Consider the following 72,089-nt stretch of genomic DNA (forward strand, 5'->3'; position numbering starts at 1 on the left):
TAGGAGTCTTCACTCTTGACACCAACAAAGGAGAACGTTTCTTCCAGAAACTGCAGTCATTGCTTTCCCAGAATGGCATCTGCATAGCTTTCTCACAAAATATTCCACAGTTGGTTAATTTGGAAAATGTGTCTGAATTACTTCGGGGAAACTCAATTATCTGCAATAAACTGATAGACCAGAAAGCAAATGCTTTTCTTGTCTATGGAGAATCATTCACAGTTTTGTGGCTCAGAGTTGTTGTGTTTCTGTGTGATCTAGAGGATGAAGAGAGCACCTCATTTAGAAAGGTTTGGATCCTGATGGACCCAACTGATTTCATACTGACAGCATTTCAAAGAGGTTTCGATCTCCAGGTGTTCAATGGGGCTCTTTCCTTTGCAGTGCACTCAAGAGAAGTCCAAGGCTTCAGAGAATTTCTTCACGTCATCAAGCCTTCAACCAACAAAAATGGATTTTTTCAAGAGGTTTGGGAGCAAATGTTTGACTGTTCATTTCCAAATGATGAATTTTCTTTAATATCTGATCAAACTTGTACCGGAGAAGAGAACTTGGAGATTCTGCCTGCGTCTCTGTTTGAGTTGCAGATGACTGGCCATAGCTACAGTATCTACAACGCTGTCTATGCAGTGGCACATTCTTTGCAAGAAGAAGTGAGTTCAAAATCCCCAAAGAGATACATTCAAAGGTTTGAATTTCCAGATCTTCAGCCTTGGAAGGTAATGTCTCAACAGATGCTTTACCTACCTTTTGTTTTAGTGAATAGCCATTCTCATCCACTGTTGAGTATTGCTTGTTTTGGCCTATACCCACAGATCAATAAAAATATCAAGGGAACAAGACCGATGGTGTAAGAGGTGATTCTAAGTTACAGAATGCAAGATGCAAATCTCAGTCCAGTCAGTGAAATTTATATATCGTCCTTGGGTCCATAAATAACAATTTCATTCCCGCATAGAATTGGCCTTTCTTATAAATTTATCCAGCCCCGTTCCAAGAAAAATTTAACGAAGAAGGGTCTGAAAACTGTGTTTCTTTGCTTTGTGCCCAACACACTTTTTAAAAATGTGGGGGTTTCTCTTTTCTGATTAGTATTTTGCAATTTAGTCAAGACAGGGATGTTAGAACTCAGAGACAATGACAATTGGGTTTTTTTTATCAGTAGAGGTGCACTATTTAAGTTTACTTTATTGTCATTGCACCTTGTACAATGAAATTAAATGCCATCTTCAGTGTACATTATACATAAAACAAATCACTCATCCTTCACATTCTATACAATTGAATTGAAAACCCCTGATATTCCATTCATATTGCACTATACAGTAGATTCCAATATAGTTACTGCTTTGGGATATAAGCTGTTTTCCAGCTGATTTGTCCTTGTTTTTATTATCCTGTACCATCTGCCAGATGGTAATAGTTCAAAAAAAGGGTGCCCAGAATTAGATGGATCTTTCAGAACGTTTTGAACTTTCTTAAGGCAGCAATAGCTATAAAACTCTTCCAAAGAGGAGAGAGAGCAACCAATTATCCTCTGGGCAATGATGTTAACCCTCTAGAATACTGTCCTATCTGCCACTGTGCAATTGGCAAACCATACACAGGTGCAGTTAGTTAAAATACCCTCTATGTTGCAGCGGTAGAAGGTCACCAGCTGTTTTTCATTGAGTTGTTGTTTCCTGAGAAGTCTCAAGTAGCATAATCTCTGTTAGGCCCTTTTGACCAGTGCTGCAATGTGAACATCCCAGGCCAGGTCCTCGTTTATGATAACACCCAGAAACTTAAAACTTCATGGAGTGATGTTAGTATTCAGGCTTAAACAAACTGCCAGGAAAATTGTTGAGCTTGTTGCTTTGAAATACTTGTCATCATTTACTAATATGGTCAAAAGCAGTTCCAAACCTCATTTATTGACTATTCAATGTGGGTTGACATTTTCTTCTTCTATATTTCAAGTTAGGAAGACTTTTTTTTTCATTTTCATTCACCACATGAGCCATGCTGGCACAGTGGTTAGATGCAGTACTGCCTGCAATTTGGCAGTTCAAATCTCACCAGGCTCAAGGTTGACTCAGTCTTCCATCCTTCCGAGGTGGGTAAAATGAGGACCCAAATTGTTGGAGACAATCTGCTGACTCTGTCAATCTCTTAGAGAGGGCTGTAATGGACTGTGAAGCTGTATATAAGTCTAAGTTCTATTGCTATTTCCTGGAAAAATGAGAGTAAAGGGAAGTTTTAATCTTTTTAGCCCTCCTAATTTATTTTCTTTTGGACTCCCTTTTTCTTATCCTTCTTCCTGTAGCTCCACAAATTCCTTCAAGGGATTTCTTTTAACAACTCAGCTGGAGAAAGAGTCTTCTTCAAAGACAAGAGGGAAGGTCAAGGTGGTTTTGATATTGTCAACATGATCACTTTTCCGAACAGATCTTTTCAGAGAGTTAAAGTGGGAGAGTTAAGGTCCAATGCTCCAGAAGGAAAAGAACTCGTCATTGAGAAGAACATAATCCTTTGGCACCCTGGATTCAACCAGGTAGGCAATCATGATTGTGAAAAACCTGCATGAATTATATATTGATCCATTATGATCTGTTGATCGTTGTCTGTTAAAACATACCGAATAGAAGAGAATAGAATTCTTTATTGGCCAAGTGTGATTGGACACCCAAGGAATTTGTCTTTAGTGTATATGCTCTCAGTGTACATAAAGAAAATATACGTTCATCAAGAATCATAAAGTACAACACTTAATGATAGTCTTATGGTACAAATAAGCAATCAAATCATACTAGGAAACAATACAAACAATATAAGTTGTGAAGATGCTTGGATCTGGATGTAGCCATAAGTGAGAAGAGGTAGATACTAATAAGGATGAGAAGAATAATAGTAATACAATCTGGTTGGGTTGCAGAACCAAACCAGACAGTTATAGAAGTGCAATTGAAAGACTCAGTAACTTCTTTGTACAACTGTATCAGCAGCTCCTTGGTCAGTTTGAGCTTCCTGAGTTGGCACAGAAAGAACATTTCTTGTTGTGCTTTTTTTGATGACATTTTTGATGTTAGGTGTCCATTTTAGGTCTTGAGATATGGCAGAACTTAGAAATTTCAAGGTCTTCACTGTTGATACTGTGTTGTCTAGTATTGTAAGAGATGGTAGTATGGGAGGGTTTTTCCTAAACTCTACCATCATTTCTATAGTTTTGAGTGTGTTCATTTCCAGATGGTCACACCATGAGGCTAGTTGTTCAACCTTGAATGAGACTGATCACTGGAGATAGTCACTTTCAAAATCTGATTTCTGTTTTGAGAGCAGGGGTGGGGGGAAGGCATATTCTGTACAATGGTTCATTTACCAAATTGACAAACTGGTATTATGATTTTAATATTGCCATCATTCCAATTTATTTACTTGCTCTGCCCCTCCTCAAGCAGATCCTCTCACACTTCCTTGTAATTTTGACACCTTTTTAATGCACAGTGTAAATCCAAGTTGATAAAATTCAGCAGCCCATTGGGAAGTAAACTATGATCTGCCTCCAGGAAGTGGGGATAAAAATGAGAAACTGTTTTAAAGATCTCCCTTTTCAAAATCTTTTATGTTTATCCCCAGGTTCTTCCACTTTCTCGGTGTAATGACCACTGTTCCCCTGGATATTGGAAGAAAGGAGATGAAGGGAAAAAATTCTGTTGCTATGACTGTGTTCAATGTCCAGAAGGGAAGATTTCAAATCAAATAGGTAGGTTAGACATTCCAGGAAGCTTTCATTAGATATGCTTAAGCAAACTGTAACACATTTAGGATGTATAGGATATGTGATTACTAGATTTATGAATACTGCAGGACAGATATTTATCTCTTTACCTGTGGATCAAACTCAATTTGCCATTGGGATGCCTACAGGTCATGTTTCTTATACAAATGCAAACTTTATATGAGCCATAGAGTTTATATGATAACATGATCTATATCTATAATTATTCTCAGATAGATAGATAGATAGAGAGAGAGAGAGGTGGATGATAGATAGATAGATAGAGATAGATAGATATAGATAGATAGATAGATAGATAGATAGATAGATAGATAGATAGATATAGATATAGATATAGATATAGATATAGATATAGATATAGATATAGATATAGATATAGATATAGATATAGATATAGATATAGATATAGATGATATAGATATAGATATAGATATAGATAGATAGATGATAGATAGATAGATAGATAGATAGATAGATAGATAGATATAGATATGTATGTGTACTGTATAGATAGACAGATAGCTAGATAGCTAGATAGATAGATAGATATAGATATAGATATAGATATAGATATAGATATAGATATAGATATAGATATAGATATAGATATAGATATAGATATAGATATAGATATAGATATAGATATAGATATAGATATAGATATAGATATAGATATAGATATAGATATAGATATAGATATAGATATAGATATAGATATAGATAGATAGATGATAGATGATAGATGATAGATAGATAGATATAGATATAGATATAGATATAGATATAGATATAGATATAGATATAGAGATAGAGATAGAGATAGAGATAGAGATAGAGATAGAGATAGAGATAGAGATATAGATATAGATATAGATATAGATATAGATATAGATATAGATATAGATATAGATATAGATATAGATATAGATATAGATATAGATATAGATATAGATATAGATATAGATATAGATAGATAGATGATAGATGATAGATGATAGATAGATAGATATAGATATAGATATAGATATAGATATAGATATAGATATAGATATAGAGATAGAGATAGAGATAGAGATAGAGATAGAGATAGAGATAGAGATAGAGATAGAGATAGAGATAGAGATAGAGATATAGATATAGATATAGATATAGATATAGATATAGATATAGATATAGATATAGATAGATAGATGATAGATGATAGATGATAGATAGATAGATATAGATATAGATATAGATATAGATATAGATATAGAGATAGAGATAGAGATAGAGATAGAGATAGAGATAGAGATAGAGATAGAGATAGAATTATCCTAAAAATACAAATTCCAGGTGTAATTATAAAAGAAGAAACAGACATTGTGATCTCTGGAACTTAAAATATATTGCTCACTTAGCTTTTGTTAGCCACTGCTAACATCGTCAGAGTGTAAAAACCATTAAAGGGATGTATATATACACACACATAGAAATAAATGCATTTTCATCTTTATTTGTATTAGTTATTCTTCTCCTTAAGAATAACTAATCAGTAAACAAAATATTATCTTTTGTAAACTCAGGATATATTCAGCATTTAATATCTTGGTTTCTTCTGTCTTACGACATCATCTTCATAGCTTGTGAGGGCAGCCTACTCATTATGCTAATCCGACAAATATTTGAATGGGAGATTTCAACCAGCTAATTTCTTTTTATAAAGTAGATTGGATTTATCGAGAAACTTCGGAAGGCAAACTGTTCCAACAGTTAATTGTTGTCACTGTTAGGACAACAGTAAATGTTCGAAAGACTGCATTTTAAAAGCAGTTGCACTTTATTTTATGCCAGTCTTAAATGATACAATACATGTAAAACTGTCTAGTTGCACCCAACAAGCAATTCCATCAATGGACATGTTGACCTATAACCAGCCTACGAACCAGTGGTGGGTTCTGGGAGGTACACCCTAGTACAGCGGTACCGGTGGGGATGGGAGCAGTGGCCACTGTACTGGAATGGTGCTTTGGAGGGCCCACCCTCGTTCCTTACCTCTATTTGAGCTAACCAGGCCATTTGCACACACATGTGCAGCGTATGGAGCCTGCGCGATCTCCGCCAAGCAGCTGGAGCATCAAGGGGGGGGTGCACATGCGAGCACAGTGCACTTGCACATGGTGGACACCCAGCCCCATCGCAGGTGATCGGGAACCCACCACTGCTACGTACCCCTCAGGATCCAAATCAACCACACAGCCAACTCATGCAATTCCCCCCACACTCCCACTCACTAGCAGTTCACTTCTGAAAGAGCCAGATCTGAGGTAATCTCCTTATCGCAAGACCCATCGCAAGACTCACAGATAACTCACAACTAATTCATCACAAGTCCTGTCACAAGACCCTCAGTTGACACACCCACATCAAAGCCCTTATAGCAGTAGTTCTCAACCTGTGGATCGGGATCCCTTTGGGGGTCGAACGACCCTTTCACAGGGGTCGCCTAAGACCATTGGAAAACACATATTTTATGGTTGGGGGGTCACCACAACATGAGGAACTGTATTAAAGGGTTGCGGCATTGGGAAGGTTGAGAATCACTGCCTTATAAACAGAACACTGACACCCCCTAAAATGTGCTGTAGATGTTACGTAGCCTGGTAACGAAACGTTTGGACACCAATCCACTAGCTCGGAGAATGAACCTTTTACCCTCACGCTACTTTGGTGTAACGAATAGCTTTGTGACTTCTTCAAGGTGACTATTCATTTCTATAATTGTGAATCTCAATCTGTTATTCGGAATATAAAATACCAAACACAATCTGTTATTCGGAGTATAAATAGTGAAACTCATACCTCCCCTCTCTCCCCTCACAGATTTCGCCTCTGTGTTTTGGAAAAATGGGAAAAGTCAAAATGGTTTACATTTTTAATAAATTTGAATAACTATTAGACCGGACTGCATTTCATAGAATAATTGCCCTTCCCATTGTGGTTCTTTTATGCTGGTCCCAGATGGTACAATGATGGAAAAACTGCATTTCCATAGAAACATGATCCAACTGGTAGACAATTAAAAAAAACATGAGATGGATAATGGTTGGCACCCATAAAAAATATCATTTTCAAAAATATGGAATGTGTAAAAACATGCCTTGGCTTTTATTTCAGACACGGATGACTGTTTTGAATGTTCAGAAGATCGTTATCCAAATGAGGAAAAGATAGAATGCATTGTGAAACCGGTGGTGTTTCTAAATATTGAAGAAACCCTAGGAATTGGTTTCGCCTCAACTGCTCTTTCTTTCTTCTTCCTCACAATGTGGGTACTTGGGACTTTTATTAAGCAGAGGGACACTCCCATTGTCAAAGCCAACAACAGATCCCTCACCTACACCCTGCTTGTCTCTCTTCTGCTCTGTTTTCTCTCCTCTTTGCTCTTCCTCAGCCAACCGGGCAAAGTGATCTGCCTTCTCCGACAATCGATGTTTGGCATCACTTTCTCAGTGGCCATTTCTAGTGTGCTGGCCAAAACCATCACTGTAGTTGTGGCTTTCATGGCCACTAAACCAGGATCTCAGATGAGGAAATGGGTGGGGAAAAAATTGGCCTTTTCTATTGTCCTCTCTTGCTCTCTCTTACAATTATGGATTTGTATTCTTTGGTTGTCAACATCTCCCCCATTCCCTGAGTTGGATATGCACTCGGAGCTCCAAAAAATGATTTTACAATGCAATGAGGGGTCTGCTTTCTTCTTCTACTGTGTCTTGGGCTACATGGGTGTCTTGGCCATTGCCAGCTTTATTGTGGCTTTTCTTGCCCGTAAATTACCCGACAGCTTTAACGAAGCCAAGTTCATCACCTTCAGCATGTTGGCCTTCTGCAGTGTGTGGATCTCCTTCTTTCCAGCCTATCTGAGCACAAAAGGAAAAGCCATGGTAGCTGTGGAGGTCTTCTCCATCTTGGCCTCCAGCACTGCTTTACTGGGATGCATATTCCTCCCAAAATGCTACATCATTGTTTTCAAGCCTCAGCTAAACCACAGGGGGCAACTAATAAAGAGGACTTAGTACATCAGTTAATTTTTCTTGCTGTATTGACAAAGAAAAATAAAAAACCACTTTGCTGTGTATATGAAACATATAGAAGTTATTTCTGTGAAAGGAGGATTTTTGGAAGTTTATTATGATTTTTAAGATTTATTAATGTCACCCATTCAAAAAAAAGTGTTTATGGTGGTGCATTTTTCAAATATGTTTGAAGATTGTTTAATCTAATTCCTTTTACTCTTTCAACACCTCAGCTCAAGAAGATTTTGGGAATCTAGATTTCTTAGGTACTCTTGGGAGATTTCAGATATTGACTCAAAGGATATCAGAACTCTCTTGTGTTTTTTATACTTTCCGTTCATAAGCCACTGTTTAAGAAGCTGATTAACATTTTATGAACATGTATTTGGTACAGTATCATAGAATATTATTTTTGGTTTTTTAGGGTCCTCTGAAATGTAAAACTTAAAAAGTTTCTGAATCCGGTACATTTAATTGAATTAAAGATCATGACCATTTATCATTCTATTTCCATTTTGACCTATTACCCAATTTTAAAAATATTGGAAATGTAGTGAAATGAAGTGATGTGAAATGTATTCTTTCTGTCTCATCCTTTATTTGAAACATATACTTGTCATATATGTACTCACAAAATGTAATTTGCTTTGGCCTACATTGTTCCTCGGTAACCATGTTCTCCCATCATAGGGGTAGATTCAAGCAATCAATGCTCAAACTTTTATTGGAAACTCACATGCCCAATGCCACAAATAGCCACTAGTAGTGACGTAAACCTCAGTATGTTTGTAGAATAGGATTACACTTTCTCCAGGTGTATCATTATTTCTGGTCCTCATGACACAAGATAGACTTCAAGGAAGGACTTTAAAAAAAGTAGAGGGAAAACCAGATAATTCTTTAAAATTGCTTACGTATAACATGGCAGGGCTTTCAAAGAAAAGATAAAAGAGATAGAAATTCATATTACCATTGTTAATTCCCATCAGTCTGGTCTACCCAAATTGGAAAAGAGAAGTGGATCAAACAAAGATCAATGTCCTTTCAAAGGATGGAGGAGATCTTCGTAAGCCTGGTGACCAGTAAATAAATTCTTAGAAGCCCAAATGTTTCAATTTTCATTAGTTTTAATTGCCCATTAAAAAAAAACTTTTGAAAAAAAAAATCACTGTATTTTTCGGAGTATAAGACGCACCGGAGTATAAGACGCACCAAGATTTTGAAGAGGTACATTTTTAAAAAAGTGTTTGCACTCTGCGGGCCTCCCAAACCCTCTGCACACCTCATTTCTTTGTGAAAAATGGGGCACGGAGAAAGTTTGAGAGGCCTGCAAAGTGCTCCTGGGGGCTTTGGGGGGGAATGAGTACAAAACGACCTGTATTTCGTGAAAATGGGCCCATTTTCACCAAAAACAGGGCATGCATAAGCTTTGGGAGGCTTGTAGGGTGCTCCTGGGGGCTGGGGGGGAGAGAATAACCAAAAAATGGCCCATTTTGTTCAAAAATGGGCCCATTGTTTGCTAAAAACAGGGCATGCATAGGCTTTGGGAGGCTTGTAGGGTGCTCCTGCATAGCTGCAAAGCTTGTGGGGCCACCACCCTTCTCCCCATCAGGCTAGCGTCTCCCAAAGCCGCCGGTATTGCAGGAATAGCTGTTACTACTGGCTGCACTGGGTACCCAAGAAAACTCCCCAGTGTAGCAAACTTCGAGGGTGGCGGAAGGCTCTGGCATGCTCTGCCACCATTGCTGTTGCCACCACTGCTGCTGCTGCTACCAGCTGCACTGGGTGCCCAGGAAAACTCCCTGGTGCAGTGCAGTTCTGGAGTGGTGGAGAGTCCTACCCTGCTGTGGATCGAGCTAGGGAAAAGGTAGCAGGAGCACATGAACAGCAGTCTTCATTCAACACTGGAAGTCTTTAAGAAGACTGGAAGTCTTTAAGAAGATGTTGGATAGCCATTTGTCTGAAATGGTATAGGCTTTCCTGCCTTGGTGGGGGGAGGGGGTTGGACTAGAAGGCCTCCAAGGTCCCTTCCAACTTTGCTATTGTATTGTATTGTATTTCTGTTAATAAATATTGTATTATTGTATTCCTCGGCAAGCTGATGGCATCTCATCAGCTAATCAGAATTCAATCCTACCTGGAAAGGAATAAGATTGGGGCCCTCTTTCAGGTAAGAGCCCTCTGAGCCTCCCGTTTGCTCAGCTTGGACTGAGGCAGCAGTTCTAGGGTCTTCTTGGCATGAGCAGCTGACAGGGCAAGTGTACACCAGGTCATAACAGGTTACTTTGAGTTTGCTTTAATTGAGGTTGCAATTGATGCTGAAAGCAAGTGGTGCGGGAGTGTCATTTTACCTATTGCTGAATGATATAAGTTGTTTCTCAGCTATTAGTGATCAGATAGATCATCCCCCCCCCATGTCACACATTCTTTTTCTGTGTGCTGCTTCTTTCCCTTCCCATTTGAAGGGGGGAGAGAGAGAGAGAGAGAGAGAGAGAGAGAGAGAGAGAGAGAGAGAGAGAGAGAGAGAGAGAGAAGAAGAAGGAGGAGGAGGAGGAGGAGGAGGAAGAAAGAGAGAGAAAAGAAAGAGAGATACAAAGAGAAAGAAAGAAAGAAAGAAAGAAAGAGAAAGAAAGAAAGAAAGAAAGAAAGAAAGAGAAAGAGAGAAAAAAGAGAAAGAAAGAAAGAAAGAGAAAGAGAGAAAAAAGAGAAAGAAAGAGGAAAGGAAAGAGAGGAATGAAAGAAAGAAAAAAGAAAGAATGAATGAAAGAAAGAAAGAATTTCCTCAAAATATTTATATAGGAAGGTGGTGATCAGAAATGGATACAGCTTTTCTGAGTGTGGTTTTATTAAGGCTTTGTAAAGTGATACTACAACTTCCTGTGATCTTGATTCTATCTTTCTATTAATGCTGTGGCTCAGTGGCTAAGACGCTGAACTTGTCGATCAGAAAGGTCAGCAGTTCAATGGTTCAAATCACTACTGCGTCCTGTAACGGGATGAGCTCCCATTACTTGTCCCAGCTTCTTCCAACCTAGCAGTTCGAAAGCATGTAAAAATGCAAGTAGAAAAATAGGGACCACCTAAGTGGGAAGGTAACAGCTTTCCGGGTGTTTAGTCATGCCGGCCATATGACCACAGAGATGCCTTTGGACAGGGCTGGATCTTCGGCTTTGAAACAGAGATGAGCAGCACCCCCTAGAGTTGGGAACAACTAGCACATATGTGCAAAGGGGAACCAATATAGGAAGGAATTACGTGGAATTACTTCAAATACATGTAATAATGTTATATGTATCTCCAAGTATCTCCAAGTAATTCCAAGAAACATGGAATATACGTTGAAATCTACCCTCAGCTGTGGAATGTCCTCAGACACTAACTTCATATAATTGGCATTGTAGTTCCAGAAAAAAACAGCTAAATATTAGACCTTAAGCCTTGGAGAACATATTAACACAAAGCTAAGCCTAATTTTTGATGCATATTAATTATTCCACAACAACAATAAGATTAAGAATTTTCTTTTCAGTCCCTTCAGAACTTATTGTGGAATTTTGAAGAAACCTGTAATTTCAGCTATATAAAATGATATATCAAAGCCCAATCCTCCAATGATAGCCATGAGATTCTTCTGGTTATCACATTTGTATTTAGGGACAAATTCCTGGGATTTGAAAAGTAGGTCCAGAGTGGGTCATCCTTTCATTGTGGTAACTGTCACAGACGTGGAACCTGAGACTGATGTTAGGTAAGATCTGGGAGTCCTCATTGATCTCCTTCACAGCAAAAGCCAAGGTGAGGTTTTGCTGGTAGATCTTAGTTACTGCAGTGTTAATGATTTAAATACCCCATTTGAAAAAGGAAATTGACAGTTCTCATAAAATGGCATTATATCTATGTAAATATCAAAGTTTTCTCTGGGGGCAGGGCTTGATGTCGCAATGACACAACATGCAATCTTGGGTCTCCAGGATTGCTGTCGATATCTCTGTTTCTGGATGGTCCTTTTGGACCTAAACTGTTCTGAAGGATCAGTGATAGAGAAGAGCATGTCCTGCTGATCTCAGGGGCATCGCAAAGGAGAAAGCTCTTTTTGCCAGTTACAAGAGAGTTAACCAAAATGGCTGCCAAAGGTTGGGTAAAGCCTCTGAAACAGAAGCAGTACAGGAGTGGGTCTAAGTGGTGAGAAAAAAAATATTATTAAAGAAGGGAAAACCCAAAAGAATTGGAATTTAAACTAAAATTGAAGACAGAAGAAAACAAGCGGTGAATTAACTCTGGTTTAAGACGATCGTGTTATCTTTTCTACCTTAACTTTGTTTGTTTTCTATGGATGGACTCTTTACAAATGCCTCTTACTTTTAAACTGGACTTGTCTCTTTTTTTCCTTCTTCCTCTATACTTTCTCCATGTTTTTGTATTCGTGGATTAAAAGCTTCTTCTCTCGTAAGGCTGGGACGCAGCATAATTTTTACTTATTTTTCGTTTCCTTTCTCGAACAGAGAGGCAGAGACAGATGGAAAAGAGGTAACACTGCCATCTAGTGGCTAGAGGCTTGGCAATATAAAGCTATAAGCTTTTTTTACTGAAAGGCTCAGTGAAAACGTTTTGTTGATACAGGTGTTCCTTAGAAGGAAAGAGAAAGCTTTGATTTGAAAAACTCCACTGAATTTGTTTGACCTAAAAAGTCTCAGATGTTTTGGCAGTGTTTATAACCTGGAAAATGGCACAACGTGAAGAAGAAAAGGCACTAACTTTTCAAAGAATTTTCTTAGAAATTAAAAAAGTTCAAAAACTAATTACTGTTGTTGCTTCTTCTCTGCACTCTTTCTAGAATATCCACATATTTTTTTCTAGTGTGGTGACCAGAACTAGATACAGTTTTCTGAGTGAGGTTTTATTAAGGCTTTGTAAAGTGATACTACATCTCCTTGTGATCTTGATTCTATCGTTCTATTAATGTGGTGGCTCAGGGGCTAAGACATTATGCTTGTTGAACAGAAAGGTCAGCAGTTTGGCAGTTTGAATCCCTAGCACTGCATAACGGAGTGAGCTCCCATTATTTGTCCCAGCTTCTGCCAACCTAGCACTTCAAAAGCATGTAAAAATCCAAGTAGAAAAATAGAAACCACCTTTGGTGGGAAGGTAACAGCATTCCGTGTGCCTTCAGCATTTAGTCATGCCAGCCACATGACCATGGAGACGTCTTCAGATAGCTGTGGCTCTTTGGCATTGAAAAAGAGATGAAGAGAGGGAGTTGGGAAGAACTAATACTATGTGTGAGTGGAACCTTTAGCTTTACCTATTAATGCAGCCTAGGATTTTATTGTGGGTATTTTTCGCCTGAGAAAATTTCATTTCAATAAATTGCCCATATTATTAATACGTGATAGTAATTGACAATGGAAATAGATTTATATGTAGAGATCGAATTGTTATAATCCAGTATGAGAGCCGTTTTCTTTCAATACAGTTAAATATTCAGGAATCACAATCTCAATATATTTTATATTTCAAAGCACCCTAAGAAATCCAAACTAATATCCTATAACACTGTGTTAAAAATATATTCATAAAATGGCAGTCAGCATTTTACTACATTTGTATAGTGCTTTACGAACTGACAGGGTAAAACCCAGGAAAATGTCACTGCAAACATTGGACATCAGTTGAGTCAATATCTGAAATATCCTAATAGCATTTAAGAAAACTAGATTAAAGTCAAGTGCAACAGGAGTGTTGAAAGGGAGATTGGATTAGGATAAAGAATCTTGGACAATGATGGAAATTCAGCAACAGGAGCACTTACTTTGGAATCGGCTTAAATATGAATAAATCTTAGATACCCCACATAAATCCTTCCTTGACAGAAAAACAAAACAAAACAATATTCCTATATGTTTTATATATACCTGTAGACAACAAATAATTGTTCTATTGTTTTTCAGCAATTTTACTTAGAAAGAAAGATCACATGATGTGTTCATTCCTCTTTATTAGTTGCTCCCTGTGGTTGAGGTCAGGCCGCAAAACAATGATGTAGCATTTTGGGAGGAATATGCATCCCAGTAAAGCAGCACTGGAGGCCAAGATGGAGAAGACCTCCACAGCTACCATGGCCTTTCCTTTTGTGCTCAGATAGGCTGGAAAGAAGGAGATCCACACACTGCAAAAAGCTAACATGCTGAAGGTGATGAACTTGGCTTCGTTAAAACTGTCGGGTAATTTACGGGCAGGGAAAGCCACGATAAAGCTGGCGATGGCCAAGATACCCATGTAGCCCAAGACACAGTAGAAGAAGAAAGCTGACCCCTCATTGCATTGTAAAATCATTTCTTGGAGCTCTGAATGCATGTCCAACTCAGGAAATGGAGGAGATGTCAACATCCAAAGGATACAAATCCATAATTGTAAGAGAGAGCAAGAGAGGACAATAGAAAAGGCCAATTTTTTCCCCACCCATTTCCTCATCTGAGATCCTGGTTTAGTGGCCATGAAAGCCACAACTACAGTGACGGTTTTGGCCAGCACACTAGAAATGGCCACTGAGAAAGTGATGCCAAACATTGATTGTCGGAGAAGGCATATCACTTTGCTCGGTTGGCTGAGGAAGAGCAAAGAGGAGAGAAAACAGAGCAGAAGAGAAACAAGGAGGGTGTAGGTGAGGGACTGGTTGTTGGCTTTGACAATGGGAGTATCCCTGTGCTTAAAAACAGTTCCAAGTACCCAAGAGGTCAAGAAGAAGAAACCAAGAGCTGCTGAGGTTAAACCAGTTCCTAACGGTTCTTCAAAAGTTAGAAAGACCAGCAGTTTCAGGATGCATCCATTCTTTTCTTTATTTGGATAACGATCTTCTGAACATTCAAAACAGTCATCCATATCTGGAAGGAAAATTTAAAAAAAAGTCATCTAGGCCTTCCAAATTATTGAAAATAATAACATTATTTTTATGCACCCATGTAGTTTATAAAAGTTCACTTAATTCTAAAGAAAATTGGTAGAATGTCTACTCTACCATTTTGATTTGAAATCTTCCCTTCTGGGCATGGAACACAGTCATAGCAGCAGAACTGATTTCCCTCAATTCCTTTCTTCCAGGATCCAGGAAAACAAGGGTCGTTGCATCGAGAGAATGGAAGAACCTGATGATAAACATGAAAATCTTTTGAAACGGAGAGTTATAAAGACAGTTGCTGATTTTTTTGCTTAATGGAGTAACATGATTATTGACTTCCCAAAAGAATACAGCATATTAACAACCTCATCAACAACTGAAAAATAATTGAGAAAATATAATGAGGTATAAAAACTCCTGTCTAAAGAGTAGGGTAAATAAATAATTATACATGGTAACAATGTCATGCAAACATGGCCACTCTTGTGATTTCAAATGGAAATGCCCACCAAATATGCAATCCTGGCTTTTACTGTATATTGTAACATCATATTGTAACATCATATTTGATCATCCACAACATTTGAAAAAATAAGCTATTGTTTATTTAAAAAAAGACTAGAAATTAGATTTCTAAAGAGATTATGTTCAATATGGGATCATAATGGGTTAAGGCAGGGAATCATAATAGACTAAGGTGGAATCACTAATTCGATACCTGGTTAAAAGCTGGATTCCAAACAATCACATCGTCATCAATCCATAATTCCTTCCCTTTTAGAGCCTGTAGCTCCATCTTTCCAACTCTAACTTTCCGAAAGGATCTGTTTGGAAAAGTGATCAAGTTGATGATATCGAATCCACCTGTTGCTTCCCCTTTCTCACTCAGGAACACTCTTTCCCCAGCTGAATTGTTAAAAGAAATGCCTTGAAGAAATGGATGGAGCTACTTGAAAAGGATTGAAAGAGAGAGGGCATTAAAAACAATATAGTAGAGAAGAGAAAATCATATTCAAGTTTCATTCCCTCATTCTTCCTATTCCTATAACTATTATAAAGTATGAACACTTAGAAATTTGACAATCAATATTGCCTGATAATGTACATGTCCTATCTATCTATCTATCTATCTATCTATCTATCTATCTATCTATCTATCTGCCATCCATCCATCCATCCATCCATCCATCATCTATCTATCTATCTATCTATCTATCTATCTATCTATCTATCTATCTATCTATCTATCTATCTATCTATCTATCTATCTATCTTATTGATATTAATATAAGGAAGACTAACAATGAATTGAAGCAGAATGAATAAAAGGTTCTGGAATTATGTACCTTCCTTAAATTATGATTTAGATCAGGGATGTCAAACTCACACCATCATGCCATCAAGTGACATGTCATGACTTTTTCCCCCTTCACTAAACCAGGGGTGAGCATGGCCAACGCGTGATCCATCCGGCCCGTGGGCCATGAGTTTGAAACAGCTGATTTAAATTGACTAAATGAACAATTAATTCCACCTAGATCATATCTAATCTTTCCTCATTGTCTGTTACTCAAATTTTAGATTCTGATATTAAAGCATTCCTCCATAGAGAGATGCAAGATAGAGATTATTGCAAACATGTTTCATGTTTCATACTATGGGTGCCACATCTAAGAAGGCCCATTTTTATTTCACTCCTCAAAAACTCCAGATAGAGACAGAAAGCTCAGCTTGTTACCCATGAGAAGTCATTGAGCCACGTAGAAAATTGTTGGCGAATAGATTATTGTTGGAGGAGGCAATGAAAAGTAATCTAAATTATAATTTTAACTATCTTATTATGCAATGTATGGTGATTTAGTAAATAACCTTTGCTGACATCTAAACCATAATTTATACAATAGCTCCAAAAGAACAACACAAACTATATATCTATTTAGGACAGAACAGCATATCAGAGTCAGAAGACTTGGAGGTCTTCTAATCCAACACCCTATGCTATTTCAGATAAGTGGCTGTCCTCTTCATAAAAATCTCCAGTGTTGAGAGTATTCAAAACTTCTGAAGAGAAGCAGTTCCATTAATTAATGGTTAATTGTTGTCACCATCACAACATTCCTCCTTATTTCTAGGTTGTTTCTTGTGCTTGATTTCACATGCAGAAAATATTAAGACTTTCCACAATGGCTTCAAAACATAATTCTACGTCAAGCTGCTTATTGAAATGAAAGAAGTGTCCAAAGCAAAGGGAATACCTGCCAAGCTGGGGGATGTGGAAGGTCAGGATTTTTACTCATCATTGTTTTTTTTCTGTTGTACCGTAAAGTGTACAGAGCCTGCAAAGCATGAGCCACAGCATAAACAGCATTGTAGACACTGTAGCTTTGGCCAGTCATCTCCATTTCAAAGGCAGGTCCAGGGAGATCCTCCAGCTTCATCTCCTCAGTGCATATTCTACCTTCCTTCTGGAAACTTTCTTGTATTTCTTGTAACTCTGGTTTTGGAAATGAACAATCAAATGCTTGTTCCCAAACTTCCTGCAGAAACTGATCTCTGTAGTCTGAAAGAGGATTCATGATCTGAAGAAATTCCTTGAAACCTGCAACTGCTGTTGAATGAACGGTGAAGGAAATAGCCCCATGGAACATGGTGAGATCCAATGTGATTTGAAATCCTGATAATATGAAATCTATCTGGGCAGTCAAGATCCACACCCTTCTAAACAACGCAATTTGCTTGCTTTCAGGATCTACCATAAATATGACAAATCTTAGCCACATAATTGTCAATGATTCTCCATAAACAAGAAATGCATTGGCTTGGCTGTTCATCCAATTCATGGAAATAATTAAGATTTTTTCAATTACTTTTAGGAAGTCTTCCAAGTGGATTAGCTGTTCAAGTCTTTCTATGAATGATATACAGATTCCATTTTCTGAAAGCAAGGGCAGCATTTTCTGTAAGAAATTTTCTCCATTATTGTTATCAACAGCAAATATCCCAATCCATGTCCACTTGAAATGGTGAAGCAGTTGGACAATCCCAATGTACTGGTGGTCTTCTTTGGGGACCATGAAATAAAGTGAAGAGAGCTTACTGGTCTGAAATTGCTCTTGGGGTAATGAGCCATATGTCAGCTGCAAGAAAATGGAGTAGTGTTCTCTTGAGTTGTAAGATCAAATGCAATTGTCCTGATCTATTTTCATACATGCAAGAAAGGAATTATTTTCCTGAAATTCTTCTAAGTATAAATACAGAAAGGAATTTATTGGAATTATTTCTAACACATAGAATTGATCAATTCTTTTGATAGAAATAAAGAATACTATTCTCAACTCTTTCCTCAGATGTGGACTGTCTATGAATACTCAGTTCTTGTATTTAGCATTGTAGTTTCAAAAGTATGCCAACTAATAGACCTTAAGCCAGGCAGAACATCTTAATAAAAACATAACCCAAATCTTTGATGCTCCTTAATTAATCCAAACCAACATCAAGAACAGAATATAGCATTGTTTCTCCTTAGCGATTAAGCAACTTACTTGTGGAATTTTGAAGGATCCAGTAATTTCAGCAATATGAGATGATGTGACAAAATCCAGTCCCCCAATGATAGCCATGAGATTCTTCTGGCTATCACACTTGTAGTTAGGGACAAATTCCTGAGATTTGAAAAGCAGGTCCAGAGTGGTGCGATAGGTCATCCTTGAATTGAGGTAACTGTCATAGATGTGGAACCCAAGAGTGACATTAGGTAAGATCTGGGAATCTTCATTGATCTCCTTCACAGCAAAAGCCAAGGCGAGGACATGTTGATGAAATTTGGTGAATATGCTGCAAAAATTTAAACACCACCCCTCAGTTGAAAGTGAAAATTGACAATTCTCATAAGGCGACAACATTTCTGTTTCAATAACAAACATTTCTTTCTCTGACAGTAATAGAAAGAAAATAGTTTTTCTAATATTTCTACAGAGGGGTCCTTGGTGTTCTCTGACCCTGGCTGTTTTCTTCCAGACATTTCATTACCCAAAGTAGGTAATATCAACACAACCTAGCACTGATGATATTATCTAGTTTGGCTAACGAGATGTCTTCAAGACAACAATCAATGTGAGAGGACCCCTCATTTCCACCCTGAACTAAAATTTACTCTTATATTGCTAATTTCTACAGAGCTCACATTTATTTTCCACAGCATTTCCCTGACTTCCAAGAAATATGTACTGCAACTAATGCAAGTAGTCACTTTTTTCCAAGTACTATATTCTCTATGACATTTTTTAAAAAAGGTTTATGAACAGATTCAGGAGGTGTCACTTATTTACCAAATATATATATTTTGTGAGGAGAGATGTCAAATCTTTCAACAAATTATCTTATCCCAGTAAATCTTCATATAGAGACTTCTTGATCTTATGTTTTGTGCATTTCATGTGAAATATTTTAAGATAATGTAAGAAAGTCCTAGAAAGGATTTTTGAAAATCTAAGTAACATTAGACATAGAGAAAAAAAATCTTACACTGGTATATCATAAGGTTTCTTAGATGGATTTTCACTAAATTTAGCTTCATAAAGGTGGTAAGCGAAGTGAGATGGCATCCCACCAATGATGAGGTCTCCAGGCTGGTACCACTCATGTGGAACAAGGAAAGGATCACTTGCAGGACATTTCAGAGTGACTATTTTGTGTACCAAAAACATCACAAGGAACATCTTCATGCTTTTGTTATTGTGTAAATGTTTTCCCTTCCATCTTCCTGGTCAGAAAGTACCTATAGTCCAATACTTCATCTATAGATTGATCCAAGGTTGTATGTGAGAATGCACCAAATGAGAAAATCTATTCTTTTCTTCTTGAATATCCCTGTGAGCGCAAATTTGTATCCTGTACAGTATTTGAACAGATACTCTGGCAGAAGAGAACAGAGGGTAGACATCTGAAGCAATGAGCCCAACAGAGCTGTTGTTACCCTTGTGCCAAACTTCCTGTACTTCAAAGGTTTCATTTATCCAAGATGATACCTTGACTGTTATTGAATATCATTTCCCTCTGTGCAACCTTTGGTGTTTTGGCCTAGCTGAGAAAATATGGTGATTCCTGTAGGAGTTAATTATTTTGTTTTGATGAGATAATAATTGGCCACTGGTTCAATTATTTTTTTTATATGAGCAAATGCCAATGAAAATCATATAAGGGAGATTTGCAATAAAATATATGCCTTGGTGTTGAAATTGTTGAAAGTGTTTTTTGAATCTACAAACATTTCTTTTCTATCGATTTTTCACAAAATAGAATAGGAACATATCCAGCAGGTATCAGTCATGAGGAGTAACAATGCAGAAACTTTTTTTAAAAAAATTACCGTGAACTCACTGAAAACTTTTTTTGCACCAAAGTTTCTACTATTCTACTGCTAACATTTTAACATATGATTTCTTCTCCCAGATCTAGAAACATTAGAAGGACAGAATGGCTTATGTTAGCTATAAAACCTACATTTACGCTGTAACATCTTTTACTCACCTAAACAATTATTGGGGAACTGGCTAAGAATATAAAAAGAAAAAAAAACCCTTCAGTTGTAAATAAACCTCTATGTCATGATGCTTTAAGTTGAATTCATAAAAGGGATAGACTATACCACCAATTATGATATCAGCAGCTTTATATGGGGCTCTCCATTTATTTATTTATTTATTTATTTATTTATTTTATGTCACGTTCCGGTGTTCACATTGCATACAAAGAGAGATTCAGTTTGCTTGGTGAAAAACTTTTATCTCTATCTAACAAACTACATGATAACCAACACCAAATGACAATGACACAAAGGTAATCAAATCCAAGTCAGTTCTAACCAAGTTAACACCATCACCCATGTATATAGCATTACCCCACCCAGTTCCACCCACAACTCCACTCAGATGACACCCACCCACCATCACCAATCACCATGACCCACACCTCCAGCCACACCCCCACTCAGTGTCATCATAGCCTCTTTCCTGGTTAGCTACATCCAAGCAAAGAGTTACATCAGAGTAGGCAGTTGCACCCGAGTAGAAGAGTTACATCAGAGTAGGCAGTTGCACCAGAATAGAAGAGTTACAATCGAGGAGGCAGTTGCACATGAGTAGAAGAGCCATATGAAGCTACAGGCTCAATCGACATCAGAGAAGCACCATCAACATGGCAGCGTTGCGTGGTGGGCATGGTGATGGACAGGGTCCCCCCGGATGGCAGCCTGAGGGCTGACATTTTATTTATTTATTTGTCAACATGTACCAGGCAACAGGTATTAGTATAGGCATGGACATTTTTGCATATGATTGGTACAAATAGATGGGTATAAATAAGTGTAACACGGCCATGAACACATAAAATGAGTACATATCAACGGGGACAGTAAGATAGGGACAGTAGGGACACTGTTGCGCTTATGCATGCCCCCTTAGGGACCTCTTAGGAAACGTGCGAGATCCACGGTGGACAGATTAAGATTAAAGATATGGGAGTTTGAGGAACTAACAACGGAGTCAGGTAGAGCATTCCAGGCATTGACCACTCTATTGCTGATGTTGTATTTTCTGCAATCAAGTTTGGAGCGGTTTGCTTTGAATTTGTATCTATTGTTCGCCCATGTATTATTGCAGTTGAAATTGAAGTAGTCGTTTACAGTTAGGACATTATATTATATAATTTTGTGTACTACGCTTAGGTCACAATCTAGGCAGCATAGTTTGAGGTTGTCCATGCCTAAAATTTCAAGCATGGTGGCATAAGGTATGTTCTTGCGAGCAGATGAGTTAAGTACTCTTCTTGTGAAATACCTCTCGACCCTATGTACAGTATTTATGTCTGCTATACTGAGTGGATTCCAGGCAGGAAAGCAGTATTCAAGGATTGCTCTAGGAAAGGTTTTCTATGCGCTAGTTAGCAAGAAGAATAAGGTTTTGTGTAGACCCAGGTGCTCATATGTGTCACCTCTCCTGCAAGAGCTGCATTGGCTGCCAATTTCCTTCTGGGTAAAGATTGTTACCTTTAAATCTTAATATGGTTGGGATCATGTTATTTGAAGGACCATCTCATCCTGGTCAAATCTTCCTGACCGATCAGAGTGGGGAGGCAGGGAGGGTCTCATCTCCTAAGAAAGTCCATGTGGCAGGACTCAGAAAATGGGCCTATGGTGGCTCCCTCTCTTTGGAACATCTTCCTCATGGAGATTAGATTGGCACCCACTTTGATAGTCTTTTGCAAGGCCTAACAGGCCTTTGAAATCCAGAGTGGGATGGAGCCCGTCAAGTGGCTTATCTAATGGATTATCATGCCCAAGGGTGTGTGTGTGTGTAAGAATGTTTATTATTTCTATGGTTTGCATTTTGGATTTTTTTCAGAAGCCCAGAAACCCTGACAGTGAATGGGTGCCAAATACATTCTCACAAATGAACAAACAAACAAACAAACAAACAGAATATAATAGAATAACAGAGTTGGAAGGGATATTGGAGGTCTTCTAGTCCAACCCCCTGCCTAAGCAGGTAACCCTACACTCAAATTGTTTTTCTTGCCTAAACGTAAAACGTTATTTTTTTCACCATTGAATTTCATTTTGTTAGATAGGGCCCAATGTTCAAGTCTGTCAAGATCCTTCTATATCTTGAGCCTATCTTCTGGAGTGTTGGCTATTCGTGCCAGTTTGGAGATTCTATACCTGTGATAGCAAACCTTTTTGAAAAGGCATGCCAAAATTGTGCGTGCATGCGTTATTGCACATATTTGTCTGTCCACACCCCTAATACAATGCACCCCACAGATCTGTATATGCGTGCATGACACCACCACCACCCTGGGCATGAGAGAATTTTCGCCATCCCCAGGCTCCGGAGGATTTCCTGAAGCCTGGGGAATGGAAAACGGCCTCCCCCAGACCAAAATTCAGCTGGCCGGTGCACATATGCACGGCAGAGCTGATGTCTTGCATGCCGTCAAATATGGCTCCATGTGCCACCTGTGACTTGCATACTATAGGTTTGCCATCATGGTCTTATACCATTTGTAAGAAATGGTTTTCCAGTCTCTTTTTCAAAGCTTCCAGTGATGAAGTAATCCCCCAACTTCTGGAGCGAAGCTATTCCATTGGTTGATTGCTCTCACTATTAGGAAATTTCTCTTTAGTTCTAAGTTGCTTCGCTCCTTGCGTAGTTTCCATCCATTGTTTCTGGTCTCGCATTTTGGTGTTTTTAAAAATATTTGGAACCCCTTGACTTTGTAGGAGTCCCTCAAATATTGGAACACTGTTATCATGTCACCCTACTTCTTCTTTTCTCTAGACTAGTCATACCCACTTCCTCTAACTATTGTTCGTATGTTTTAGCCTCCAGCCAATAATGATTGTTGCTGGTTCTTCTCTGCACTCTTTCTAGAATATCCACATATTTTTTTTATAGTGTGGTGACCAGAACTGGATATAGTTTTCTGAGTGTGGTTTTATTACGGCTTTGTAAAGTGATACTACATCTTCATGTGATCTTTATTCTATCGCTCTATTAATGTTGTGGGTTAGGGTCTAAGACATTGAGCTTGTCGAAAAGAAAGTTTGGCAGTTTGGCAGTTTGAATCCCAAGTGTCACGTTACAGAGTGAGCTCCCATTATTTGTCCAAGCTTCTGCCAAACTAGCACGTCAAAAGCATGTAAAAATTCAAGTAGAAAAATAGGAACCATTTTGGTGGGAAGATAATAGCGTTCTGTGCCCCTTTGGCATTTAGTCATGCCGGCCACATGACCACGGAGATGTCTTCAGACAGTGCTGGCTATTTGCATTTGAAACGGAGATGAACACTGCCCCCTAGATTCAGGAACAACTAACACATATATGCGAGGGAAAACATTACCTTTACTTTTACCTATTAATGCAACCTATGATTGCATTGTGGGGGGTTTTTTGCCTGGGAAAATTTCATTTCAATACATTTCCCATATTATTAATATGTGATAGCAATTTACAGTGGAGATAGATTTAGGTGTGGAATGTGAATTGTTATCACCCAGTATGAAAGCCATTTTCTTTCAATACAGTTAAATATTCAGGATTCACAAACTCAATGTATTTTGCATTTACAAAGAACCCTCAGAAATTGTACGCAATGTACTATAATACTGTGTTAAATATTTATTCATAAAATGACGGTCAGCATTTTACTATATTTGTATAGTGCTTTACGAATTGAAAGTGTAAAACCCAGGAAAATGTCATTTCAAATGTTGGACATCATTTGCGTCAATATCTGAAATATCCTAATGGCAACTAAGAAAACTAGATCAAAGTCAAGTTCAAAAGGAGTGTTGAAAAGGAGAATGGATTAGGTTAAAGAATCTTGGACAATGATGGAATTGCAGCAACATGAGTACTTACTTTGGAATGGGCTTAAATATGAATAAATCTTAAATAGCTTGCATAAATCCTTCCTTGACAGGAAAACAAAACAAAACAATATTCTTATATGTTTTATATATACCTGTAGATACCAAAAAGTTTTTCTATTCTGCTTTTCAGCAATTGCACCTAAGAAAGAAAGATCACATGATGTGCTAATTTCTCTTTATGAGTTGCTCCCTGTGGTTGAGATCAGGCCGCAAAACAATGATGTAGCATTTTGGGAGGAATATGCATCCCAGTAAAGCAGCACTGGAGGCCAAGATGGAGAAGACCTCCACAGCTACCATGGCTTTTCCTTTTGTGCTCAGATAGGCTGGAAAGAAGGAGATCCACACACTGCAAAAGGCCAACATGCTGAAGGTGATGAACTTGGCTTCGTTAAAGCTGTCGGGTAATTTACGGGCAAGGAAAGCCACAATAAAGCTGGCAATGGCCAAGACACCCATGTAGCCCAAGACACAGTAGAAGAAGAAAGCTGACCCCTCATTGCATTGTAAAATCATTTCTTGGAGCTCTGAGTGCATGTCCAACTCAGGGAATGGGGGAGATGTCCACAACCAAAGAAGACAAATACATACTTGTACGAGAGAGCAAGAAAAGACAATAAAAAAGGCCAATCTTTTCCCCACCCATCTCCTCATCTGAGATCCCGGTTTAGTGGCCATGAAAGCAACAATTACAGTGGTGGTTTTGGCCAGAACACTAGAAATGACCACTGAGAAAGTGATACCAAACATTGATTGTCGGAGAAGGCAGGTCACTTTGCCAGGTTGGCTGAGGAAGATCAAAGAGGAGAGAAAACAGAGCAGAAGAGAGACAAGGAGAGTATAGGTTAAAGACCGGTTATTGGCTTTGACAATGGGAGTATCCCTGTGCTTAATAAATGTTGCAAGTACCCATGAGGTCAAGAAGAAGAAACCAAGATCTGCTGAGGCTAAACCAATTCCTAAGGTTTCTTCAAAAGTTAGAAACACCACCAGTTTCGGGATACATCCTTTCTTTTCATTATTTGGATAATGATCTTCTGAACATTCAAAACAATCATCCATATCTGGAAAGAAAATCAAGGAATTTGTCATCTAGATTTTCCAAATTATTGAAAAATCACATTATTTTTATGCCTCCAAATATTTTATTAAAATGTTATTAAGTCTAATGAAATGTCATAGAATTCCTACCCTACCATTTTGATTTGAAATCTTCCCTTCAGGGCACGGAACACAGTCATAGCAACAAAACTGATTTCCCTCAATCCGTTTCTTCCAGGATCCAGGAAAACAAGGGTCATTGCATCGAGAGAATGGAAGAACCTGATGATAAACCAGAAAAAGTTTTGAAAAGGAGAGTTTTTAAAACATTTTCTGAATTTTCTCCTTAATGGAGTAACATGAATATTGACTTCCCAAAAGAATACAGAATTTAACAACTCCACCAACAACTTGAAAAGATGTAGAAATTATAATGAGGTACAAAACCTCCTGTCTGAAATGCAGGGAAAATAGATATTTATACATGGTAACGATGGCATGCAAACATGGCCACTCTTGTGATTTCAAATGGAAATGCCCACCAAATATCCAATCCTGGTTTTTCATTGTAATATCATATTTGCCAATTTGAGGAATCTTTCATCATCCACAACATTTGAAAGAATATGCCATTGTTTATTTAAAGAAATAGAAATTACATTTCTAAAGAGATTTCAATATGGGATCGTAATGGATTAAGGTGGAATCACTAATTCGATACCTGGTTAAAAGTTGGGTGCCAGACAATTAGATCTTCATCAATGAATAATTCCTTTCCTTTTGGAGCCTGTAGATCCATCTCTCCAACTGTAACTCTCTGAAAGGATCTGTTTGGGAAAGTGATCAAGTTGGTGATGTCAAATCCACCTGTTGTTTCCCCTTTCTCATTCAGGAACACTCTCTCCCCAGCTGAATTGTTAAAAGAAATGCCTTGAAGATGTGAATGGAGCTAATTGAAAGGGAATAAAAGATAGAGGGAATGAAAAGCAATATAATAGAGAAGAGAAAATCATATCCAAGTTTCATTCACTCATTCTTCCCATTCCTACAACGTTATTAAGCTTAGAGATTTGATAATCAATATTGTATGATAATGTACATATCTACACTATGTATTTAACTTGATATCAATATAAGGGAAAGTCAGAATTAACTGAAGCAGAATGAAAAATAGGATTTTGGAATGTTGCAATTCTTTAAATTATGATTTAGATTCACTACTTAAACAACTACTTCCACATAGATCATATATAATCTTTCATCATTTATAGAAATAAACCTCTTTTCTGCCTCTATTTAAGACAGAACAGTTTCAGAGTCAGAATGGACTTGGAGGTCTTCTCATCCAACACAGTGCTCAAGGATGAGACCTTTCACTATTTCAGATAAATGGCTATCCTTCTCTTTGTAAAAATTGCCAATGTTGGATCATCCAAAACTTCTGAAGGCAAGCTGTTCCACTAATTAATGGTTAATTGTAATCACGAACAGGAAATCCCTCCTTATTTCTAGCTTGATTTCTCATGCTTGATTCCACATGGAGAAAATATTAAGACTTTCCACAATGGGGTCAAAAAATAATTCTATGTCAAACTGCTTATTGAAATAAACAAAGTGTCCACAGCAAAAGGAATACCTTCCAAGCCTGGAGATGTGGAAAGTCAAGATTTTTACACATCATAGTTTTTTTTCCTATTGAAATGCAATGTGTATAGAGCTTGCAAAGCATGAGCCACAGCATGAACAGAATTGTAGATGCTGTAGCTTTGGCCAGTCATCCCCATTCCAAAGGCAGGTCCAGGGAGATCCTCGAGCTTCATCTCCCCAGTGCATGTCCTACTATGCATTTCTTGTAATTCTGGTTTTGGAAATGAACAATCAAACGATTGTTCCAAAACATCCTGCAGAAACCCATCTCTGTGGTCTGAAAGAGGATTGATGGCCTGAAGAAATTCCTTGAAACCTGCAACTGCCCTTGAATGAACAGTGAAGGAAAGAGCCCCGTGGAACATGTGGAGATCCCACCTGATTTGAAATCCTGATAATACGAAATCAATCTGGGCAGTCATGATCCACACCCTTCTAAACAATGAAATTTCCTTGCTTTCAGGATCTATCATAAATGTGATAACTCTCAGCCACGTAATTGTCAATGATTCTCCATAGAACAGAAATGCATTGGCTTTGCTATTTATCCAATTTATGGTAATACTAGAGATTCTTTGATATACTTCTGGAAAGTCTTCCAAGTGGACCAGTTGTGTAAGTCTTTCTATGAACGATGAGCAGATCCCATTCTCTGAAAGCAAGGGCTGCATTTTTTGTAAGAAATTTTCTCCATCGTTGTTATCAACAGCAAATATCCCAATCCATTTCCACCTGAAATGATGAAGCAGTTGGAGAATCCCAACGTACTGATGGTCCTCTTTGGGGACCATGAAATATACTGAAGAGAGCTTACGGGTCTGAAATTGATCTTGGGGTAGTGAGCCATAGGTCAGCTGCAAGAAAGTAGAGTAGTATTCTCTTGAGTTGTAAGATCAAATGCAATTGTCCTGATCTAGTTTTCATATAAAATTTATACAAGGAAGGAATTGTTTCCCTTAAATTCTTCTAAGTTTAAATATGGAGAGAAATGTATTGGAATTATTTCAAACACATAGAATTGATCAATTCGTTTGATAGAAATGAAGAATACTATTCTCAACACTTTCCTCAGGTGTGGACTGTATAGGAACCCTCAATTCTTGTATTCGGCATTATAGTTTCAAAATTATGTCAACTAACAGACCTCAAGCCAGGCAGAACATCTTAATAAAAAAATAACACTAATCTTTGATGCTCCTATATTAATCCAAACCAACATCAAGAACAGAATATAGAATTGTTCTCCATAGCAATTAAGCAACTTACTTGTGGAATTTTGAAGGATCCAGTAATTTCAGCAATATGAGAGGATGTGACAAAATCCAGTCCCCCAATGATAGTCCTGAGATTTTTCTGGCTATCACACTTGTAGTTAGGGACAAATTCCTGAGATTTGAAAAGCAGGTCCAGAGTGGTGCGATAGGTCATCCTTGAATTAAAGTAACTGTCATAGATATGGAAGCCAAGAGTGACATTAGATAAGATCTGGGAGTTCTCATTGATCTCCTTCACAGCAAAGGCCAAGGCGAGGACATGTTGATGAAATTTAGTGAATATGCTGCAAAAATTTAAATACCTCCCAGTTGAAAGGGAAAATTGACAATTCTCATAAGGTGACAACGTTTCTGTATAAATAGCAAACATTTCTTTCTCTGACAGTAATAGAAAGAAAATAGTTTTTCTAATATTTCTACAGCGGGGTCCTTGATGTTCTCTGAGCCTGGCTGTTTTCTTCCAGACGTTTCATCACCCAAAGTAGGTAATATCAACACAACCTAGCACTGATGATATTACCTAATTTGGCTAATGAAATATCTTCAAGGAAACAATCAATGTGAGAGGACCCTCTCCTTTCCACCCTGTACTAAAATATTCTCTTCTATTGCTAATTTCCACAGAGCTCAAATTTATTTTACACAGCATTTCCCTGACTTCGAAGAAATATTTATTGCAACAAATACAAGTGGTCACTTCTTTCAAAATACAATATTTTCCATTCTGTTTTTTAAAAAAACAGTTTATGAATAGATTCAGGAGGTATAACTTATTTACCATCTGTATGTTTTGGGAGGAGAGATAATGCCAAATCTTTCTAAAAGTTATCTTTATCCCAGTAAATCTTCATATATAGATTTCTTGATTTGAAGTTTTATACATTTCATGTGAAATACTTTAAGATAATGTTAAGAAGTTTATTTCTCCCTTTTTTAACAGATCCAATTGGAAGAAAGGAAAGGCATAGATTATATTATAAACCTTACATTTATGCACAGATAAGTTTTTAGTCATATAAAGGATTTTTGAAAATCTGAGTAAGATTAGATATAGAAAAAAAAAATCTTACACTGGTATATCATAAGGTTTCTTAGAAGGATTTTCACTAAATTTAGCTTCATAAAGGTGGTAAGCGAAGTGAGATGCCATCCCACCAATGATGAGGTCTCCAGGCTGGTACCACTCATGTGGAACAAGGAAAGCATCACTTGCAGGGCATTTCAGAGTGACTACTTCATGCACCAAAAACATCACAAGGAACATCTTCATGCTTTCGTTATTTTGTAAATGTTTTTCCTTCCATCCTCCTGGTCAGAAAGTACCTATAGTCCAATACTTCATCTAAAGATTGATCCAAGGTTGTATGTGAGAATGCACCAAATGAGAAAATCTATTCTTTTCTTCTTGAATATCCCTGTGAGCGCAAATTTGTATCCTGTACAGTATTTGAACAGATACTCTGGCAGAAGAGAACAGAAGGTAGAAATCTGAAGCAATGAGCCCAACAGAGCTGTTGTTAACCTTGTGCCAAACTTCCTGTACTTCAAATGTTTCATTTATCCAAGCTGATACCTTGACTGTTATTGAATATCATTTCCTTCTGTGCAGCCTCTGGTGTTTTGGCCTAGCTGAGAAAATATGGTGATTCCAATGGGGGTTAATTATTTTGTTTTGATGAGATAATAATTGGCCACTGGTTCAACTATTTTTTTTATATGAGCAAATGCCAATGAAAATCATATAAGGGAGATTTGCAATAAATTATATGCCTGGTTGTTGAAATTGTTGAAAGTGTTTTTTGAATCGACAAACATTTCTTTTCTATCAATTTTTCACAAAGTAGAATAGGAACATATCTAGCAGGTATCAGTCATGAGGAGTAACAATGTAGAAACTTTTTTTAAAAAAAATACCGTGAACTCACTGAAAACTTTTTTGCACCAAAGTTTCTACTATTCTACTGCTAACATTTTAACATGATTTCTTCTCCCAGAACTAGAAACATTGGAAAGACTGAATGGCATATGTTAGATAAAAAAACCCTACATTTATACTGTAACATCTTTTATTCACCTAAACAATTATTGGGGAACTGGCTAAGAATATAAAAATTTTAAAAAAAACCATAATGCTTTAAGTTCAATTCATAAAAAGGATAGACTATACCACCAATTATGAGATCAGCAGCTTTATATGGGTCTCTCCATTTATTTATTTATTTATTTATTTATTTATTTATTTATTTATTTATTTATTTATTTATTTATTTATTTATTATTTGTTTATTTATTTTATTTCATTTCATTTATTTTATTTTATTTATTTTATTTATTTTATTTATTTTATTTATTTTATTTATTTTATTTATTTTATTTATTTTATTTATTTTATTTATTTTATTCATTTGTCAACATGTACAAGGCAACAGGTATTAGTATAGACATGGATATTTTTGCATGAGATTGGTACAAATAGATGGGTATAAATAAGTGTAACACGGCCATGAACACATAAAATGAGTACATATCAATGGGGACAGTAGGATAGGGACAGTAGGGTGCGCTTATGCGTGCCCACTTAGGGACCTCTTTGGAAACATGTGAGGTCCACGGTGGACAGATTAAGGTTAAAGATATGGGAGTTTGAGGAACTAACAACGGAATCAGGTAGAGCGTTCCAGGCATTGACCACTCTGTTGCTGAAGTTGTATTTTCTGCAATCGAATATCCCCCATCTAGGACTGTGGACTGTGGACTATGGGCACTTATCCATCTCTACTCGTTTTTTAGCCCTGGCTGTTAACCTATTTGGTTCCAAAGATATATAAGCCTAACATCAGCAGCACCCAGAATGACCTCAGGCCCTGTTGAGACTATAAGCTACCACGTATTCGAGGTCAGACCTGATCCTGCTGCGGGAGTCCCCCCTCTTGCAGGCATGGCCCTCCGCCCTTTCGAGGGCCCACCTTGATGACGGATTCATTAATCCAGAGAGGTGGAGGAAACGGAGGCTCAGGGGGTTTTTATCTAAATGTTTTTTAACGCTTTTAGGGGGTTTTAGGGTGGGGGGAGGGTTAACCAGGCCAGGAACAGGGGTAGGGCCAGGCAAACAGGTGGGATCGAGAGGGAAGTGAGCGGAATGGGGGAGGGGAAGGAGAACGACGTTCCTTTAGAGGGCCCTTTTAAAATTCCAACGGTCGTGGGGAGGGGTGGGTGCGAGGACAGACAAAGATTCTGTAGTCGGTTGGGAGACCGTGGCTGTTGGACACGCCCCGTCATTTGTACCAACCCCCGCATTCTAGGTGGCCAGGACTCACAGAGCCAGGGCCTGGGGCTGATGCTGTGCAACGCAAGGTCGGTTGTCAATAAGGCCCCCCTCATCTACGATCTGATTTTGGAGGGGGAGCCAGACCTTGCAGGGATTACGGAGACGTGGTTGGGCCACAAGGGGGGCTTACCCCTCGTGGAAATGTGCTCACCAGGATACCGTGCATTCCATCAGCCTCGGGCCCGGGGTAGGGGTGGTGGGGTAGCGGTAGTTTTATGGGAGAGTCTAGAACCAAGAGAGTTCACTGTACCACAGACATCCGGGTGCGAGTCTCTTGGTGTGAGACGGGGCCCAGGGAGTCAGTTGGGCTTGCTGATTGTATACTTGGCTCCTCGCTATGCATCAGCAGCCCTGCCAGAGCTCCTCGAGATGATCGCAGAGATGGCGGTTGAAACCCCCAAGCTGTTAGTTATGGGGGATTTCAACCTGCCGTCGATGGGCGAGTCATCCGAGGCGGCTCGGGAGTTCATGGCTTCCATGACAGCCATGGACCTGACCCAAATAATTCAGGGCCCCACACACGAGGGAGGACACACGCTGGACCTTATTTTTGTCTCTGGCCATGGATGAGTGATCTGGGAATAGGGGATTTAGTTATTACACCCCTGTCATGGTCAGATCACTCGCTTCTCTGGCTTGACTTCCCAGGCGCTACCCCCCATCGTGGGGAGGCGGAACCAGAAGGTCCTAGATGGTTCCTCCCCAGGCGACTGATGGAACCACATAGGTTCCAGATGGAGCTTGGGCCATTTCCTGTAGCCCTGACCCGCTCCCGGACGGAGGACGTGGTGGCCGCATGGGATAGTGCGGCGGCCGGGGCCTTGGACCGGGTTGCGCCTTTGCGGCCTCTCCGGTGGCAGCGAACCACCCTGGCCCCTTGGTTTACCGAGGAGCTAAGGGTGATGAAGCGCCACAAGAGACGCCTAGAGAGCAGATGGAGATCCTCACGCTCTGAATCTGACCGAACACAGGTAAGAGCCTACTTACGGACTTACCTTGTGGCACTAAGGGTGGCCAAACGTCAATATTGTGCCACTCTTATTGCGTCCACAGAAAACCGCCCTGCCGCCCTGTTTCGGGTGACCCGCTCCCTCCTTTCACAGAGGCCGCGGGAAGACCCTCTACAGGGTAGAGCAGAGAAATTTGGGGAATATCTGCAGGATAAAATTGCTCAAATCCGGAGCGAATGGGTCTCCCTCAGTGATCCAGGGGTGATGTCAGAGGCGAGTCTTGAGGGACCATTCTGGGAGGAGTTTGACTCTGTTGCCGCCGAGGATATGGACAGGTTCCGCGGGCGACTGAGGGCCACCACATGTTTACTGGACCCATGTCCCTCCTGGCTTATACTGGCAGCCTGGGAGGTTACACGAGGCTGGCTCCTGGGACTAGTGAATGCTTCATTGAGTGAGGGGTCCTTGCCAGCTGTCTTGAAAGAGGCGGTGGTGAGGCCCCTACTTAAGAAGTCTTGCCTGGACCCATCAGAGCTTGCCAATTATCGTCCCGTCTCCAACCTTCTCTTCCTAGTGAAGGTTGTAGAGAGTGTGGTGGCACAACAGTTCCCTCGTCACCTGGAGGAAATTGATTATCTAGACCCGCGCCAGTCCGGTTTCCGGCCCGGTCACAGCACGGAGACGGCTTTGGTCGCGTTGGTGGATGATCTCTGGAGGGCTAAGGATGGGGGTTGTTCCTCCATCCTAGTCCTATTAGATCTCTCAGCAGCTTTCGATACCATCGACCATGGTATCCTGTTGCGTCGGCTGGAGGGATTGGGGGTGAGGGGCACTGTGCTGCAGTGGTTCTCCTCCTATCTCTCCGGACGGACGCAATGTGTGTTGGAAGGGGAGCAGAGGTCGACCCTGAGGCCACTCACTTGTGGGGTGCCACAGGGTTCGGTCCTCTCACCTCTCCTGTTCAACACATACATGAAGCCGCTGGGCGAGATCATTCGAGGTTTCGGGGTTGAGTATCATCTGTATGCTGATGATACTCAGTTATACATCTCCACCCCGAACCACCCCAACGAATCCGTCGAGGTGATGTCCCGGTGCCTGGAGGCAGTACGGGTCTGGATGGGCGACAACAGACTCAAGCTCAACCCTTCCAAGACGGAGTGGCTGTGGTTACCGGCGCCCCGGTTCAGCTAGTGGGCTCCATCTCTGGCCATTGGGGGTGAGCAACTTCCCCCCGTGGACCAGGCGCGCAATTTGGGTGTCCTCCTAGACACGTGGCTGTCGCTGGACGACCATGTGACGGCCGTGGCTAGGGGGGTGTTCCACCAGGTTCGCCTGGTGCGCCAATTGCGCCCCCTACTGGACCGGTACGCCCTTCGCACAGTCACTCATGCCCTGGTGACGTCCCGTCTGGATTACTGCAATGCTCTCTACATGGGGTTCCCCTTGAGATGCACCCGAAGGCTGCAGCTGGTCCAGAATGCGGCCGCGCGGGCAATTATGGGGAGTTCTAGGTACTCCCATGTAACACCTCTCCTGCGCGAGCTGCACTGGCTACCTGTGGCTTTTTGGGTGTGTTTCAAGGTGTTGATTCTCACCTTTAAAGCGCTCCATGGCTCAGGACCTAGTTGTTTGAGGGATCGCATCCTACCCCATACATCCCTGCGACCAATTCGCTCTCACAGAGAGGGACTCCTCCGGGTGCCGTCCGCCAAACAATGCCGGCGGGCAGCGCCCAGGAGTAGGGCCTTCTCTGTGATGGGCCCGACCCTCTAGAACAACCTCCCCCCTGACATTAGAATCATTACTGATCTCCGCTCCTTCCGTAAGAAACTCAAGACCCACCTGTTCCAATTAGCAGGCCTGGCCCAATCACAATTATGATCTAATCCCTTGACTCTCCTGGCCGGTTATTTTAAATTTTGGGGTATTTTAATCTGGTTTTAATCACTAATGAATTTTTGCACTATTGTACAAACTTGTGTTTAGTTTGTTTTTATGGGGTTTTGTAACCAGGGGTGTGTGTGGAGGAATGTTTATTATTTCTATTGTTTGTATTTTGGATTTTTTTTCAGCAGCCCAGAAACCCTGACAGTGAATGTGTGCCAAATAAATTCTCACAAATGAACAAACAAACAAACAGAATATAAAAGAATAACAGTGTTGGAAAGGACCTTGGAGGTCTTCTAGTCCAACCCTCTGCCTAGGCAGGAAACCCTACAATAATTTTTTTGGGTTTTTTTTGCATAAACTAGAACCTTATTTTATTCACCATTGAATTTCATTTTGTTAGATAGCACCCAATGTTCACGTCTGTCAATATCCTCCTGTATCTTGAGCCCATCTTCTGGAGTGTTGGCTATTCCTGCCACTTTGTTGTCACTTGCAAATTTGATGAGTTCCCCATATATCCCCTCGTCCAAGTCATCAATGAAGATGTTGAAGTGTACTGGGCTTAAAAGAGCCTTGGAATACTCCAGTGCATACTTCCCTCCATGTAGATGCAGTTCCATTGAGGACTACACGTTGAGTGCGGTTGGTCAGCCAGTTACGAATCCATCTGGTGGTGATGCTGTCTAACCCACATTCTTCTACTTTATCTAGCAGTAGGTTATGGTCTCCTTTATCGAATGCCTTACTGAAGTCCAAGTAAATTATATCAACAGTAGTCCTCTGTCCCACTAATTTTGTCACTTTGTCAAGTGACAAAGTAGATTATTAAACTTAAATTAGATTATTAAATTTTTAAAGTCAATAGTTCATGCAACTTTTGAAGTATCAGTATCAATATTTTTATTGTTTCATTCATCAACATTGTTTGACTGAAAATGTGGATAAAACCTCCAAAGAAATTATTGACTTATTTGTCAGACCTTGATATGTAAAAAATATTTCCTCTTCTCTACTAAACAATTCTGTTCATTTTATATGGAAAATGGGAACCTTGCTCCATTGTAAGGAATGAACATGAGCATGAATTTCAACACTTGAGGCTGTTTTTAATTGCCAATGTCCCTTAGATTACTTTCATTAGAATTTCATCATTGGAAAAAAAGGTGAACTTTCAATTGAACCACTTATTCTCTCATAAAAAACAAAATAATTATCTCCTACAGGAACCAACAAGTGTTTTTTTAGCTAAACCAAAACCTCAAGGTATATGCATAAAGGTATTTAAATTCAGCAACACTTAAGGTATCTATTTGGTTATAAAGTAACTCTGAAACCCCAGGGAGTTTGGCACAAAGGGATAATAATGGCTCCATCAGACTCATTCTTACAAGTTTCCTCCCTCCTTCCCCCCCCCCCGAACATGTGTTCAATCCTAGTGATAGTCAGTATACAAATTTGCTACACACATGGAACTTCAGATAGAAAATGATGGGATTTCTAATTAGGTGCATTGTCAGATATAAATCTTGGCTTAAGCATTGAATGAACCACTGAAATACAAACTTCCTTATGGACAGGAGACACAAATATTTTCCCTGTGACAAATGCCTGAAGATGTTGTTCCTTCTGATGCTCTTGCTGAAGAAAGCAGTTACTCTGAGCTGCCCTGCGAGCAATATCTTCCCTGTTCCCCATGAGTGGTACCAGCCTGGTGACCTCATCGTAGGTGGGATGGTGTCTCAGATAATTCACAACGTTTTTGGACTTGATTTTAAAAAGCTTCCTTCTCTAAAACGTTATGATTTACCACTGTGAGGATTGTTTTATATTGTTTAGCAATTTCCTAGTATGATTTGATTGCTTATTAGTAACCTATGTCTATCTCTATGTGTTCTATCTTATGATTCTTGATGAATGTATTTTTTTTCTTTTATGAACACTTCTTTTAGGAAGTATTCATAACCAGAGACAAATTAATTTTGTGTCCAATCACTTGGCCAATAAAGAATTCTATTCTATTCTGTTCTATTCTATTCTATTTTACTTTCCATTCATTTTCTAAACTGAGCTAGATATGCCAAAATTCCTTTTTTGACGAATAGTTCTTTGAGAATAAATGCAAGTTTTTTATATAAACTTACTCTTGCTTCCTTGTCTTTCAAACATATCCGATTGTGGGAAAACAAATCATTTTCTTCTCATTGTATTAAAGTCTTATTCACAAATTGCATGAAGTTAAGGTGCAAGAAGTCTTCTGGAGAACATTTTTGGAGAACATTTAGTGAATCTAATTATCCAGTCCATGCAGTCACTCCTAGCATTACTTACATATATTAAAAGAGTGATACTTGCTGGCTGTATTCTATTTTGTAGAATACAAAATAGAAATACATGTTTGAAACAAAAACCACAACTTTGTGCGATACATATTTGTTGCAAATCATGGAAATTCTGTAGCTGAAAACTATAGAAATTATTGAGTGTTTTACAAAGAGCCTCATCTTCTCACTTACAAAAGAGACAGAAGTGGTTGTTACTCATATATCAATGCTTTCACCATAATAGAATTGTCAACTGATATTGTTCAATTGGGGTGTTTAAACTATTTGCAGCGTCATAACCAAATTCTACCAGCATGCCCTCGCCTTGGCCTTTGCTGTGAAGGAGATCATTGAGGACTCCCAGATCTTACCTAACATCACTCTCGGGTTCCACATCTATGACAGTTACAACAACCCAAGGATGACCTATCGCACCACTCTGGACCTGCTTTTCAAATCCCAGGAATTTGTCCCCAACTACAAATGTGACAGCCGGAAAAATCTCATGGCTATCATTGGGGGACTAGGTCCTGATACATCATCCTTTATGGCAGAAACTGTACATGTCTTCAAAGTTCCACAGGTAGTTTCGGGGTGGAGTGAGAGAGAAAAGAAGTTTCTAATTAATAGTATATACTAGTTGCTTGCCATTCCTTTCTGCAGAAATTCAATTTTTTTAAAAATATATTTTTTATTATTTTTACATTTAAAACAATGCAATACTGCGGAGTCGGAGTGACTGTACATTCACATTATGTACAGCTAGTTTCAACCATTAACAATTTATCTACTTAAATACATTGTCTGTCCTTCTGTCCAATCACAATATATACATTTGTTCCAGTCTTGTCATCTTGTCTTATACCAATCGTAAAATCTGTTCCATACTTCAAAATATTCTAATTCCCCTTTATTTTTAAGTTCCAGAGTGAACCTATCTGCTTCTGCACAGGCCAACACTTTTCTGATTATATCTAGCTCTGATGGTGTATTTCCCCCCCCCCCAATACTGTGCATAGGTTATGCGCGCTGCAGTCAGTATATGTATAATTAGACAGAGTGTATCTTTCTTAAACCCCTCCGGTATTATGCCTAGGAGAAAAGTTTCTGGTTTAAACATAATATGTTCTTCCACCATTTGTTCTAACCATGATTGAATCATTTTCCAATATTTTTTTGCCTCATTGCACGTCCACCACATATGATAGAAAGTGCCTGGTGTTTTTTTACACTTCCAACAATTTTGGGCCAGATTTTTGAACATTTTGGAAAGCCGTGCTGGAGGGAGATGCCATCTGTAGAACATCTTATAAACATTTTCTTTATATGCCGTAGCCAATGTTAGTTTCTGATTAAGTAACCAAAGTTTTTTCCACTTAGCCAATTCCACATTGTAACCGAAATTTTTCGCCCAGGCGACCATGGTTTCTTTGACATGTTCCTCCTCTAGTTTATATTCCAACAAGAATCTATACAGCACTTTGATCAGTCTGTTTTCTGTCTGTATCAACAGTTTATCTAATATTGTGTAGTCTTTGGCAATTCAATTAAATATACTTTTATCACCCCTCGTCTGTTTTTCCCACAACTCAATAGACCGGCTCAAGGCAATCCAATTAAATCAAAATCTTTTATTACAATCATAACTCATGCAAACCAGCAATCGGTCACAACTCTTCTTATTACAATTCACTTGGTGTGCGATAAAAGTAATTTAGCGTTGTTGTTTTTAGCCATTGTTGAAGGATTGGTGCTGCAGAATTAGTATTTTGCCATGCCATTCTGCAGGACTTCAGTTTTGCTCTCTTTCTTTCTCCCTTCTGCAATTGCTCCCACAAATCTGTGGTGAGAGATGGAGCTGTGTGGAAAGGAGGATAGAAACGTCTGGCTATCACTTAGGACATAGAATAATAGAGTTGGAAGGGTCATTAGAGATCTTCTATTCCAACCCGCTCTCCGAGCAGGAGGCCCTATACCATTTCAGGCAAATTCCGCCCCAGTTTCTGAAGACAAGTTCTTCCATTGGTTAATTGTTTTCACTGTTAGGAAATTTCTCCCTAGATCTAGGTTGCTTCTTTCCTTGGTTAATTTCCGTACATTGTTTCTCATGTTCAATTTTAGTGCTTTGGAAAACAGTGTAACCCCCTCATCTTTGTAGGAGTATCCCAAATATTGGAACACTGCTATCATGTCTCATGGTTTTAGGGAGGATCTCCTTTCAGCCACTTCCTGAAATCAAAGCTGCTGCCCTCAACTCAGCTCCAGATTCCACCAAGCTACCTGACAATTGGTGACAACTCCACTTGCTATGTCTTGGTTGGGTCTGAAAATAATAACTGAATTTAAAACTCAACTGATTTGGCTGGAAATGGTTAAAGTATTGGGGCTACGTGGGTACTTTTGAAGATCTCCATAATAATTGTAGTAAATGAAGAGATGATTAATTCTACTCCTCCAAAAACTAATGGGCATAGTCTTCCATGTATAATTATTTTATTTTATCTGCTACAAATAAGGGAAGGAGGTAATCCAATAAGACTAGTTCTTAAGAATCGTTTTCTTACGCTGAGAAGAGCTCAAAAGCTCAGATGGTTAGCAAGTTTCCAGATGTTCTAAGGGGATGAACATATTGGAACTCTGTATGAGGAAAGTGAGTGTGGTTGTAATCTCGTTATATTTCAGATGAAAAAAATATTTCATCAAGGAATTTTAGTTGCTTCTTTTTTCTAGCAAATGTCATAATCTACATAGAATTGGACAAATATTCAATGTAGGGAGAGCTTCATTGAGTTTCTATCCAGCAGTATCCTTCATATTTTCCCCATGATTTTCATGAATAATGAATTTCTCTTTTTGTTTAGTTGACTTATGGTTCCTTTGCCCAAGAAGACTTTCAGATTACTGAGTTATTTCCACTTTATTGCATGGTCCCCAAAGAGGAGCATCAGTACACTGGACTTATACAACTTCTTCTCCATTTTGGATGGGCGTGGATCGGACTCTTTGCTTTTGAAAATAAGGAAGAGCGTTTTTTGCAGAAACTGCAGCCGTTGCTTTCGCAGAACAGGGTCTGTTTAGCTTTCACGCAAAAAATTCCACAATATCTCGACTTGGATGACATGCCAGAATTGCTCAATTCAATCTCAGTTATTACTAATAAATTGATGGATCGAAAAGCGAATGTTTTTCTTGTCCACGGAGAGTCCATCACAATAGTGTGGCTGAGAACGATCATATTTTTTTGGGATCCTGAAAATAAAGAGAGTGTGTTATTGAGGAAGGTTTGGATCCTGATGAATCCGATTGATTTCATCCTGATGGGATTCCAAAGGAGATGGGATCTCCAGATGTTCCATGGGGCTCTTTCCTTTACTGTGCATTCTAGAGACCTTCGAGGCTTCGAAGAATTTATTCAAGCCATCAAACTTTCAACCCACAAAGATGGATTTCTTCAAGAGGTTTGGGGGCAATTGTTCAATTGTTCACTTCCAATTAGAGAATTGTCTTCATCTATGATTACTGAAACCTGTACTGGAGAAGAGAAGTTGGAGAATCTACCTGGTCCTCTGTTTGAGTTGAAGATGACTGGCCAAAGCTACAGCATCTACAATGCTGTTTATGCAGTGGCACATTCTTTGCACGAGGTCATGAGCTCAAAATCCCAACCAAGGGAGGTTCAAAGGGTTGAATTTCCAAATCTGCAGCCTTGGCAGGTAATTTTTTCATGCTACATCTATCTTGTATTTCTGTCATCATAGCTTATTTACCCTGTCCTATGGTCCCAGACATGGTGGATCAATGGCTAAGACTCTGAGCTTGTTGATCAGAAAGGTCAGCAGTTCAGCGGTTTGAATCCCGAGCGCCGTGTAATGGAGTGAGTTCCCATTACTTGTCCCAGCTTCTGCCAACCTAACACTTTGAAAGCATGCAAAAATGCAAGTAGAAAAATAGGAACCACCTTTGGTGGGAAGGTAACAGTGTTCTGTGTGCCTTCGGCATTGAGTCATGACCACGGAGACGTCTTCGGACAGGGCTGGCTCTTTGGCTTTGAAACGGAGATGAGCATTCCCCCTAGAGTCGGGAACGACTAGCACATATGTGCGAGGGGAATCTTTATCTTTATGGCTACAACTCAATAGAGAGACGGAGGCAACAATGCTATTAGGTTTATAAAATAAGAGTACAGACTTAAACCGTGTCTTTACTAATTTCAGTATAGCCAAGAGAATTTACTCTATGCATCAATTTTCATTTTATAAATAGCTTTTCACTTCCACATAGAATTGGCCTGTCTTGTGGATTTATCCATCTGGATTCCAAGAAGGACTCAATTGCATTGTGTCTGAAGGCACTCTTTCTTCTTTTGTGCCCCCCTCCCCTCCAATATTCTGAAATATAGGACTCTTCCCTTTTCTTATTAGCTTGTGAATAAACCATGGTGGCGCAGTGGTATCTACATATTTCGGCATACCAGGGGTTGTAACACAAATACATACCTATTTCCCTGGCTCAGCTGATAAGGAGGAGAGCCTGTGGCTTAGTGGCTAAGACATCTGCCTAATATGTAATACAGCCCAGGTTCAAATCCCAGTAAGGGTATGACTAGCTGACGAGAGCTAAATAGCTTGAAATAGATCTATACTAGTCTCCCTTTATTTATTTATCAGCACAAATACAACACAAACATAGCAAAGTCAACATTAAAAATAAAAATATGGTTTTCTACCTGGATTGTCTTCTGTAATGAACCAAAGGACAGAAAGGAGGAGTAGTGAGATCCCTCCCATATTTGGGCATACCAGGGGTTGTAAAACAAATACATACATACGTACGTACGTACATACATACATACATACATACATACATACATACATACATACATCCTTCTCTCTCTTTCCATCTTCCTCTCACTCTCGCTCATTCTCTCATTCTCTCTCTTCCTCTCTCCATTATGAGGTGCAATGCATCCTTGATTCGAGGTGGCACAGGAGGCAACTTCAGTAATTAATTGGAAGGGCTATCCCTTTTCAGAGGCATCTTGGGTAAAGAGTAAAAATATCCAGGCTGATCGCCCTATAGAGAGATTCCATGAAAAAAATCCAAACAAGCCTGGGGGGAGAACGCAGCCTTGAATCCCATATTGGTACTCAAATTGTTTTTGCTTGCACATATTGTCTTTGAAAAGTGAGGGGAGCCGGATGTCAACTCTCTGTGTTGACATTCCATGCAGAGCATCAGCGGAGCTGGATCTCAGATTACAGTAGCTGGGTTGAGATGAATGAAACTATTGGATAACGTGATTTATGACAAAGACTGAAGGGAAGACAGAAACATGGTCAAAGTTCAAAAGCAGATAAAGAAAGCAAAAAAGATCGCTGCGAATAAGAAATGCCTAATGAAGCTGTTAATAAATCACTGCTTTTTGTATTACAATATTGGGTCACTTATTATGAAACAGGCATCGTTAGGGTACTTTATACTCTCTCTGTCTCAACAATTGAGTGTAAGACGATAAAATCTGGCTAAAGGAAATGTGTGGTGTCTCAGGATGTGAAGAATCTTTGAACTAATGAAAAACAAACAATGTATGATGAGTTTGGATATGGTCCACATTTGATTGTCTAGTTGTTTAAAAAGTGAATATAAATCATATCTGAATCAAATTGCATAATATCAATACCTTGCTTTGGTTATGATTTGTTAACTGCTATTGTTTTGGTCCCTCCCCCCCCCCCAAGAAATAACATTACATTAATACTAAAACAGACCCGTGTCTTACTCTGAAATATAAATTATTTGTATTTTAATTGAACTTATTTGATATTTGTTAGAGCAAAGGGAAGAATGAGTAAGCGAAAGTTAAATATGCTGGCCACTTTATTATTATTATCCTTCCAATTCACTCATTCTCTCTCTCTCTCTCTCTCTCTCTCTCTCTCTCTCTCTCTCTCTCTCTCTCTCTCTCTCTCTCTCTCTCTCTCTCTCTCTCTCTCTCTCTCTCTCTCCTCTCTTTCATTCTCTTTCAAGTAGCTCCACTCATTTCTTCAAGGCATTGCTTTTAACAATTCAGCTGGGGAGAGAGTCTTCCTGAATGAGAAAGGGGAAGCAACAGGTGGATTTGACATCACCAACTTGATCACTTTTCCAAACAGATCCTTTCAGAGAATTAGAGTTGGAAAGATGGATCCTCAAATTTCCAATGCCAAGGAATTAATCATTGATGAAGAGGTGATTGTCTGGCACCCAGCTTTTAACCAGGTATGGACTCATTGAATCAACTCTTCCCTGATCCATTTTGATCCAATATTGAACATAATCGCTTTAGAAATCTACTTTTCTCTCTCATTTTGAAATGGCACATTCTGTACAAATATTGTCAATGATCAAGCGTTCGTCAAACTGACAAAGTGACATTACAATTTAAAAGATAGGTGTTCACATTTGGGTTACATTGCCATTTGAAATCACAGGAGTTGTAATCACATATATTTCTTTATTCTCTCTGCCATTCTCCAAACACGCCATTTGCACATCCTTATAATGTCAACATTTTATTGGCTAGTACACATAGGCCATGCTCAATGGTTAAATACACTGAGCTCGTCAGCTGGAAAGCTCACAGCCCTGGTTTGACACCTGCAAGTTATGCAATAGGGGGAGCTCCTTTTCTTGCCTCAGCTCCTTCTCACCTAGGCATTCAAAAGCAGGCAAATGCGAGTAGATTCATAGGTACCACTTTGGTGGGAAGGTAACAGTGTTCCTTGTGCATTTGGCATATAGCCATGCAGGTCACATGACTATGGAAAATATCTTCGGACAATGCTGGCTCCCTTGGCCAAGAAATGGAGATGAGCATTGTGCCTTGGAGTTGGATATGACTGGACAGGGAAGTCTTTGCTTTATACATACACCAGGACTAACCCTTTAGGAATTTATGTTTATGACCAGGCTATTCCAATTTCTCTGTGTAATGACCCCTGCTGCCCTGGATACTGCAAGAAAAGGTTGGAAGGAGAACAATTCTGTTGCTACGACTGTGTTCCTTGCCCAGAAGGAAAGATTTCAAATCAAACGGGTAGGTTAGACATTCCAGTTGTCATTAGATACTCCTAAGCAAACTGTAATACACTATTTCAATGTAGCAGATGGTTTTGTGAGTCCTTCAAGGTGAATATTCGCTTCTATACTTGTGAATCACAACCTGTCATTCTGAATTCCAAGTTTGCCCAAGAAGACCTGAGCTCTTATATCCAACCTCACAGATTTCTTCTCTTTGTTTTGGAAAAATGGGAAAAGTCGAAAGGGTCTAAATTTTAATAATTTTGAAGGGCTAGACAGGGCTGCAATTCATAGAATAATTGCCCTTCCCATTGTACTTCTTTTATGCTGGTCCCAGCTGATACAAGGATGGAAAAATAGTATTTCCATAGAAACGTGATCCAACTGGTAGCCAATCAAAAGAAATGTGAGCGGGATAATGGTTAGCATCCATAAAAAATATCATTTTCAAAAATATGGAATGTATAAAAACTTTCCTTGACTTTTCTTTCAGATATGGATGACTGTTTTCAATGTTCGGAAGATCATTATCCAAATAAAGAAAAGAATGGATGTATCCTGAAACTGCTGGTCTTTCTTACTTTTGAAGAAACCTTAGGAATTAGTTTGGCCTCAGCAGCTCTTGGTTTCTTCTTCTTGACCTCTTGGGTGCTTGGAACATTTATTAAGTTCAAGGATACGCCCATTGTCAAAGCCAACAACAGGTCCCTCACCTACACCCTCCTTGTCTCTCTTCTGCTCTGTTTTCTCTCCTCTTTGCTTTTCCTCAGCCAGCCTGGGAAAGTGACCTGCCTTCTCCGGCAATCAATGTTTGGCATCACCTTCTCAGTGGCCATTTCTTGTGTCCTGGTCAAAACCATCACTGTGGTTGTAGCCTTCATGGCTACTAACCCAGGATCTCAGATGAGGAAATGGGTGGGGAATAGATTGGTTTTTTGTACTGTCCTTTCCTGTTCTCTATTCCAAGTATGTCTTTGCATTCTTTGGTGGTCGACATCACCTCCATTCCCTGAGTTAGACAAGAATTCAGAGCCCCAAGAAATGATTTTACAGTGCAATGAGGGGTCAGTTTTCTTCTTCTACTGTGTCTTGGGCTACATGGGTATCTTGGCCATCGCCAGCTTTATTGTGGCTTTCTTTGCCCGTAAATTACCCGACAGCTTTAACGAAGCCAAGTTCATCACCTTCAGCATGTTGGCCTTTTGCAGTGTGTGGATCTCCTTCTTTCCAGCCTATCTGAGCACAAAAGGAAAATTCATGGTAGCTGTGGAGGTCTTCTCCATCTTGGCCTCCAGCGCTGCATTACTGGGATGCATATTCCTCCCAAAATGCTACATCATTGTTTTGCGGCCTGACCTCAACCACAGGGAGCAACTCAAAAAGAGAAAGTAGCACATCATGTAATTTTTCTGGCTTTGAGAAATTGCTCACACACAAAAAAGAGAAGGATTGTTTGCTATCTATAGGAGACATATAGAAGTCATTAATTCTGACAATGGAGCAATTATGCTGGTCACTAAGATTTATTATAGTGGCCAATTGGAAAAGAAAAGCTCCTTCTGCAGCATTTGCAACCATTCTCCAATATTATTTAATTACACACCTTCTGTCTTTCAACACCCCAAGTTAGCAGGATGTTGAGAATCCAGTTGTCGTGTCAGAATATTTGAGATATTGAATTAAATCTTATCCAATGTATGCAGTTTACTTATTTATGAAGCAAATTTAAATACTTGCCTACTTGCTCACAGTGACTTTAGGCAGCTTGTAAGCAATAAAACACAATATGAACAAAAATAAAAAACGATACCCCCCCCCCCTGCAATGACAACACACAATCAAATAAGTCATTTGATGGACTCCATCCCACCCACGATTCCCTAGGCCGCTGGCAAAATCAGGCCTTTTAGTACTTTACATAAGTGTGTCAAAGTGGGAGAGAGTCTAATTTCTGAAGGGATGATGTTCCAGAGCCACCATGAAGAAGGCCCTTCTTCTGGATCTCACCAAATTTACCTCCTTAGGGGATGGGACTTTGACATTTTCATGGTTTTTATATTTTCTATTTATAAATGATTTCATAAATGTAGTAAAAAGGGAATTACGTTTTATGAAGATGTACTTAACATGGTATCAGGGGGATATCCCTTTGGGATAGGTCTGGGGTCTTTGAGATGTGAATGTTAGAGAGTTTCTATGTCCAGTCCAGTTGCCTTTTGAAAAAGGGACAACCATCAATAAAAGAACCAGCACTCAGGAAATACGTTACGTTGCAGACTATAATTTGGTAAAGGAGCAATGAAAGTTTCAGAGAAGACGTTCAAGTGTCCTTGTGTGACATTACACATGAAGGTAAGGATTCAATGGAGCAACACACAGCCTACTGAAACAGAGCCATGGAAATTGTGACAGTCACAGACAGAAACCACCATTTTTCTTTTCTTTGAGTATCAGTTCAATATTTTCTACTCTGGTTTGTGCCTTTGAAGTTCCCTGCTCAAAAAAGATTGCTGCATCCACTAATAAGTGAAATATTACCTTCTATAAATAAATCTTCTCTACTAAACAATTCTGTTCATTTTATATGGAAAATGGGAACCTTGCTCCATTGTAAGGAATGAACATGAATTTCAACACTTGAGGCTTGTTTTTAATTGCCAATGTCCCTTAGATTACTTTCATTAGAATTTCATCAATGGGAAAAAAAGCTGAACCTTCAATTGAAGCACTTATTCTCTCATGAAAAAGAAAATAATTATCTCCTACAGAAACCAACAAGTGTTTCTTTAGCTAAACCAAAACCTCAAGGTCTATGCATAAAGGTATTTAAATTCAGCAACACTTAAGGTATCTATTTGGTTATGAAGTAACTCTTGAACTCCAGGGAATTTGGCACAAAGAGATAATAACCACTCCATCAGACTCATTCTTACAAGTTTCCTCCCTCCTTCCCCCCCCCAGAACATCTGTTCAATCCTAGTGATAGTCAGTATACAAATTTGCTACACACATGGAACTTCAGATAGAAAATGATGGGATTTCTGATTAGGTGCATTGTCAGATATAAACCTTGGCTTAAACATTGAATGAACCACTGAAATACAAGCATCCTTATGGACAGGAGACACAAATATTTTCCCTATGACAAATGCCTGAAGATGTTGTTCCTTCTGATGCTCTTGGTGCAGAAAGCAGTTACTCTGAGCTGCCCTGTGAGTGATGCTTTCCCGGTTCCCCATGAGTGGTACCAGCCTGGTGACCTCATCATAGGTGGGATGGTGTCTCAGATAATTTACCACTTTTTTGAAATTGAATTTAAGGAACGTCCTACTCTAAAACCTTATGATTTACCACTGTAAGAATTTTTTTTTCTTTCCATTCATTTTAGCCAAATCTCCCAAAATTGTTTATATGGCTAATAGTTCTTTGAGAATAAATGCATGGTTTTTTTTCATAAAACTTGCTTCCTTGTCTTTCAAACTTATCTGATTGTGGGGAAACAAATCATTTTCTTTTCATTGTATTAAAGACTTACTCATGAAATGTATGAAATTATGGTGCAAGAAGTCTTTGGGGGAACATTTAGTGAGTATAAGATAATTAAAATGATCTAGTCTTTGCAGTCACTACTCTCATGACATATGTATATTAAATGAGTTATCCTTCCGATATTCTGCGAAACTGAAAGAAATAAATATCATAGCTTGAACAGAAACCACAACTTCCTTCTATTCATATTTGTTGCAAATCATGGAAACCCACTACATAGTTGAAAACTATACAAATTATTGAGTCATTTTACAAAGAGCCTCATCTTCTCATTTACAAAAGAGACAGAAGTGGTTGTTACTCATACATTAATGCTTTCACCATAAAAGAATTGTCAACTTATTTTGTTCAATAAAAATTATTTGCAGTGTAATAACCAAATTCTACCAGCACGTCCTCGCCTTGGCCTTTGCTGTGAAGGAGATCAATGAGGACTCCCAGATCTTACCTAACATCACTCTCGGGTTCCACATCTATGACAGTTACCTCAATGCGAGGATGACCTATCGCACCACTCTGGACCTGCTTTTCAAATCCCAGGAATTTGCCCCCAACTACAAATGTGACAGCCGGAAAAATCTCATAGCAATCATTGGGGGACTAGGTCCTGATACATCATCCTTTATGGCAGAAACTGTACATGTCTTCAAAGTTCCACAGGTAGTTTGGGGTGGAGCGAGAGAGAAAAGAAGTTTCTAATTAATAGTATATACTCGTTGCTTGCCATTCCTTTCTGCAGGAATTCAATTAAAAACACTTTTATCACCCCTCGTCTGTTTTCCCCACAACTCAATAGACCGGCTCAAGGCAATCCAATTAAATCAAAATCTTTTATTACAAACATAACTCATGCAAACCAGCAATAGGTCACAACTCTTCTTATTACAATTCACTTGGTGTGCGATAAAAGTAATTTAGTGTTGTTTCTTTTAGCCATTGTTGAAGGATTGGTGCTGTAGGATTAGTATTTTGCCATGCCATTCTGCAGGACTTCAGTTTTGCTCAAGAGGTTGGCTCAAAGGAATCAGTCAAGAAAATCAAAATCCTTAATTAATTTAAATTTAAACCACAAATTTCAGTACAAAGTTAAACTTATTCGAGAGGGTCACCTCATGTTTTGAATTGACCACTATCTGTGGTGAGAGATGGAGCTGTGTGGAAAGGAGGATAGAAAAGGCTGGTTATCATTTAGGACATAAAATAATACAGTTGGAAGGGTCATTAGAGGTCTTCTATTCCAGCCCGCTCTCCGAGCAGGAGGCCCTATACCATTTCTGCAGGATTTCAGATAAATACACTTTCCTTTCCTTTCTGCTGTTTTCCCCACAATTCTTTAGGCAGTCTCAAGATAATCTAGTTTAAAAAAAAAACACCTTTTATTGCAATCATACATTTGTTTTGACTGCCATGCTGCAATAGGTCACCTTGCTATGATTTGGTTGGGGTGTGATAAAAGTCATTTAGCATAAAATGCGACTGTTTTTTCTTAGCAATTGTTGAAGGATTGGGGCCAGAGGTGGATTTCTAGAGCTTCACGCCGGTTAGGGCGAACCGGTAGTGGTAATTTGGCCTGGATCACAGAACCAGCAGTGACCCAGGCTGGCCACGCCCCCAAACCAGTTCCCCGGTCTCCCGTGCCACTGCCAGCATGTTTTTTATTAGCTGTTCATGTTCTTTCGCTCATACGCAGAACAATTTACAGTGAACTGAGCATGAGCATGCCATGCACATCTGGCGCATGTGTGGGAGTGAAGGAAGTGAAGTGAACCAGTACCAACACTGGTAGGAACGCAGCCTTGATTGGTGCTATAGGGTTAGTTAGTATTTTGCCATATCTTTCTGCAGAACTTCAATTTTGTTCGCTTTGCTCTCCCTTCTGCAACTCAATATGCTGGCTCAAAATAAAGAGGTCAAGAAAATCTAAGTCTTTTATCATGATCATAGATTAGAACTTGGTGAGCAAGGCTTGGTGGGCCTGGCAGGGGAAGGATACTATAAAATATCCACTCTCTCCCAACTCTAAGGGAAAGTTAATGTAAAATCCCCACTCTCTCCCGATCAGCTGGGACTCGGAAGGCAGAGAATAGATGGGGGCGAGGCCAGTCAGAGGTGGTATTTACTGGTTCTCCAAACTACACAATATTTCCCCTACTGGTTCTCCACACCTCTGGCATGTGGTGTGTGTAATTCCATGATGTTAATATTGCTGTTGATTCACATTCGCATCCTCTGCCTGGAAACATGGATGAACTCCTCCTCCAAATGTCTATCTGGTTGAATTGGCATTCCTTAATAGGTACATTTTTTTTCCTCTTCTCTATTAAACGACTGCTCGTTTTACATGGTAAATGGGAGTCCTGCTCCATTGTAAGAAACAAATGTGAATTTGAACAAGGAAGCCTATTTTTATTGTCATTCACCTTTTTTTATTATTTTACAATACAATACAATACAATAGCAGAGTTGGAAGGGACCTTGGAGGTCTTCTAGTCCAACCCCCTGCCTAGGCAGGAAACCCGATACCGTTTCAGACAAATGGCTATCCAACATCTTCTTAATGACTTCCAGTGTTGGGGCATTCACAACTTCTGGAGGCAACTTCTGTTCCACTGATTAATTGTTAATTTTAATTGGTATCTTCTCCATATTAAACCACCAGACACGTTATCTCACCAATAACAAAATAATTATTTCCTACGGGAATGACAATATTTTCTTAGCTAGGCCCACACTTGCTGAGCAAAAGAGTGTTTAAATTCAGCAACAATCAAGATGCAATCATCTGTTTGCTTATGAGGTATCTCTTGAACCCCAGGGAGATGGACACAAGGGAGAAAATGGGCCAGTTGGATTTTACTATAGGGTCCTTTCTACCTGTCCCTTCTGCCAGGAAGTCTTTCTTGGTGTTAGCCAAGATATGAACTTGCACTCACAATTTGGATCTTCAAATAGATAGTGATGGATTTGGCCATTAGGTGCACTCTCAGATCTAAACCTTAGCTCAATCATTGGATGAACGTTGAATTACTTTCCTATCCATTTGATAAAAAGAGATGGGCATTTTCACCATAACTAAAGAGTCAGAATGTTATTCCTTCTGATATTTTGGGGGCACAAACAAATTACCCTGAGCTGCCCTGCAAGCGATGCTTTCCTTGATCCACATGAGTGGTACCAGCCCGGCGACTTTATCATTGGGGGGATGATGTCTCAATTTTTCTACCATTTTAATGACATTGACTTTATGGAACATCCGTCTCTAATACAGTATGATTTGCCAATGTAAGGATTTTTTAAATAATCTTAATCACAATCCCCCCCCCCCCAAAAAAATGCTTTAGGGAGTGAAAGCATTTTGAGCATGAATGAAGGGTTTTGTGTAAAATCGTGGCTTCTTTGTGTTTCAAATATATCTAGTTTCTGGCTTTTTTAATTTCAAATGTATCTTTTCTGCACTCTTTCCAGAGTGCAGAAAAGAGCAATGAAGATGACTAGGGGACTGGAGACTAAAACATATGAAGTTTTGCAGGAATTGGTTGCAGGAATTCAGTAAGTCTAGTCTAGTGAAAAGAAGGACTTGGAGTGACATGATAGCAGTGTTTCAATATTTGAGGGGCTCTCACAGAGAAGAAGAGGTCAAACCATTCTCCAAAACACCTGAAGGCAGAAGAAGAAACAATGGATGGAAATTCAACAAGGATAAAAGCAACTTAGAACCAAGGAGAAATTTCCCGAGAGAACAATTAAACAGTTGAATGGCTCACCTTCAGAAGTTGTGGGTGCTCCATCAAGGAATGATTTTAAGAGACTGGGCATCCATTTATCTGCCCTGGCATTGGGTCTCCTGCTATGAGTTAGGACTAGAAGACCTCCAAGGTCCCCTCCAGCTGTGTTTTATTCTGGTTGTGAGGGAAGAAATGATTTTCTATACATCATGTTACTAGTATTCATCATGAAATGTATGAAAGTTTGGTGGAAGAGGTTTTTGAAGAACAGTTCTTCTTCTTCTTCTTCTTCTTCTTCTTCTTCTTCTTCCTCCTCCTCCTCCTCCCCCTCCTCCTCCCCCTCTCTTCTTCTTCTTCTTCTTCTTCTTCTTCTTCTTCTTCTTCTTCTTCTTCTTCTTCTTCTTCTTCTTCTTCTTCTTCTTCTTCTTCTTCTTCTTCTTCTTCTCCTTCTTCTCCTCCTCCTCCTCCTCCTCCTCCTCCTCCTCCTCCTCCTCCTCCTCCTCCTCCTCCTCCTCCTCCTCCTCCTTCTTCTTCTTCTTCTTCTTCTTCTTCTTCTTCTTCTTCTTCTTCTTCTGCCATATCATGTTGGCAATCCTATGAAAAAGTGCTGCTGAAGAACATTTAGTTAACTGAAATTAATTTTAATTTAATTTTAAATTATTTTTATGATTGTTCACTTTTTTAAAATGGGCAACTATACAAATTGCATAAACAAACAAACAAACAAATGCAGGTAGGTGGTCATTCCTCACATAACATATATGCATGAAATGAGTGATATTTGCTGCTCATATATTCTATTTTGTGGTAAATTAATACAAATAAATGTGGTAGTTTGCCATTTCTTTAATATTACATATCATTGTCAAGCACTGTCTGAAAAGTATATTTGTGCAAATTATTTAATATTTTAGAAACTCTATTTCTACTTCCAACAAAGATAGAAATGTTTGTTAATCATATAAAAATGATATCGCCTTACAAAAAAGTGTCAACGTCCTATTTCAACTGGGGTATATAAATCATTTGCAGTGTAATAACCAAATTCTACCAGCACGTCCTCGCCTTGGCCTTTGCTGTGAAGGAGATCAATGAGGACTCCCAGATCTTACCTAACATTACTCTTGGGTTCCACATCTGTGACAGTTACAACAACCCAAGGATGACGTATCGCACCACTCTGGACCTACTTTTCAAATCCCAGGAATTTGTCCCTAACTACAAGTGTGACAGCCAGAAGAATCTCATGGCCATCATTGGAGGGTTAGATGCTCCTACTTCTTCCTACATGACACAAACTATAAATGTCTTCAAGATTCCACAGGTAATTTTGGCAGGAGGCTGAAAGAGAAACTTTGAGTTCTTTTTTTTTTTTAATGAAGAGATGATCATTTCACAGTCCCTTTCTGCAAGACTTCCATTAAGACTACTTTGCTCTTCCTTTTGCAATTTCTGTGGTGGTGCAGTGGTTAGAATGCTGTATTTCAGGGTAATTCTGCTCAATGTCGGAAGTTCAATCCTCACCAGACTAAACATTGACTTCTATCTTTCCGAGGTTAGTAAAATTAGGATCCAGATTGTTGAGGGCATTATGCTGACTTTGTAAACCACTTACATAGAGAAGGCTGTAAAACACTGTGAAGTGGTATATAAGTCTAAGTGCTAACTGGAATAGAATCCTTTATTGGCCAAGTGAAAATACCGATTGTTATTTTGCCCACCATTCACTCAAGGTCATCCATTCAATCAAAATTGAAATCTTTCATTGGGATAGAATGGAGGATCTAAAACAAATATTACACAACAAAATTAAACTTATTTGATGCCTGCAAGTAACATTGTGGTGTAATCCAGAGGTGTGTTGTTGCTGGCATTAATGTTGGTTCCGTGCACTCAAAAAGTTTTGAGAAACAGTTTCTATGCCAGGGCAGTAACTATATTGATTTCTACTGTATAGTGCAATATTAATGCAATATTGGTTTTCAGTTCAATTGTATAGAATATGAAGGATGTGTGTTTGTGTTTTATTTTTATAATTATAATGCACAGTGAAGATGACATTTAATTTTGTTGTATGAGGTGCAATTACAATAAAGTCAACTAAGTAAACTTTCCTTTCCTTCTGTTATCTTCCTTTTCTTTTCTTTCTTTTCTTTTCCTTCCTTCCTTCCTTCCTTCCTTCCTTCCTTCCTTCCTATCTTGATGCCTTTCTTTTTCTTCCTTTTATCTTCCTTTTCTTTTAGTTGACCTATGGCTCTTTTGCCCAAGAAGAGTTCCAGTCTATTAAGTTATCTTCACTTTATTGCATGGTCCCAAGCGAGGACTACCAATACATGGGAGTTATACAACTTCTCCTTCATTTTGGATGGACTTGGATTGGAGTCTTTGCTTTTGAAATTAAGGGAGAACGTTTTTTGCAGAAGCTGCATCCGTTGCTTTCACAGAACGGGATCTGTGCAGCTTTCATACAAAAAATGCCAGAACGTATCAACTTGGAAGACTTCCCGGAATTATTCGTTTCAATCACAATCACATCTAATAAATTGATAGATCAGAAAGCAAGCATTTTTCTCGTTTATGGAGAGTCATTCACAATAGTGTGGTTGAGAACTGTCATGGTTCTACATGATTGTGAAAATAAAGACAGTGCATTGTTTAGGAAGGTTTGGATCCTGATGAATCCGATTGATTTCACATTGACAGGATTTCAAAGGAGATGGGATCTCCAGTTGTTCCATGGGGCTCTTTCCTTTACTGTGCATTCAAGAGACATTCGAGGATTCAAAGGATTTCTCCAAGTTATCAAACCTTCAACCCACAAAGATGGGTTTCTTCAAGAGGTTTGGGAGCAATTGTTCGATTGTTCATTTCCAAATACAGACTCATCTTCCACGATCACTAAAATCTGTACTGGAGAAGAGAAGTTGGAGAATCTACCTGGTCCTCTGTTTGAGTTGCAGATGACTGGCCAAAGCTACAGCATCTACAATGCTGTTTATGCAGTGGCACACTCTTTGCACGAGGCTGTGAACTCAAAATCCCAACCAAGGGAGGTTCAAAGGGTTGACTTTCCAAATCTGCAGCCTTGGCAGGTAAATCTTTCCATGCTACACCTATCTTGTATTTCAGTCATCATAGCTTATTTACCCTGTCCTATGGCCACAGACACAGTGGCTCAGTGGCTGAGCTTGTCGATCAGAAAGCTCAGAAGTTTGGCGGTTAGAATCCCTAGCTCCGCATAATGGAGTGAGCTCCCATTACTTGTCCCAGATTCTGCCAACCTAGCTGTTCGAAAGTATGTAAAAATGTAAATAGAAAAATAGAAACCACCTTTGGTGGGATGGTAACAGCATTCTATGTGCCTTTGGCAGTTAGTCATGCCAGCCACATGACCACAGAGACGTCTTGGGACATCGCTGGCTCTTCGGCTTTGAAACGGAGATTAGCATCGCCCATTTGAGTCAGCACATATGTGCAAGAGGAACCTTTACCTTTACCTTATGGCCAAAGATCCATTTATTCTATGTTATAAAATATAAGAGGATGGACGTAAATCATCTCTGTCAATTTCAGCCTAGTCAATGGAATTTATGTATCAATGTTCATTCCATAAATCACTGTTCCATCTCCACATTGAATTGGCTGTTCTTGTAAATTTATCCAGTCTGGTTCCATGAAGGATTCATTTGCATTGTGTCTAAAGGCAAGTGATCTATTTTTGTACCCCCAAAAATCTGAAATCTGGACATTTCACATTAGCTTTTTGAAATATATTCAAGACAGGATTGTTGGATGGGATATCTATGGTTTATCATACTATCTTTGATAGTTGTTGTTGTTAGTTGTGAAGTCCTGTCCAACCCATTGCATCCCCATGGACAACATTTGTCCAGGCCTTCCTGTCCTCTACCATCCCCTGGGGTCCATTTAAGCTCACACCTACTGCTTCGGTGTCTCCATCCAGCCACCTCCTTCTCTGCCGTCCTCTTCTTCTTTTGCCCTCCATCGTTCCCAGCATGAGGCTCTTCTCCAGGGAGTCCTTCCTTCTCATTAGGTGGTCAAAATATTTGAGTTTCATCTTCAGGATCTGGCCTTCTAAAGAGCCATCAGGGTTGATCTCCTCTAGGACTGACCGGTTGGATTGCCTTGCAGTCCAAGGGACTCGCAAGAATCTTCTCCAGCACCATAGTTCAAAGGCCTCAATTCTTTGGTGCTCAGCCTTTCTTATGGTCCAACTTTCACAGCTATACATTGCAACTGGAAAAACCATACCTTTGGCTACTATCTTTGATAACAGAGGTGTATTATTTCTATCAAGTGATGTTGGTTTTCAGATTTATGATAACGTACCAGGAAAAATGCTGAGTTTGGTGCTTGAAAGTACTTGTCATAATTAATTAATAAAACAAAAGTGAGTTCCATATCTCAGTTATTGATTGTTCTTTATGTGTTGAGACGTTCTTCATTTGAAGCCAAGGAATGTTGTTTGACTCCTTTGGAAGGAGGAGTAAAAGAAAGAGAAACCTTAATCAATTCCCGATGTATTTTTTTTTTCCTTTTTAACTCCCTCTTTCTTCTTCTCCTTCAAGTAGCTCCACAAATTTCTTCAACAGATTTCTTTTAACAACTCAGCTGGAGAAAGAGTCTTCTTTAAAGACAGAAGAGAAGGCCCAGGTGGCTTTGACATCATCAACATGATCACTTTCCCAAACAGATCCTTTCAGAGAGTTAAAGTTGGAAAGTTACACCCTAAAGCTGCAAACGGAAAAGACATTATCCTTGAGAACCCAATTATTTGGCACCCTGGTTTTAACCAGGTATGAAAAGGTGTTCCTAGACAAAGGAACACATCCCCTCATAACATGTTCTCATGAAGTTTTATTATTTTCAGAAGAGGTCTCCTATTCTCTTTTTCAAACTTCATTAGGCCCTGAATTTCTGCAATGGTATAGAGCATGGGTGTCAAACTCACGTCATCATGGGGGCATCACGTGACATATTGGGACTTGTTTCCTCTTCGCTAAACCAGGTGTGGGCATGGCCAGCATGTAATGTATCCGGCCCATGGGCCGGGATTTTGACAGCCCTGTTCTAGAGAAAATCCATATTATGTAACAATGCTGCAGATGATGTTGATGATAGGTAGGTAGGTAGGTAGGTAGGTAGGTAGGTAGGTAGGTAGGTAGGCAGGCAGGCAGGCAGGCAGGCAGGAAGGTAGGTAGGCAGGTAGGGAGGGAGGCAAGGAGGCAGGCAGGGAGGGAGGGAGGCAGGCAGGCAGATGAGAGAGAAAAGAGGGAGAGAAAGAGAGAAGAAGTGGAAGACAGGGAAGGGAGAAGAAGGGCTAAAGAGAATATGTTCTGCCGATATATTTATTTTTCATGCCTACAAATATTTCATTTTTTTAATTTTTTTTTCACCTTTTTATTATATGCAACTCTTGGAATTGTATAGGCATTGTTACTAGCTGCACTAACTTTCGAAGGTGAATATTCATAGTCTATTCACATAAATCAAAATCTGTGGTCTCTAAATAAAAGATAATAAAATAAAAGATATGTATCTATGAGCAATTGTGCATTGTGCCAGAGAGACAGAAAGAAAGAAAGAAAGAAAGAAAGAAAGAAAGAAAGAAAGAAAGAAAGAAAGAAGAAGGAAGAAGGAAGGAAGGAGGAGGAAGAAGAAAGGAAGAAAGGGGAGGAAGGAAGGAAAGAAAGAAAAGAAAGAAAGAAAGAAAGAAAAGAAAGAAAAGAAAGAAAAAAGAAAGAAAAAAGAAAGAAAAAAGAAAAGAAAAAAGAAGGAATGAAGGAAGGAGCAGGAAGGAAAGAAAGGAAAGAAAGAAAGAAAGAAAGAAAGAAAGAAAGAAGGAAGGAAAGAAAAGGAAGGAGGGAGGGAAAAGAAAGAAGGGAGGAAGGAAGGAAGGAAAGAAAAGGAAGGAGGGAGGGAGAAGAAAGAAAGAAGGGGAGGAAGGAAGGAAAAGGAAGAAAGAAGAAAAGAAAGAAAGAAAAAAGAAAGGAAAAAGAAGAAGGAAGGAAAGAAGGAAAGAAAGGAAGGAAAAAAGAAAAGAAAAGAAAGAAAGAAAGAAAGAAAGAAAGAAAGAAAGAAAGAAAGAAAGAAAGAAAGAAAGAAAGAAAGACCATATTTTATTTCACCAGGTAACTCTTCTTTTATATTAGGAGTAGTTGTTATTATTCAGAGTTTCAATTTTGTTTGCTTGTTGTTCTTGTCCCTAAGATATCAGGGATTTCTACAACCCCTTCTTATAATCCAATTTAGATAATTTACATTGTCTAATCCAGATTCTTTCCTATCTATATCTATGTCTCTAGGTTCTGCCTGTTTCTCTCTGTAATGACCCCTGTTCCCCAGGTTACTGGAAGAAAAGGGCTGAAGGAAGAGCATTCTGTTGTTATGATTGTGTTCCATGCCCAGAAGCAAAGATTTCAAATCAAACTGGTATTTTCACATTTTTTTGGGGGGGGGGTTATTAGATCATTAATTTCCCATTAATTAGCCACTCATTCTATACACTTCAAAGAAATGTAATGTCCTGGATGTGTATTTGTATAATTAAAAGTTTTAATGGGCAATATTTCCAGCTGATTCCCAAATTTGTTTATGAGAAACCTGCAATTATTATTCCCCTGGGGATAAGTAGTTAGATGACAGATAGATGGATGGATACATAGATGATAGATGATAGACAGACAGACAGAAGATAGATAAGATATAGATAGATAGATAGATAGATAGATAGATAGATAGATAGATAGATAGATAGATAGATAGATAGATAGATGATAGATAGATAGATAGATAGATAGATAGATAGATAGATAGATAGATAGATAGATAGATGATAGACAGACAGACAGACAGACAAATGATAGATAGATAAATAGGTAGGTAGGTAGGTAGGTAGATGATAGTTCGATAATAGACAGACAGAAGATAGATTAAATAAAGATAGAGAGGTAGAGAGGTAGGTAGGTAGATAGATGATAGTCAGTCAGTCAGTCAGACAGACAGACAGACAAATGATAGGTAGGTAGGTAGGTAGGTAGGTAGATAGATAGATAGACAGACAGACAGATCTAAATCTTATTTCACTACTGAAATAAGGAAGAGGAGGGGGAGAAGGGGGAGGGGGACAAGAAGGGGGAACAGAGGATTAGAAGAAGGAGGAGCTAATATTCTCAATTCTAATTTCTTTTGCATTGGTGTTTTTGTCTCTGCGATTTTCAGCGTTAATGTAACAATATCAAATATTGAAAATAGTGATGGTCACCCATTATTTTAATTCAGTTTGAGTGCTGTATGGATGTAGGAATTTTCAATACCAGGCACTGATTTCTAACATTTCTTGGATTATATGCTGTGCTGAATTGCATCTGATGAACAACCTACTTACTATAATCCAGCTATGCAATGTCTGACCTAATAAACATATGAATAAGAGAAGACCAGCCAATGACAGTTCATAGGGTAGACTCAGAATGAAAGAAAAAGGATGCTAGAAAAGACAACAATGAAATACTTTCTTCTTACAAAAAAAAAGGGAAAATATCATTGGAGTTTATGGGCATTTATTTATTTCAAATTGTGTTATCTTTTCTCTTTCTTTTCTTCTGATTAAAGTCTAAGTATTGAATGTCGACTTTTGCTTCTTGGATCCTAACTTTTTTTTCAAATAAAAATACTGATCTTTTCTTAGTTAATTCACTCTTTAGGAAGGAGGAAAGTGAAACAGGTTTAAATAAATTATATTGTTTGTACTTCGGACTTCAAACTTCTCTTGTTTGTTATATATCCATCATCACAGATATTTTCTCCCATGTTTTGAGGAAATGGGAAAATCCACATTGGCTACATTGAAATACATTTGAAAATGTTGGGAAAAAATTGCATTTCAAGCAATAGCAATGGCACTTAGATTTAAACACAATCTGTTGATCCAAACGCCTAATTTTATGTCTGAAAAATTCTGTGATCTTTGTCATTTTGACTGAAATGATATTATTGAAAGTTGGCCTTTTTAGCAAGCTTCCAATGAATTACACTCATTTTCTATACTGAATGCAATTCTCAAGCATGTCTTGCAAAAACATGGTGTAACAATCCCAGTTTGGTCCATTAGAAAAGAAAGACTCTTAAGCTATTGCTATGGAATACATAAATGAAAAATGTCTTGACTTTTCTTCCAGATATGGATGACTGTTTTGAATGTTCACAAGATCATTATCCAAATAGAGAAAAGAAAAGATGTATCCTGAAACCGGTTGTGTTTCTAACTTTTGAAGAAACCTTAGGAATTGTTTTAGCCTCAGCAGCTCTTGGTTTCTTCTTCTTGACCTCTTGGGTACTTGGAACATTTATTAAGTACAGGGATACTCCCATTGTCAAAGCCAACAACAGATCCCTCACCTACACCCTCCTTGTTTCTCTTCTGCTCTGTTTTCTCTCCTCTTTGCTTTTCCTCAGTCAACCTGGCAAAGTGACTTGCCTTTTCCTGCAACCAACTTTTGGCATCACCTTTTCAGTGGCCATTTCTAGTGTACAGGCCAAAACCATCACTGTGGTTGTAGCTTTCATGGCCACTAAACCAGGATTTCAGATGAGGAGATGGGTGGGGAAAAGATTGGCCTTTTCTATTGTCCTTTCCTGTTCTCTGCTCCAAATATGTATTTGTATTCTTTGGTTGTCGACATCTCCTCCATTCCCTGAATTAGACATGCACTCACAATCTCAAGAAATGATTTTGCAGTGCAATGAGGGTTCAACATCATTCTTCTACTGTGTCTTGGGCTACATGGGTATTTTGGCCATCGCCAGCTTTATTGTGGCTTTCTTTGCCCGTAAATTACCCGACAGCTTTAACGAAGCCAAGTTCATCACCTTCAGCATGTTGGCCTTTTGCAGTGTGTGGATCTCCTTCTTTCCAGCCTATCTGAGCACAAAAGGAAAAGCCATGGTAGCTGTGGAGGTCTTCTCCATCTTGGCCTCCAGTGCTGCATTATTGGGATGCATATTCCTCCCAAAATGCTACATCATTGTTTTGCGTCCTGACCTCAACCACAGGGAGCAGCTCAGAAAGAGGAATTAGCACATCATGTAATATTTCTGGCTCTGAGAAATGGCAGATAGAAAAAGAAGAGAGATTGCTGCACATAGGACGATTGATGGAAGAAATATAGCAAACTATTTCACAGTGCTTTAATGCTCTATGCAATACACTATTGTTATTCTGGACAATAAAAGAAACAATAAAACAATAAAAAATAAATCTAAAATTAATTTCTTTTAATAAAATCCAACTTATAGAGGTCAAAAATGTAGATTTAGCAATGTGTTACTTTGGGGACTTCAAGAAAGAGTTGTTTATTCAATTCCACTTTGATAGGTAAATATTCCTCCATTTTTAAAAGAAAAAAATCACCAACACTTTATAACACCAGATATAAAGCCACCAGTAGGAATAAAACAGTATGTAGCTTTTTATTAAGGGTAGGAGTCAGGAGTCAGAAAAATACAATGAATGAAAATGCAAATATATCATTAAAAGTATTACTACCATGTTTCCCCTAAAATAAGACCTCCCTGGATAATAAGCCCAATTGGACTTTTGAGCGCATGCAGTAAAATAAGCCTTCCCCCAAAAAAATTAAGCCTTCACCGAAAATATTGCAACACAGCAGCAGCCATTAGGTGACCATGCTCACCGCCTCCTGCACCTCAAAAATAATAAGACCTCCCCGAAAATAAGGCCAAGGGCTTATGTCGAGGGTCAAAAAAAAGAGATCCTGTCTTATTTTTGAGATAACACGGTAGTTACGGCTGACTCTGTTGTTTAGTTCTTTCTCTTTGTCAACTGTTCCTTGCTGTTCAGCTCTGGTTTCATGAGAATGATGTAACATTTGGGTATGAAGATGCAACTGAGTAAACCAGCACTGGAGGCCAAGATGGAGAAGATCTCCACAGCTAGCTTCTCTTTCCCTTTGTTGCTCAGGTAGGCTGGAAGGAAAGCTAACCAAATGCTGCAAAACACCAACATGCTGAAAGTGATGAACTTGGCTTCATTGAAACTCTCTGGAAGGTTCCTGGCTAGAAAGGCCACCATGAAGCTGATGATGGAAAGAATCCCCATGTACCCCAAGACAAGGAAAAACATCAGAATAGGTTCCTCATTGCATTCAGCTATGATACGTTTGGTGAATGAATGTTTGTCCAGATCTGGGAATGGGGGAAATATTGTCATCCACCCAACACAAAGAATTGCTTGAATGAGGAAACAGCAGAGCACAATGGAGTTGGATAGTCTTTTCCCCACCCATTTTCTCATGTTGGATCCTGGCCTAGTAGCCATGAAAGCCACTACCACAGTGACGGTCTTGGCCAAGACACAAGAAGTGGCCATTGAGAAGGTCATGCCAAAAGTGGGCTGTCGCAGAATAATAATAATAATAATAATAATAATAATAATAATAATAATAATAATAATAATAATAATAATAATAATAATAATAATAATTTATTTCTTAGCCGCACCCTCTCCCAAAGGACTCGGGGCGGCGTACAACAAAACATATGAAATACATATATAGACAAGACATACATATAACAAAGACGTATACCAAGAGGAGGTCGACTAATGAATAAAAACAATTAAAATCACAATGTTTAAAAACCCCTAAATAATTAAATACAATTAAAATACCCAAATAAAAACCCGTCAGGAGCGATATAGTTAGATCAAAGTTGAGCCAGGCCAGCTACTTGGAATAGGTGGGTCTTGACAGGTGACTCTCCTGGGCTGGCCAAGAAAGAGCAAAGAGCAGAGGAAACAGAGCAGAAGGGAGACAAGGAGAGTATAAGAGAGATCACGGTTGTTGGCTTTGACAATTGGAGTATCTCTGTGCTTAATGAATGTTCCAAGAACAAAGACTGTGGTCAGGGAGAAAACCAGAGCAGCAGAAGCTGAGCTGATTCCTAAGGGTTCTTCATAGGAGAGGAAAGTTATGACTTTGGGCATGCATTGAGTGTTGCCTTTATTTGCATATTGATCTTCTGAGCAACTGAAACACTCCTTCATATCTGGAAGAAAAAGACTAGATTTCAGCACACTTCTGACACATTGAGATATTTCTTACTCAATCCTATTGTTGCTGATGTATTTTGACATCTGGGTCTAGTTAAAGGGATGTCTTCATCAGTTAGTGGTCAAGACACCAAGCTAGAGACTGGAAGACCATGAGTTCTAATCCAACTTTAGCCTTGAAAGGCAGCTGGATGAGTTCAGACCAATCATTGTCTTTAAGCCCAACCCAACTTACAGGGTTGGTGTCGTAGGGAAAATAGGAGGTGAAAGGAGTAGTAGATATGTTCAACACTTTGAGTTTGTTTATTGAATTTATTTGCATCTTGCTTTTATTATTTTTTACAAATAACTCTGTAGGAAGCTAGTACCTACCCCTCTCCTAAGAAAAGGAAATATTCTAGGAAATATTAAAAGGACAGAATATTTCCCCTAAAAGTGTTTCCTCTTTTTCTACTTGCACTTACATGCTTTCAAACTGCTAGGTTCTCAGAAGCTTAGACAAGTAATGGGTGCTCACTCTGTTAGACGGTGCCAGGGATCTGAACCACTGAACTGTCAACCTTTCTGATCGACAAACCAGCATCTTAGCCCCCGAGCCATCGCATCCCTTCTCCTATTAGAGGCCACCTAATTCAACGCCATTTTTACAGGGAGAATCTAGTACATCATTCAAAGAATGGTCCTTCAACTGCATTAATTATTACCGGGTTTTTTTGGAGTATAAGACGCACCAAGATTTTGAAGAGGCAATTTTTTTTAAAAAAAGTTTTTGCACTCTGTAGATCTCCCAAAAATGGCCCGTTTTTCACAAAAACAGGCCCTTTCTTTTTTTTTTAAAAAAAGAGCATGCATAGCCTTTAGGAGGCTTATAGAGTGCTTCTGGGAGGTGAGGGGGCCCTAAAATTGAGCAAAAAATGCCAATTTTTCACTCATTTTTGCCTTCCCCAGCCCCCAGGAGCACTCTGAAAGTCTCCTAAAGGCTATGCACAGCCATTTTGGTGAAGGGGGCAGGGTTTTGGGAGGCAAAAAATGCTGTATTCAGTGTATAAGATGCACCCAGATTTTCAGACTCTTTTTTGATGGTAAAGGGTGCGTCTTATACTCTGAAAAATATGGTAATCAATACATCTAAGTTGGATTTCACATTCAGTTCAGAATGGCAGCTATCTGCAACTCTTTAAAGCAGCCACTTGATCATGAAAAAAGGATTCAGCCAGTTTGTCCAGGGTAAGGTTGGCTGTCATGGGAGGCATGGCCCATCCCCATCCTCCAGCTCCTCCATACATACGGGACAAGCCTCCTGCAATGGCCAACCTGACCCTGGATAAACTGGTTGGTAAATTACCCCGCTCCCCGCTATCAAAGTGGATCCTGGGCACTGCATTGCAATGGAGAAAAGACAAATGGAGCAGCAGCACGAGGGGAGGAGGAGGAGGAGCAGGGAAAGAGGAAAAGAGGCCTCCTCCTTCCTTCACACCAGCAGCTCTGTTGCCCATTTCTCCATTGCAGTGCCATGCTGCAGAGATTGCTCCACCCACCACCGTACAGATGCCCTCGCATCCCTTAAGAAAGTTGGCCAAAGAAAGAGGATTCCATCATGTGCTGAATGCTGTAATTAAACCATGGCCTTCTAAAATGCCATCTCTGTCATTGGATGAAGTAGGATGGAGACTCAAGGAATGAGTACCTCTAGCCACAACAAAGTTGAAAAAGAAGAAACGTGAGAGCAGTGCTTCCCCGCATCTCTTTTCCTCCCCCAAACAGTGCACCTCTCCTAAAGGCCTCTGGTTTGATGTACCCGCCCACTCTGCCTTTTCCATTGCTCCCTCCCTCTCTGAATACAGGCATGGGAGGGGCACCACAGTGGGCAAGCACGTATGAACTGGCTGAATCCCACCACTGATGCAGTTGCTTTAATGAGTCAACAGCAGGAGTGAAATTCAGCAGGTTCTGATACTGGTAGCAGAAAAATTGAGTAATTTGGAGAACCGGCAAATACTACCACTGGCTGGCCCCAGGAGTGGGCGGGAATGGAGATTTTCAGTATCCTTCTCCTGGAGTGGGGAGGGAATGGAGATTTTGCAGTATCCTCCCCCTGCCACGCCCACAGAACCAGTAGTAAAAAAAATGAATTCCACCACTGGTCAACAGCAAATATTTGAGAATTGATTGTGGACACATATTTTGCCCCAAATCTATCACTACAGGTTGATGTAATGTGGGTTTGTTTAGTTTAAAGTCTGAATGGGCTATTCAGTCTTCACAGCTGCCTTAAAACAAGCAACAAAAAGGTCTCCTTTAAGTTTAGTTTCTGGAAAATATGAATGATGTGGCAACAGTGGAGAGGAATTGTTCCAAATGAATACCCCAATGACATTTAGACACTACACAAATGAAAACTAAGTGAACAGGCTATCTCAGATTTTATTTTTTTCATTCCACATTCAAATCAATCTGCCACAAATATTTGTATGAATAACGGAATACCTTTAAGTGGGTTGGTTCAAATGATAATTGATTTATTAGGCATGCTGCTCTATATACTTTCATATAAAACCAGAATCATTCCTATTTTAGTATACAAATGTAGGTTATAGTAATAATAGCAATAGCAATAGCACTTAGACTTACATACTGCTTCACAGTGCTTTACAGCCCTCTCTAAGCGGTTTATAGAGTCAGCCTATTGGCCCCCAACAATCTGGGTCCTCATTTTACCCACCTCGGAAGGATGAAAGGCTGAGTCAACCTTGAGCCTGGTGAGATTTGAACTGCTGAAAGATGGCAGTCAGTAGAAGAAGCCTGTAGTACTGCACTCTAACCACTGCACTACCTCGGCTCATTAGAGACTCCTCATCTTTTACTTCTTATCAGCTGTTCCTTAGTGTTCAGTTCAGACTTTAGAAGAATGATGTAGCATTTGGGGGAAAAGATGCAACCCAATAACCCAGCACTGGAAGCTAAGATGGAGAAGATCTCCACAGCTACCATATACTTTCCTTTGGTGCTCAAATAGGTGGGAATAAAAGACAACCAAACACTACAAAACACCAACATGCTAAAAGTGATGAACTTGGCTTCATTGAAAGTGTCTGACAACTTTCTGGCTAGGAAAGCCACCGTGAAGCTGATAAGGGACAGGAAACCCATGTAACCCAAGACAAGATAAAACATAATGGTGGTTCCTTCATGACATTCTACTACAATTTCCCCTGGGACTGAGTACATATCTAAATTTGGGAATGGAGGCGAGGTTGCCACCCATACAATGCAAATAACTGCTTAAACCAGAGAGCAGGAAATGACAACAGAGTTGGACAGCCTTTTCCCCATATATGTCCTCATCTTGGATCCTGGCTTGGTGGCCATAAATGCTACCACCACCGTGATTGTTTTGGCCAGTACGGAAGAAACAGCGACAGAGAAGATGATGCCAAAAATAGATTGTCGGAGAAAGCAAGTCACTTTCCTTGGTTGTCCAATGAAAAGCAAAGAAGACAAGAAGCAAACAAGAAGGGAGATAAGGAGAAGGTAGGTGAGATCTCGGTTGTTGGCTTTGACAATAGGGGTATCTCTGTGCTTAATAAATGTTCCCAACACCAACACTGTGATCAAAGAAAAGGAAACAGCCATCGACATTAAACCAATCCCTAAAGGTTCGTCATAAGAAAGAAAGCTTATTGTTTTGGGGATGCATCCATCCTTATCCTTGGTAGCATACTGATCTTCTGGGCATTCAATACAATCAATCATATCTGAAAAAGAAAAGAAAACATTGGATGGATTTATTACACCTAATCGTAAAGCAGTTCTATTTGGACCTTGATGAGAAGATAGACCGGTGATGGCAAACCTATGACACATGTGCCACAAGGGGCATGTGAAGCCATTACTGAGGGCACGCAGGGTGTTGCCCTCTCAGCTCCAGTGCACATGTACGCACTGGCCAGCTGATTTCCAGCCTTGATTTTTGGCGAAAAACTACCCAATGCGCAAACCGAAAGTTCAGGAATGGACTTCCAGTTTGCATGTTGGGCTGGTTTTTGCCTTCCGGAGGCTTCAGGGAAGCCTCATGAAGCCTCCAGAGAGAGAGAAAATGGCCCAATGGGCAATCCAGAAGTCCATTTCTGAACTTACGGTTTGTGTGTTCGGCCATTTGTCACCCTCTCCAGGCTCCTAGAAAGCCTCTGGAGCTGGGGGAGGGCAAAAAACAGACCAACTGGGCCTCAGAGGGCCTCAGGGGGGAAGGCTGCTTTCACCCTCCCCAGGTTCCAAGAAAGCCATGCAGGGGGCAGTGGGGGGGTGTCAAATGCACATTAGACAATTGTATTTTGATATTTATCAACTGCAATTGATAAGCTAAGAAACAAACAGGGATATTTGATCCAGGACAAACTATTTTAATTTTGGGGGGGATGATTTGGGATAGATAAGATGTGATGGTAAAATTTCTACAAGGGGATTACAATAACAGTTTGTTAAAAGAGAGTTTTGAAACTTTAATCTTCTTTTGATTTATTGTCCTTATTTTTCCTGTTAAATATTTTATCACTAATATAATATATAGAAGACAGGAGTGGTGCAGTGACCTAGAGGTGAAACTCTCACCTCACAATCAGGAGGCAGTTTGATCCTAGGTAGAGGCAGATATTTCTCTCTCTGGGCACGATGAGAATATATCTGCTGAACAAAACTCCGCATTGGCAACAGGGAAGGGCATCCGGCCAGTAAACACTATGCTAACTTCATTCAGTTGCCCAGACTCCATCCCGAAAGGGATGATGGGTTTGTTAAACAATGATGATGATATATAGAAGACAGGTCTATAATTTGCATAAATCAACTTTGTGGCCTCATCCAGCTCCACATCTAAGATTCTATCATTGTGTAAATTAATTAATAAATGTATCAGTTGACCACAGAGATACGCATAAAGCATGGGAGGATGAGATTTTTTTTCTTTTCTTTTTCTTCCTTCCTTTTGATTTAAAGTTAGGTAGAAAAGTCCAGTGGATCTTATGAATGCAAGAACAAGGGGACAGTTGCTACTTCTTTATCTGAAATAAGGCTGCAGGTAGGGATGTAGAATATAATGCATTGCCTACCCTTCAACTTTGAGATCTTCCCCTCAGGGCACAGTGAGCAGTCATAGCAGCAAAATTTATCCCGTTCTCTTTTTTTCTTCTGATAACCTGGAGGGCAAGATTCGGTACATACGGAAATAGGTTGTACCTACCACATAGAAAAAAGTCACAACAGGTTTAGGAGAAACAAACCAAGATGATGTTTCACAGAATTTAGGTTTTGACAGCTACTATTTACAGACACAACTCTTTCCCTCAAAAAAGAGGGTGAAAATCTGGGTGCATCTTATACACTGAATACAGCATTTTTTTTCCTCCCCAAACCACACCCCTTTCACCAATGTGGCTGTGCATAGCCCTTAAGAGGCTTATAGAGTGCTCCTGGAGGCTGGGAAGGGCAGAAATGTGTGAAAAATGGACCATTTTAACCTCAATTGTGCCCCCCAGCCCCCGGGAGCACTCTATAAGCCTCCCAAAGGCTATGCATGCCCTTTTTTGACAAAAACCAGGCTCGTTTTTGAGAAAAACGGGCTATTTTTGCTCATTTTTCCCACTCCCCCACTCCCCCAGGAGCACTCTACAATGCTCCTAAAGGCTATTCATACCCTTTTTTGGGGGGGGGAAACCGGGCTCGTTTTTGCAAAGAACGGGCCATTTTGGGGAGGTCTGCAGAGTGCAAAAACTTTTATTTTTAATTTGCCTCTTCAAAATCTTGGTGCGTCTTATACTCCGGTGCATCTTATACTCTGAAAAATATGGTAGTCCATAAAATCAGATCTGTTTGAACAGATAGAATCTCCAAGTAGAAACGCATAGAATATGGTTTCTAAAATGTACCAAAATGACAGAGTTGGAAGGGACCTTGGAGGTCTTCTAGTCCAACCACCTCCTCAAACATGAAACCCTATATCGTTCCAGACAAATGATAGTCCAATCTCTTCTTAAAACCTTCCAGTGTTGGGGCATTCAAAACTTCTGGAGGCAAGTCATTCTAATGATTAATTATTCTAACTGTCAGGAAATTTCTCCTTAGTTCTAGATTGTTTATCTCCTTGATTATTTTCCAATCCATTGCTTCTTGTCCTGCCTTCAAGTGCTTTGGGAGAATAGATTGACCGATTTACTTGCAACAGTAAATACTGTAAATCAGTTTTGGACTATAAGATGGAAATCTAGAAATTAAACACTTATCTATATTATTTTGAGAAGTGTTTTTCTAGTCTTGTCTCCTTTTTTATTACCATTTATAAAGGACCATGGGAGACACAATAGCAGTGTTCGAATATTTGAGGGGCTGCCACAGAGAGGAAGGGGTCAAGCTATTTTCCAAGGAACCTGAAGGCCAGAGAAGGAATAATGGATAGAAACTGATCAAAGAGTGATTCAACCTAGAAATAAGGAGAAATTTCCTGACAGTGAGAACAATTAACCAGTGGAAGAACTTGCTTTCAGAAGTTGTGGGTGCTTCATCACTGGAGGCTTTTAAGAAGATACTGGATAGTATTGTCTGATATGGTATTAAGCAGGGGGCTGTACTACAAGACCTCCAAGGTCCCTTCCAGCTCTAGTCTGATTGATTGATGGTTTCAGATTCAACTCAATGATACCTACCTAATTTTTATGGGGAAAATGATGGGGTCAGCCATTCAGAGAAAGCAAATGTTTAGTTACAGGTCTGAAGGTGGAAAAATATATATTCTGAAAATGAATCGAAGACTATACCTGATTATAATGGTGGGGCCACACAATTTTCGAGTCATCAATATTGAGTTTTTCCCCTTCAGGATCCACTGTTCCAATTTGCACTTTAACAAAGGAGTTGTTTGGAAAGGTGATTAAGTTTATGATATCAAATCCACCGCCCATCTCCTTCTTTCCATTGAAGTACACTGTTTCTCCAGCACAATTGTTAAACACAATAGATTGAACACCTGAGTGGAGCTACATCCAACATACAGAGGGGAGACAGAGAGAAAGCAAAACAGTGCACTGAAAATTCAACATGAATTATTTCCAAAAGCATCTCCTCCCTCAGCCAGGGGTGGGTTCCTGCCAGTTCTAACCTCTTCTATAGAATCTACAGTGCCATTTAGAACCGGTTCCAGCTCCCTCCCCCCGCCCATCCGCACATCATCAAGAAGAAGAGCGAGAGGAGGAATTCTGGGAGTTGAAGTCCACAAGTCTTAAAGCTGTCAACTTTGAACACCCCTGGAGTTTTTTTTTCCTAAAGGGTTAGGGGTGCAAGGGTCTTGTAACTTGACAGCTTTAAGACTTGCGTGCTTCAAATGCCAGAGTTTCTGAGCCAACATTTTGGTTGCTAAGCAAGTGCGTTGTTAAGTGAGTTTCACCACATTTTACAAGTTGGCAACGCCCACCCAGTCACATGACTGCCAAGCCACTCCCACTTGGTCCACATGGCTGGCAAGCCACTCCTGCCCAGTCACATGGCTGGCAAGCCACTCCCACCCAGTCACATGGCCAGCAAGCCACTCCCACAAAGCAGGCCACACCTACAAAAGAGGTTCTAAAATTTTTTGAAACCCACCACTGTCTTCTGCCATGTGTGAATGTTCAATCTACAATGTACAATTTCTCAAGAGTGCCTGGGTTACGATTGGGTCCAGCAGAAGAGTCTGAGGCAGGGGTAGTATTCACTTACTTTCCCTACCGGTTTGCAAAAGTGAGCGTGCACGCATGCATTTTGGCTTGAAAACGTGCCTAAGTAGGACAGCATAGAGCCATAGGTGGGCTGCAATTTCAACTAGGATGCAGTATCCATCCCCTGGAGATCCCAGTTTACTGGTTCAGGTAAACTGGCCCAAACAGGCTGAAAAGCTCTCTTCAATGAGGAGCAGGAGGTCTCAGACCCAGTTGCAGAGCAGGGCCATCTAATCACTCTCAAGCGGAGAGGCAGTTGTTTTCTGGGCCAGAGCTGAGCAAGGGGGAGGCGCATCTGGGACCTGTCCCAGATGCATGCATGCACAGAGAAGTCCAGAGAGGAGAGCAATACAGGACTGAGGGCCAGCTTTCAGGGAAAAGAAGGAGACATTAACAAGCCATTTCCTTGGCTGCGATGTAACGAGGAGGGGTATGGGAGACATCTTTTGCTGCTTCAGAAGAGTTCCCTCCAGCAGATTGCTTGCCAGGATCTCCTTGCCACTACCTAGGTTGGTCAGGACTCTTTAGTGTTGGGATTTAAGGGCTCATTGAGGTTCCCTGCAGGGAACTCAGAGACTCCTTGTGAATCACCTACGGATGTGGGACTAGGAGCTTTGTCAGTGAACACCATGAATTTCTGCCTTTCTAAATAAAAAGGGGTTTTCCCTAATGAGTACGCTGTTGATTGGGGCTCATGAAGGCTGGGTCAGAACAAAGAGACACAACAGATCAACAACCATGCTCGACAGACAGACAGGTCACTTTTACAGAGATGATAGAGATAGGTAGGCACAAAGACAAATCCGTTGATAGTGATACTTGGTATCTGGGTTAACCTTATTGGTTTAAGATGCAGAGAATGGTTAAGGACGCGGAAAATGACGAGAGGACATACCGTATTTTTCAGACTATAAGACGCACCGGTGTACAAGACGTACCACGATTTCGAAGAGGGAAGAAAAAAAATTGACCTCCCGGCCCACAGGAGCACTCTACAGGCTTCAACAGGGCTGGGGGAAGGCAAAAATGTCCCTGTTTTTCTGAAAAAACGGGCAGAAAATGGGCTGTTTTTCACAAAAACGGAAGCATTTTTGTCTTCCACCAGCCTTGCTGAAGCTTGCAGAGTGCTGCTGGGGGCTGAGGGAAGGCAAAAACACCTCCATTTTTGCAAAAAAATGGTCCATTCTTCGCCCATTTTTTTGCAAAAACGGGATGTGGGGGTAGGGCTTCAGGAGGCCATCAATGGCTGTATTAAGTGTATAAGACGCATCAAAATTTCCATGCTCTTTTTTTGGTGGGGGGGAGGAAAGGTGCATCTTATACTCCAAAAATATGGTAAATCAAAAGGTACTTTAGTTCAGTTGTGCTCTCGTGTTTTTTCTTTGCTTTTTACAACTTCAGAGACCTTATCTTAGGCTTGCATGAACTAGACAATGGCATATTTTCCACACTCAAGTCCACAAGAAACGAAAAAGGGCAGCTACAAGGTTCCTAACAAGTAGTTACTGACATTTGTTCTCTATCAATGGAAATGCAGCTATCTATTAATTTAGAAATAACAAGGTAACTAATATGCGTTGACATTACATCGCCGTGAAGATATTTGCACACGCGGGCACTTCATTTTGAAGCTTTCCAATATGGAAAAGCAGTAAGAAGAGAGCAAGAACAAGTAGTGTCAACCTATTAGAACTTCCTTTACAGTATCCAAATGCTTTTTTTAAAAAAATTAAGCATTTCCCACCACACACACACCATAGGTCAGGGGTATCAAACTCATGACCCATGGGCCACACGCTGGCTACACCCACCCCTAGTTTAGCAAAGAGTGAAATAGTCATGATACATCACATGACAACGACAACACAATGACATGAGTTTGACACCCCTGTTATAAGTCACGTTTCACGTGTTAAGCAACAAGAAACTTATGACTGTTCTTCAGGGTGTCATATAGAATAACAAAATTACAGCCTTGGAAGGGACCTTGGAGATCTCCTAGTCCAACCCCCTGCTCAAGCAGAAGACCCTTTAGTATTCCAGACAAGTGTCTGTCCAGTCTCTTCTTAAAAGACTCCTGTGATGGAGCACCGCCAACGTCTAAAGGCAAGCTGTTCCACTTGTTCTAACTGCCAGGAAATTTCTCCTTAGTTCTACGTTGGATCTCTCCTTGATTAGTTTCCATCCATTTTTTCCTTGCGTTGACTTTTAGTGCTTTGGACAATAGCAACACCCCCCCCCCACTCTTCTCTGTGGCAGTCCCTCAAATACTGGAAGACTGCTATCACGTCACCTCTAGTATTTCATTTC

General features: G+C 39.6%; 3 protein-coding genes across 3 annotated transcripts; 1 reads left to right on the top strand and 2 right to left on the bottom strand.

The window, feature by feature from the left end:
* Window positions 1-13,803: 13,803 nt before the first annotated feature.
* LOC309400315 (vomeronasal type-2 receptor 26-like) lies at window positions 13,804-19,452 on the bottom strand (the record flags this gene model as incomplete). Its single annotated transcript, XM_081968730.1, has 3 exons — window positions 13,804-14,538; window positions 18,271-18,562; window positions 19,253-19,452. The coding sequence occupies 3 exons, from the start codon at window positions 19,450-19,452 to the stop codon at window positions 13,804-13,806; spliced, it is 1,227 nt and encodes a 408-aa protein (XP_081824856.1).
* Window positions 19,453-24,323: 4,871 nt separating this feature from the next.
* LOC309400316 (vomeronasal type-2 receptor 26-like) lies at window positions 24,324-29,390 on the bottom strand (the record flags this gene model as incomplete). The annotated part of the gene is made up of 4 exons (XM_081968731.1): window positions 24,324-25,222; window positions 27,225-27,237; window positions 28,113-28,404; window positions 29,191-29,390. The coding sequence occupies 4 exons, from the start codon at window positions 29,388-29,390 to the stop codon at window positions 24,324-24,326; spliced, it is 1,404 nt and encodes a 467-aa protein (XP_081824857.1).
* A 6,594-nt stretch (window positions 29,391-35,984) lies between these two features.
* Window positions 35,985-45,063, top strand: LOC309400317 (vomeronasal type-2 receptor 26-like; the record flags this gene model as incomplete). The annotated part of the gene is made up of 3 exons (XM_081968732.1): window positions 35,985-36,013; window positions 36,904-37,097; window positions 44,165-45,063. 3 exons carry the CDS (start codon window positions 35,985-35,987, stop codon window positions 45,061-45,063), a joined length of 1,122 nt encoding a protein of 373 aa, XP_081824858.1.
* Window positions 45,064-72,089: the final 27,026 nt, after the last annotated feature.

The sequence above is a fragment of the Natrix helvetica genome (genome assembly GCF_964273705.1).
Source record: "Natrix helvetica genome assembly, chromosome: W".
NCBI lineage: Eukaryota > Metazoa > Chordata > Lepidosauria > Squamata > Natricidae > Natrix > Natrix helvetica.